Source organism: Schistocerca americana, chromosome 2 (genome assembly GCF_021461395.2).
Source record: "Schistocerca americana isolate TAMUIC-IGC-003095 chromosome 2, iqSchAmer2.1, whole genome shotgun sequence".
In the NCBI taxonomy this organism is placed as follows: domain Eukaryota; kingdom Metazoa; phylum Arthropoda; class Insecta; order Orthoptera; family Acrididae; genus Schistocerca; species Schistocerca americana.
This window is the reverse complement of record NC_060120.1, coordinates 72,859,263-72,931,351: the sequence shown is the minus strand read 5'-3', so window position 1 is coordinate 72,931,351 and position 72,089 is coordinate 72,859,263. Positions and strand designations below refer to the sequence as shown.

At 42.6% G+C, this 72,089-nt stretch overlaps 1 protein-coding gene across 1 annotated transcript; it reads right to left on the bottom strand.

The window, feature by feature from the left end:
- Positions 1 to 24,404: 24,404 nt before the first annotated feature.
- LOC124594776 (serpin B6-like) lies at positions 24,405 to 68,298 on the bottom strand. The gene is made up of 7 exons (XM_047133180.1): positions 68,209 to 68,298; positions 56,869 to 57,048; positions 53,606 to 53,813; positions 35,669 to 35,883; positions 34,990 to 35,175; positions 33,517 to 33,655; positions 24,405 to 24,792 (listed from the first exon to the last, which is right to left on the bottom strand). Exons 1-7 carry the CDS (start codon positions 68,284 to 68,286, stop codon positions 24,647 to 24,649), a joined length of 1,152 nt encoding a protein of 383 aa, XP_046989136.1. The 5' UTR covers positions 68,287 to 68,298; the 3' UTR covers positions 24,405 to 24,646.
- Between the last annotated feature and the right edge of the window lie 3,791 nt (positions 68,299 to 72,089).

Sequence of the window (72,089 nt, the reverse complement as noted above, 5' to 3'; positions counted from 1 at the left end):
TCAAACTAGAAAAAGAATGATAGGAAGAAATAATGAGAGAAATTGAAACAGTTGATACGATGATTAATATGACGTTACAAAAGAGTAGAGACAAAAAAATACATTTAAAGCAAGTAATTGAATAAAAATAATGATCAAAATCATTCGATAATAATATAAAAATAAATAATTTTGTAAGTACCTGATTAGATTCCAATTAACAACCTTTCGCATTTGAAGATTATACTTTAAACGTTACTATGTAAGTAGGCTGTTTAGTTTTTTATGTTGGTAACGCCACATAGCGCTCTGTATGAAAATCACTGACACCGCTGTGTGCAGTCTGTGGCTGGTTGGACTCATTGTTGGAACGTCCGCTTGTGTAGTGTTGGGCAGTTGTCTGTTAACAGCGCGTAGCGTTGGGCAGTTGGAGGTGAGCCGCCAGAAGTGGTGAATGTGGGAAGAGAGATGCCAGAGTTTTGAGAGGTTACTATAAGCAGACGATATGGACGTGTGTCCGCCAGAAAAACGAAATTTGTACAGATGGTTGTCATGAATTGATAGATATAAATAATGACTTTTAAACATTATTAAGGTAAATACATTGTTCTCCATCAAAATCTTTCATTTGCTGTCTATGCCTATCAGTAGTAAGTGCCTTCAGTAGTTAGAATATTTTATTTTTCTGGCAGTATTGGCGCTCGCTGTATTGCAGTAGTTCGAGTAAAGAATTATTTTGAAATACGATATGAACAAAAAAAGTTGTGTTTAGGGACAACAGGTTTAGGTAGGATTTTCTTGGAAACAAATGATGAACTAAGGGAGATCTCCGGGAAGTAAAGAAAATTTTGTTTGCAAATCAAATACTATAAATACTGCAATACCAAATATTATACTGAAAACAAACCCTGTTCTTTCTTTTTGTGTTATTCCGCTGTGTGTTTGTGTACCCTTGTGTATTTTTGTTCTTACTGTATTTCTGTGTTTACTGATAAGAGTTATGTTGTAGAATATTTCTAATACTAAGCTACATTTATTATTATGAGGAATACTGTTATCCTCAAATATAATTTGCATTAATAATATGTTACTTTGTAAAGATGTTTGGACATTATTTACTCTGTTCTGTTTTAATGTTCATGTGTGAAGTTAATGTTTCAAAAACTATTCTCATTTTATTTATTTACTTATCTCATAATTACTGTAACAATGATGTATATGTTTATTTCCGTTCTTTTGTAAAGCCTGTATTACTACAAATGTTATCTCTATTATTATGTTCTTTAATGATGTTTTCCGTACCTTTGTAACTGTATTCTCATGTCATACAATTGTGTAGACACCAGTTCTTCGATTTAAGTTTCATTTCACTGCACACGTTCCTGTTGGTCATAGTATATGCACAATATGTGAGAAGTTGGGACTGTTAGTGCTCGAACGTGTGTTGATAATTCAGCAAGGGACTGGTTAATACCACTGCTGGTTTCAACGACATTTCAAGTTTTTTTTTTTGTGATTGCACAAGTGGTGGTTCATAGACTTGCTATATTGTCTGCAAGACTCTTCAATGGTGACTGTACGCCCGCACAGTCGCAACAGATGGCTGCTGGCCGTCTCTACCAGGACTACAGTGGGTCTGCTCTGTGATGACCTACCTACCTATATTCTTCAAAACTTCGACTGACTCTGCTGTGTGTTTGCTCTGTTGTGGCCCATTACCTGTCTGCATGTCAAGAGTCAGCACTGTCTTTCCGGTGGAAGGACAACACTACTTCTTCAAAACTGTATGGAAATTCTATTTCCGTGTGCATTTTCTTTTACTGCTCAGACTTTGAAAAAAAAACTGCGATTACTACTGTGATGAATGATGAGGACACTTTTTGCTTTTGATCAATAGTGTATCAATACGTGTGTGCATTTGATATAGTTATTAGCGTTAATATAAAGAAAAATAGCAAATTTGTCTTGGCCACTGCCCAAAACAATTTGTAAATTATTTTGTAGTGAGCATTGGGGCTATGTAAGTAGGCTGTTTAGGTTTTTATGTTGGTAACGCGCTCTGTATGAAAATCACTGACTGTGCTGTGTGCAGTCTGTGGCTGGTTGGACTCATTGTTGGAACATTCGCTAGTGTAGTGTTGGGCAGTTGGAGGTGAGCCGCCAGCAATGGTGCATATGGGGAGGGAGAGAAAAAGAGAGAGAGAGAGAGAGAGAGAGAGAGAGAGAGAGAGAGAGAGAGAGAGATGCCAGAGTTTTGAGGGGTTGCTATAAGCGGACTATCTGGACATGTGTCCGCCAGAAAAAGGAAATTTGTAAAGATGGTTGTCATGTATTGATATATATGATGACTTTTGAACATTATTAAGGTAAATACATTGTTTGTTCTCTATCAAAATCTTTCATTTGCTAACTATGCCTGTCAGTAGTTAGTGCCTTCAGTAGTTAGAATATTTTTTTTAGCTGGCAGTATTGGCGCTCACTGTATTGCAATAGATCGAGTAACGAAGACTTTTGTGAGGTAAGTGATTCATGAAAGGTATAGGTTATTGTTAGTCAGGGCCATTGTTTTCTAGGGATAATTGAAAGTCAGACTGCGTTGCGCTAAAAATATTGTGTGTCACTTTAATGATGACCAGAATAAGTAAAGAGAGAAATGTCTGAGTACGTTCAGTTTTGCTCAGCTGTTTGAAAATCAAATAACGTAAGAGGTTTACCAGCACAGTCAATCATAATTTTTCTAAGGGACGTTTCACACTACGCAACCTCTCTGTATAGCGTTTCCATATTTACAGCTATAGAGCATCAGGCAGTTAGTGATACCTTACATCAGTGTATAGATGGTTCCAAAAACTCGATCCAACCTCTGAGAATCTCTCTTTGTTAGAATAAACGTGTCATTTCTCTTCGTCTCATTGCACGTTTCTCTCAGCTGCCTCCTTCACCATATGATAGCTGTTCTTTCTACATACGGTCCAAGTTTCATCAAACTGTTACGGGCGAGTGACACACGATGGGAAAGTTACTTTCATGCTTACGTTTTGCACACCAGTGTAATAGCGTCCTTAATGTCGAGTCATAGGTGCGCGGTTTCGTTGTATCAGTATAAAGTACTTTATTACTGGTCAGAAGCGCATCGATCAGAAAGTCAGTCGCTCCTGGAGTTATCAAGCGAATATTGTGTAAATCCGCCTCTAGCCTTGAAAAGATTCTCCATGTGTACCAAATACACCAGAAGCCACTCATTGCTAATAAGATCCCTTAGAGCTAATAAACTGACGGGATGTTCATTGCGGCGTTTTACCAACTGTTCCAAACAATCGCAGACATTTTTGATGAGAATAAGATCTAGGGACGCGGTAGGGTGCCCCAGTGTATGTAAAATCGTACCTGGAGCCCTCTAGAGAGGCAAATGCTTGGAAATATCGTTATTATACTCTGTGAAGATGTGGAAGAAAGGGCAACATTTGAACAAGGAGTGCATAGAAATAAATAACCTGTTTCACTTACGTGGCGAACTCGATGAGTGGGCTCAAGTCGTGGTACGAAAAACATCCCTGAAACATCAGTAAACTACCTCTAGCCTGGGCGACAACCCCAGAATCTGGGCTGAGGCGTGAAAGGGGTTGGGGAGGCAGGCGTACTAGAGCAGCCAGTGTAGTTATGCAGAGTCACCGAGCCCAGATGGCGTAGTGCTTTGAGCGTCTGCGCGTTGAGCAGGAGACACAGGCTCGAATCTCAGCCTTCGTACAAATTTTCATTCGTCGCTTTAGTCTGCACATGTAGATGGAAGGAAAAATTAACCAAAATTTTAGCAATACAGACGCTGCAAGCATCTTGACATAAATGGAGGCGGCTACAAATGACAGATGAACTGCATTACGTCGGCTGCGGCTTGAGTTGCACATTACTACCATCCGTTCTATTTAGTGTGCATGACTGCACAAGTTCGGTAGTGAACAGCTGTAGCATTGTTAGTTAAGGCCGGCTGCTATGGCCGAGCGATTCTAGGCGCTTCAGTCTGGAACAGAGCGACTGCTACGGTAGCAGGTTTGAATCCTGCCTCGGGCATTGATGTGTGTGATGTTCTTAGGTTAGTTAGGTTTAAGTATCTCTAAGTTCCAGGGGACTGATGACCTCAGCAGTTAAGTCCCATAGTGCTCAGAGCCATTTGAACCATTTTTGGAGTGTCCGAAACTTCTGCAGGGCTTCTGACGTACAGTCACTGTTCTTGTAAAAGAGCTTTATCAGCAGAAGTGCGATTCTTCACGGAGATAGTCATGGTGGTTGTCTTGGACACAAACTGAGGAAGAGCCGCGTGCCAGGCGTGTAGAGGTGTGCATGTTCTGGTGCTTACAGCGTCATCTATGGTCAAATTTTCGTTAATTTGTTTCCTGGACGTTTCCCATCGTGTCAATAATTTCCTGCTCAAATTTGACCTAATTCTGACCAAGAGTTCTCTTTGAAACTGGAACTTTAACTATGGAAACCCTCTATACGAGGATGTGCACATAAATGCTTACACCTCGATTATGTTCCTTTTTGTTGCGTCCACTGTACTGCAATATTTTGGAAATGATACAACTTCGTATTACATAAAAGATAAATTCGCAAATTAGAAGGTGTGTTACCTGTGACGAAGGCTGGCAATAAGGTGTCGATTCTGACGAAGTCTTTTGCATGGCTTCCTCTTTGGCAGCGCAGATGCGATTGTGCTGAATGACTGGAGTCGTTTCCTGTCACAGCTTATCAGTGACGCTGTTATCCTTATCTGCTTCATTATCTCTAGGTACGTCGGAAATACTGATGTTTCGTAATCTGAGGGTTATCAATTCATATGAAGAGTCAGACTACATTCATACTCACACGTGGGTAATTATGATACTTCATTCATAATTTGAAACAATGACTTACGGTCATCCAAATTAAAGCTTTTAATGATTTTCCTAAGTTACTTCACACACAGTTCCGACGTTTCAAAGGTTCCCTCAAGAAGGTCACGGTCTTTCGTCAACCCTATCCTTCCGAATGTTGCACCAGCCATACGTTGACAGTTGTAATGCGGGCTGAATGGATAGTGTGGACACTGCCTAGGTACTGCATTATCTGGTGGTGTGCATGTGACGACAACGTAAATTTTGTGAGAACTTGGACGTGTTACTCTCGTAATCGGTACAATCGCGTACATTCTAGTATATTTGGTTTTACATATAATGTAATAGCAACGTTGTATGGTGTAGATTATTTATTGGTCACTTTTTTTACTATTACCTACAGATCTGAAGATGCTTCACGTGCAACCGTAACTGATCATTTTAAAAAAATGATAGGAATCTCAACGGACAATGAAATATTTCGTACAAGTGGCTCCGAATATTCGCAGAAGACACTATGTCAGCCTTTGCAGGTTCGGTGTAGTGAGAACGCAAAGACTTTGAAACCGCGAAACAGTCGAGTTGGTGCATCGTTAAATATTGACTGTTTTAAGATGCTGGGAGCTTGCTGGCTGAAGCAAGGTTTCCAACAGTAAGAAGGAAAGGCCATTCACGATTTCCTTTAGTTTTGTAAAGGGAGATGAGTTTTCTTTCTGTTTGATTCTCATTTGTGAAAACTGCAAGACGAGTGCTTGTTGCTAAATTGAAAGGGCCTTTTTTGTCTTTTTTTACAATCTTATTGACCAACTAGGATCACGTTAACAATTTCTGCTCCTCTTCTTCCTTTGTTGTTGTTTCCTATTTTCCCAGTATTCCCTCATTTTCTCCCCATGAAGTCTCTTCATGTCTTCTGTCCTTGTTGTTCCCGATTTTTTATTTCTTCTGCTTTGAAAGCCTTTCAGATTTAGTATTTTATTTTTAAAATGGTTTCTTCCTGCTATTTCTGATTCCTTGATGTTGTTCCTTTCTACACCTTTCCTTCCTTCTGTAATCCGTGCTATTTGTCGATTTCTTCTTCCGGAAACATAGGAATATTTGTTTTGTTAGTCTATTTCTATCCATTCGGTAGAGGTTTCCGAAAAAGGTTAATCGTCGTTGGGCCATTACTTCAGACATTTTCTCTATATTTTTGTAGATCTCATTACTTCTCATTTTCCAACCATCTGCAGTTCTAATTGCACCCATTATTTTTCTAATAATCCTTCATTCCAGTACCTCTACTCTGTCCATCTTATAGTTCATCGTTAGACATTCCGATCCATGTAAATAAATATATAATATAATATAAACTAATCCATAAAAATAAATGTTGGAACACGTGAGCCAATGCTGACCCTACGACTTATCTTAGAAGCTAGATTAAGGAAAGGCGAACCTACATTTCTGGCATTTGTAGACTTAGAGAAAGCTTTCGACAATGTTGACTGGAATACTCTCTTTCAAATTCTAAATGTGGCAGGGGTAAAATACAGGGAGCGAAAGGCTATTTACAATTTGTACAGAAACCAGATTGCAGTTATAAGAGTCGAGGGACATGAAAGGGAAGCAGCGGTTGGGAAGGGAGTGAGACAGGGTTGTAGCCTGTCCCCAATGTTATTCAATCTGTATATTGAGCAAGCAGTAAAGGAAACAAAAGAAAAATTCGGAGTAGGTATTAAAGTCCATGGAGAAGAAATAAAAACGTTGAGGTTCGGCGATGACATTGTAATTCTGTCAGAGACAGCAAAGGACTTGGAAGAGCTGTTGAACGGAATGGACAGTGTCTTGAAAGGAGGGTGTAAGATGAACATCAACAAAAGCAAAACAAGGATAATGGAATGTAGTCGAATTAAGTCGGGTGATGCTGAGGGAATTAGTTTAGGAAATGAGACACTTGAAGTAGTAAAGCAGTTTTGCTATTTGGGGAGCAAAATAACTGATGATGGTCAAAGTAGAGAGGATATAGAATGTAGACTGGCAATGGCAAGGAAAGCGTTTCTGAATAAGGGAAATTTGTTAACATTGAGTATAGATTTAAGTGTCAGGAAGTCGTTTCTGAAAGTATGTAGCCAAGTATGGAATTGAAACATGCACGATAAATAGTTTGGACAAGAAGAGAATAGAAGCTTTCGAAATGTGGCGCTACAGAAAAATGCCGAAAATTAGTTGGGTAGATCACATAACTAATGAGAAGGTATTGAATAGAACTGGGGAGAAGAGGAGTCTGTGGCACTACTTGACAAGAAGAAAGGACCGGTTGGTAGGACATGTTCTGAGGCACCAAGGGATCACAAATTTAGCATTGGAGGGCAGCGTGGAGCGTAAAAATCGTAGAGGGAGACCAAGAGATGAATACACTAAGCTGATTCAGAAGGACGTAGGTTGCAGTAAGTACTGGGAGATGAAGAAGCTTGCACAGGATAGAGTAGCATGGAGAGCTGCATCAAACCAGTCTTAGGACTGAAGACAACAACAACAACAACATAAATATTCTTGTCGTACCAATGTGGTGTAGTGTTTTAGTTTAGTTTTTCTACATATACGTTTCTTGTTGTAAATATTTTTGATCAAACCATATGCTCTTTCAATTTTGTTAATTCGTGCATCTATTGCAGATTTTTGTAGTCTATTCTGTTGTGTAGTCTATCCAAGATACGTAAATTTATTTACTCGCTCTATTTTACTTATTTAACTTTACTTAAAACACTAGTGATAAATTTTCAAAGATTCGCCAAGTCCATAGTTTGAAGAAGTGCCAGAAAGGAGTCGAGCTCGCAATAATAAGCGGGTGATAAACGAAACTGACAACAATGGTATTTTTCAGGCGAGATTCACAGTAAAGGACGTGAACAAACTTGCACTCGGGGCCTTCTGTAATCATCAGACCCATCCCCAGGTGTTACTGACAACTTAAAACCTTAGTTCGCTGGTACAAACGTTCCAGAGACCTACCGTCGTCATTGGACTTTAATCATCTAACAATCACTCGGGATAGTTGCAATTATGTAAGTGATGGACAATTAGTGTCTTGCTGTTGGCTCATCGAACCATCTTCAAGCTATACTGAAGAGCCAAAGACACTGGTACGCCTGCAAATATCGTGTAGGACCCCCGCGAGCACGCACAAGTGCCGCAAAACGACGTGGCATGGAGTCGACTTATGTCTGAAGTACTGCTGGAGGTAAATGGCACCATGAATCCTGCAGGCCTGGCCATTAATCCGCAAGAGTACGAGGGGGTGGAGACCTCTTCTGAACAACACGTTGCAAGGCAACCCAGATATGCTCAATAATGCACATGTCTGGGGACTTTGGTGGCCAGGCAGAAGAGTGTACCTGGAGCCACTCTGTAGCAATTCTGACGTGTGGGGTGTCGCATTGTCCTGCTGGAATTGCCCAAGTCGGAATGCACAATGGACATGAACGGATGCAGGTGATCAGACAGGATGCTTACGTACGCGTGACCTCACAGTCGTATCTAGACGTATCAGGAGTCCTATATCACTCCAACTGCACACGCCCCACACCATTATAGAGCCTCCACCAGTTTGAACAGTCCCCTGCTGACATCCACGGTCTATGACTCCATGAGTTCGTCTCCATACCCGTACACGTCCATCCGCTCCATACAATCTGAAACGAGACTCGTCCGAACAGGCACATGTTTTCAGTCAACAACAGTCAAATGTCGGTGTTGACGGGCCCAGGCGAAGCGTAAAGCTTTGTCTCGTGCAGTCATTATGGGTACACGATTGGGCCTTCGGCTCCGAAAGCCCTTACTGGCTAAGTTTCGTTGAATGGTACGAACGCTGACACTTGTTGATCGCCCAGTACTGAAATCTGCAGCAATTTGCGGAAGGGATGCACTTCTGTCACGTTGAACGATTCTCTTCATTCGTCGTTGGTCCCGTTCTTGCAAGATCTCTTTCCGCCACAGCGATATCGGAGATTTGATGTTTTACCGGATTCCTGATATTCACGGGACACTCGTGAAATGGTCGTACGGGAAAATCCCCTCCTCGTCGCTACTTCCGAGATGCTGTGCCCCACCGCTCGTGCTCCGACTATAACACCACGTTCAAACTCACTCATCTTGATAACCTGCCGCAGTAGCAGCAGTAACCGATCTAACAACTGCGCCAGACACTTGTTGTCTTATATAGGCGTAGCCGATAGCAGCTCCGTGTAGTGGTTAATAAAAAAGAAAACGAGAAGAAAAGAAAAGGTTGAAAATGTGGGAAGAAATGGTGAATAAAAAGTGGGTTTTGAAATCGTTAATGACCGTGAAAAATGGAAAGAATGAAAGGCAAATCGGTGTTCGTATTACAGAAAAGTTATCTTGGTGATTCAGAAAAGCTATTGTTGGGGTGGTCCTTGTGGCGTTTCTGAGCAAAAGTGAAACCAATTTCCACTACGAAAATTATTTGAAAAGAACAGAGAATAACAAAATGTGATTAACAGGGGGAAATGGCGTAGATAAGAGTTCATCCTTTACCATGTTAACATGTCTTCTTTCGTGCGGCGTCCAGGTCTTCAAAAATCTCCTACTTCCTTTCTGCATGAAAAGTAGTAGCTGCTCCGAAATCTTGCAATCGTCCAGGAATCACTAATTTATACAAATCAAAATCATCTTGACACTGAATGCAATTTATTTTACGTTGCTACTTCCATCATCCGAATTTCATAACAACTTTCACAATATGTCTACGCATTAATAAGTTTTTCGTCTTAATCAGACCAAGACTAGCTAATAAGTTTTTTACGCCTGAATTAAGCTTCCGCTCTCAAGAGAGACAAAAGACGGATAGAAAACAAAAAGAAGTTACAATTTTAATGTTTTCTCTGCCGTCGAGCGCTTATACCGCTGCGACGGTATAATTTATATCTGAGGGAACGAGTCTAGCGCGGCGAAATTCAAAGTCCCGCTACAGCCGTAATCTGCCTGTTTACATATCTCTGTATTTGAATACGCATGCCTATACCAGTTTCTTTGGCGCTACAGTGTATTTCTCTAGCGCTCCACCGTCGAACAGCGCTCGGGAAAAACGAACACACATATCTTACTGTGCCAGCTCTGATTTCTCTTATTTTATTGAGATGATCCATTCTCCATATGTGGTTGGAGGCCAACAAAATCTTTCCGCATTCGGAGGAGAAAGTTGGCGATGAAAATTTAGGGAAAAGATCTCGCTGCAGTGAAAAACACTTGTTTTAACGAGTGCCATCCCAACTCGTATATCATACGCGTGACACTCTCTGCCCTATTTGGAGATGAAAGAAACGAGCTGCCCTTCTTTAAACTGTTTAATTGTCCTCCGGCAGTTTAATCTGACGTATCATATACCGCTAACCAATGCTCTATACGAGGACGGGCAAGTGTAGTTACACCTGTTGCATGCTCTAATTCAGGGTCGTCCAAACTGTGCCCCTGGGGCGCTAGCGCCCGCGATCGTCCGAGGCCAGCGCCCCGGGCGAATTCGTATGTTGTCGCAGTGGCCGTGTCTCTTAGCTGACCGTACGCTCTTGCACGCAGCGCCTCGTCATACCGCTGTACAGAAGACAGACCACCGTGCCAGCAGCGGTCTAAAGCATTGATACCACACAAAACCTTTACTCAACAGACTAAGGCTACAGTGGATCCAGATGGATGGTCAACAGCAGCAGAAAAAAAAGGGGAGGCACTATTTTCACTGTTTAAACCCGAATGGGAAATTAATTTCTTTTGTACTGCTGTCGAAAATCATGCCAAATGTTTAGTATGTCATCGGAACCTCATGTTTTTAAGAAAAGCACTCGACTGAACGGCAATTTAATACCTGTCACAAAGATCACTTCGAAAATTTGTCGCAAGAGGAACGCCAGTCAAAGCTTGAAGAACCTAAAAAAAAAAAAAAAATTTCAATCAGCATTACAGTGAAGTAAGTGTTTCCTATTACTGTATATGACTCTCTATAATTTTTAAAGATGATAAATATAACTATATTTTATATTCTGATATGTCATTTAGCAATGTGCTAGTTATTGAATTTCAGACTGTCAGCAACAAGGAATATTCCTTTTCGGTTAATTTATATATTTGAGGTGCATTAAATCGCGTCGCCCAGACGTAAGGAAAAGTTTCAGGTGCGTTAGTTTTTGACACATTTTGAAAAACCGTCACAAATTCTCTCTCGGACGGCAAAGTGTCATTACGTGTCATTCTTTGTTTTTGTGTAATTGTGTTTTGATGGATGGGAAAACGTATGTTGTAGTTTGATCTATGTTAAAAAAAAAGTTCAAATGTGTTGGTCATCTTATGGGATTTAACTGCTAAGGCCATCAGTCCCTAAGCTTACACACTACTTAACCTAAATTATCCTATGGTCAAACACACGCACACGCACACACGCGCGCGCGCTCCCGAGGGAGGACTCTAACCTCCGCCAGGACCAGCCGGATCCTTATTTTCCATTAATTAAAACGCAGACATTCCAATAGATAAAAATTTATTTTGCGACCACATTTCGCTGTCCTTGCTTGCGTCTATGACCGCTTTTCGGAGGAACTGGGGAATACGCACCTAAAACCAATCATTTTTTGTTACTTTTTTGTTTGGATTTCAATGAATGAAACAATTAATTGTCAAAATGCTAAAATTGTTTAAAAACGGATTGCACAAAATTACAATTAATTTTTCTCTCATTGCCGGCCGCTGTGGCCGAGCGGTTGTAGGTGTTTCAGTCCGGAACCGCGCTGCTGCTACGGTCGCAGGTTCGAATCCTCCCTCTCGTGTGGACGTGTGTGATGTCCTTAGGTTAGTTAGGTTTACGTAGTTCTAAGTCTAGGGGACTGAAGACCTCAGATGTTAAGATCCGTAGTGCTCAGAGCCAGTTGAACATTTTTTTTATCTCGTCGCCGTGTCAGGAGCAGGAAACAGGTGGGCAAAGTTTGCGTGCAAGTTACAAATACTCGCTGAGAATTGCGAAAGCAGGGAAACCCTTTGTTGCTGAGAATCTGGTCGACTCGGTGGCTTTTATTTGTCCAGCGGACCTTACGGAAAATTTTGAAAAATTGGCTCTTTCGCCTCAAACTGTTGCTCGCCGACTCGAAGATATGGCGTCAGACATGAGGCAGCAATCAATGGATAGAGCGGAACCTCCATTTTCTATCGCTCTTGACGAGTCCTCGGATTTTGCGGACATACCTCAGCTCGTCATGTTCATTCGCGGTGTCGACGACAATCTGCGTGTCACCGAAGAATTTCTCGACCTTATACTATTAAGAGACACACCCATGGTTTTTTTTTTTTCTAGCCGTGGAAGATGAGTTCGAGTCGGGGGATTTAAAGTGGGTACGTCTGACCAGTGCAATAACGGATGGAGCCACCGCGCTACGAGGGACACACACTGGTTTCTGGATTACGTCAGGTCAAAAATGGCTGAAATCGGATGTTCCTTATTCGCGGCAGTCCATTGTCTGATACGCAGGAAGCACTTCGTGCAAAGATTGTCAACATAAAAAATGTTATGAAGACAGTTGTTGGAACGGTTAATTATCTTCGCTCGCATGGATTCACACACCGCCAACTTAAATAATTTCTGGCTGATATCGAAGCGGAATACCCGGATATCCCCTACCACGCCGAAGTACGGTGGCTGAGCAAAGGGAAGGCGCTTCATCGGTTTTTCTTCTTGAGGAACGAAATCAATACCTTTTTTGGAAATGAAAGGACGTCCAGTACTTCGTGATCCTAAGTGGGTGGCGAATTTGGGATTTTTGAGCAACCTAACTTGTCCGATAAATACTTTGAGAATTTCGCTCCAACGCGTTGTTGATTTATTGCAGACGTTTAAGCACTAAAAACAAACTTATTTTGTGGGAAAAACGAGTGCGAGAGGAGGATCGTGGACACTTCCCTGCATTAGACAGCGTTAAAGAAGATGCAGATTCTTCAGATTATGTTCAAATCATTTGCGAATTCAGAGAAGAGTTTGAAATACAGATTTTTCGAGATAAGTGAGCTTCATCCGGCCTTAGATGTATCTGTTCGCCCGTTTTCCCTTCGAGCAGAGGACGTCTCGTAAGTGTTTCAGCTAGAGCTGATTGACCTGCAATATCCGCCTGAAGGACCGCTTTGTTATGTATACAACCATGGATGACTTTTACAGCGGTTTTCCACGAGGGAGGTATCCTCTTTTGCACAAGAACGCGGTCAAGGTTCTCTCAATCTTTGGTTCCAAGTATATTTGTGAGCGCTTTTTCTCCCTTCCCTTTTAAAGCTCGCTAAAACTAAGAACCGCTTACTGCTTAGCGATAGAAAGATGACTAAATCTTTGAGGTTAGCTGTCTCATGGAATATTGTACCAAACCTAGACAAAATTTTTTTTTCCTCGAAAAAGATAAACGTGTAAAATGTTAATTGTCTTCATTAACAATGTTGACTGTAAGGATTAAAGATCTTAATAACCTTAATTCTATTTTTTAGGATGTTTCCAAACTTTACCAATTAAAATTATTGCGTACAAAACAGCAAACTAAGTATCCAATGTCTAAACTCTGAAAATGGATACAAGAAGCTGCAGCACTGAGCACAACAAAAATATTTACTAACAGTGAGAGTAAGACTATGTATCCCTTACGTAAAATTATTTCTAAAATAGAATATTTATGACACTAGTTCATTTAAGAAATTGATATATCTTTCAGCAGACTCCTACTGTACATATGACGAGCGTGCATGGGCAGTGGGCCTACTAATAGAATCAATCTGTGGCTCAGAAAACTACTAACTTGTCTTTCGATTCTTGTGTTGGATATTGTTTTCTAAAGCTCTGTGTGGTAATTCTGCCCCACGTAGACTAATTGTAACCTTTACTTGTTTTAGCGCTCGTCGACCACTTTTACACAGCTGCGCTACCTATGTTAGTTTATTTACGTTGCACCTTACTGCCCCTCATGAACCATGTACCTTGCCGTTGGTGGTGAGGCTCGCGTGCCTTAGAGATACAGATAACCGTACTGTAGGAGCAACCGCAACGGAGGGGTATCTGTTGAGAGGCCAGACAAACGTGTGGTTCCTGAAGAGGGGCAGCAGCCTTTTCAGTAGTTGCAGGGGCAACAGTCTGGATGATCGACTGATATGGCCTTGTAACATTACCAAAACGACCTTGCTGTGATGGTACTGCGAACGGCTGAAAGCAAGGGGAAACTACAGCCGTAATTTTTCTGAAGGGCATGCAGATTTACTGTATGGTTAAATGATGATGGCGTCCTCTTGGGTAAAATATTCCGGAGGTAAAATAGTCCGCCATTCGGGTCTCCGGGTCGGAACTATTGAGGATGACGTTGTTATCAAGAGAAACAAAACTGGCGTTCTACGGATCGGAGCGTGGAATGTCATCCCTTAATCGGGCAGATAGGTTAGAAAATTTAAAAAGGAAAATGAATAGGTTAAACTTAGATATAGTGGGAATTAGTGAAGTTCGATGGCAGGAGGAACAAGACTTTTGGTCAGGTGAATACAGGGTTATAAATACAAAATCAAATATGGGCAATGCAAGAGTAGATTCTGTAAAGAATAAAAGGTAGGAGCGCGGGCACGCTACTATGAACAGCATAGTGAACGCATTATTGTGGCCAAGATAGACACGAAGCCCACGCCTACCACAGTGGTACAAGTTTGTCTGCCAACTAGCTCCGCAGATGACGAAGAGATTGGACAAATGTATGGTGAGAAAAAAGAACTTATTCACACAGTGAAGCGAGACGAAAATTTAATAGTCATCGAGGACTGGAATTCAATAGTAGGAAAAGGAAAATAAGGAGTAAGGAATGAAAGAGGAAGCTGCCTGGTAGAATTTTGCACAGAGCATAAAGTAATCATAACTAATACTTGGTTTAAGAATCACGAAATCAGGTTGTATACGTGGAAGAGACTTAGAGACAATGGAAGGTTTTAGACAGATTATATAAAGGCAACACAGAAATTTAGGAACCAGGTTTTAAATTGTAAGGCATTTCCAGGGGCATATGTGGACCCTGACCACAACGTATTGGCTATGAACTGTAGACTAAAACTTAAGAAACTGCAAAAAGATAGGAATTTAAGGAGATAGGACCTGGATAACCTGAAAGAAACAGAGGTTATAGAGAGTTTCAGAGAGAGCACTAGGGAACGATTGAGAAGAACAGGGGAAAGAAATACAGTAGAAGAAGAATGGGGAGCTTGGAGACATAAAATAATGAAGGCAGCAGAGGATAAAGCAGGTAAAAGGAAGAGAGCTAGTAGAAAAAAATTGGAAATTTGTGGTAAGGTCTTATGGGACCAAACTAATTAGGTCATCGGTCCCGAAGCCTACACATTACTTGATCTAACTTAAACCATCTTACGCTGCGGTCAACGCACATACCTATGCCCGAGGGAGGACTCGAATCTCCGAAGGAGGGGGGAGGGGGGGGGGCAGCCCCACGGATCGTGTGACAAGGCGCCTGACAACATCCTTGGGTAACAGAAGAAATATTGAATTTAATTGATGAAAGGAGAAAATATAAAAATGCAGTAAATGAAGCAGGCAAAAAGGACTAGAAAGTCTCAAAAATGAGATCGACAGGAAGTGCAAAATGGCTACGCAGGGTCGGCTAGAGGACAAATGTTGGGATGTAGAGACATATATCAGTAGGTGTAAGATAGATTATGCCTACAGGAAAATTAGTGACCTTTGGAGAAGAGAGAACCAGTTGTATGAATATCAAGAGCTCAGATGGAAAAGCAGTTCTAAGCAAAGAAGGGAAAGCAGAAAGTTGGAAGGAGTAAACAGAGGGTCTATACAAGGGCGATGTACTTGAAAGCAATAATATGGAAATGGCAGAGGATGTAGATGAAGATGAAATGGGAGATGTGATACTACGTGACGAGTTTGACAGAGGACTGAAAGACCTGAGTCGAAACAAGGCCCCGGGAGTAGACAACATTCCATTAGAACTACTGATGGCCTTGGGAGAGCCAGTCATGACAAAACTCTACCATCTGGTGAGGAAGATGTATGAGACAGGCAAAATACCCTCAAACTTCAAGAAGAATCACAAAGAGGAGGAGGTACACTTGGAAAGGGCGAGAGATACGAAAAGATTTCAGTTAGATTACGTCGTTATTAGACAGCGATTTCGAAATCAGATACTGGATTGTAAGGCGTACCCAGGAATAGGTACAGACTCAGATCACGATGTAGTATTGATGAAGAGAAGGCTGACGTTTAAGAGATTAATCAGGAAGATTAATTACACAAAGAAGTGGGATAGAGGAGGTACTACAGAAGGGAGAGAGACGTTTGAATTTCTCTAATGCGATAGATACTGCAATGAGGAATAGGTCAGTAGGAAGTACAGTTCTTCAACTGTCACAGATACAAAGAAGGTAACCGTGAAGAAACCATGTATAACAAAAGAAATACTTTAGTTGATCGATGAAAGAAGGAAGTACAGAAATGTTCGGGGAAATTCAGGAATACCGAAATATAAATCAATGGGGATGTAATAAATAAGGCGAAACGGCTGCATAAAAATCTGAAGAAATCGAAAAAGAAATGATTGTCAGAAGGAATGACTCAGCACATAGAAAAGTCAGAACAACCCTCGGCGAAATTAAAAGCAAGGTTGGTAACATTAAGAGTGCATTGGGAATACCACTGTTAAATGCAGAGGAGAGGTCGGATGTGTGGAAAGAGTACATTGAAGGCCTCTATGAGGGGGAAGACTTGCCTGATATGATAGAAAAAGAAGCAGGAGCCGACAAAGAAGACATAAGGGATCCAGTATTTGAATCAGAATTTGAAAGGGGTTTGGAAGTTTTAAGATCAAATAAGGCAGAAGGGATGGATAATATTCCATCAAAATTTCGAAAACCATTGGGGAAGTGGCAACAAAATGGCTATTCACGTTGGTGTGCGGTATATATGAGTCCGGCGATACACCATCTGACTTTCACAAAAATAACATCCACGCAATTTAGAGAAGTACAAGAGCTGACAAGTGCGAGAGTTATCGCACAATCAGCTTAACAGCTCATGCATCCAAGTTCCTGACAAAAATAATATACGAGAGAATCGAAAAGAAAATTAAAGGTGTGTTAGATGACGATCATTTGGACGCATAAGGTACCAGGGAGGCAATTCTGATGTTGCAGTTGATAATGGAAGCAAGACTAAAGAACAGTCAAGAGATGTTCATAGGATTTGTCGGCCGAGAAAAAGCGTTCCACAATGTCAAATGGTACAATACAAAATTTGTAAGGCCCAAGAGGGAATTACAAACATGAAAAACCAATATCGAAGTGCTCGGATTGAAAGGGGTGTAAGGCAAGAATACCAATAATACGATTCGCTAGTGACATTGGTATGTCCAGTGAAAGTGAAGAAGAAATGAAATAGCTCTTGAATGGAATGAACAGTCTGAGGAGTACAGAACTTGGATCGAGAGTAAATCGAAAAAAGATGAAGCAATGACAAGTAGCATAAATGAGAACAGCGAGAAACTTAACACCAGGATTGATGGTCGCGAAGTACATGAAGCTAAGGAATTCAAGTACCTAGGCAACGAAGTAACCAATGATAGAGAAAGGAGGACATCAAAAGCAGAGTAGCACTGGCATTCCTGGCCAAGAGAAGTATACTGATATGAAACATAGGCCTGGAGTAGTGAAACGTAGGCTCTGGGAAAACCAGAACATAAGAGAATCGAAGCATTTAGATGCAGAGCTACAATGGAAGGGACAAGATGGTAGGACATCTGATAAGACACTGTGGAATAACTACCAAGGTACTAGAGGCAGCTGTAGAGAGTAAAAACTGTAGAGAAAGACAGAGATTGCAAAAACCCCGCAAATAATTGAGGGCATAGATTGCAAGTTCTAGTGTGAAGATCTAAGAATACAAGATTCTTGAGTGACTCCTGCATCAAGATTCGAAGATGAAATATCATCTGCGTCCTGTACGTGTGGTGATATTTTCTATCATTACAATGACATTGTCCTCTCTAGTGACTGTATCCCTACTTTTCATTGTTCTATCTCAATTCTCAGAGACACTTGGCTGTACCCACTTCCCTGGTTGTGGGGTCCTCCTCCTACTGTTTCCCCATGATCACCTTGCGGACGCCAACTCCCAATGCGGATGTTCATTAACTCCCAGCTTGAGAAGCAACACCTTTGTCCTGCATGTTTCACCAAGAAGAGGTCAGTCACGATTCTCCTCTAGTTGGGCTGGGTTGTTTGGGGAAGTGACCAGATAGCGAGGTCATCGGTCTCATCGGATTAGGGAAGGACGGGGAAGGAAGTCGGCCATGCCCTTTCAAAGGAACCAACCTGGCATTTGCCTGGAGCGATTTAGGGAAATCACGGAAATCCTAAATCAGGATGGCCGGATGTGGAACTGAACCGTCGTCCTCCCAAATGAGAGTCCAGTGGGCTAGCCACTGCGCCACCTCTCTCTGCGATGATTCTCTCTCAGGGTTCTGCTAATCAGCAGCTGGATACCAGACAGCGACTGAAGGAGCGACAGGTTATTGGTTGTAAAGCGATACATTCCACCTCCATCCACGAAACTAGGGGACATAAATCCTTGCAGACATCGAAATCATGCAAGGAAAAGAGTGACTAAAAGATACCCTCCAAGATTGAGGGTCTGGTGCTCCCCATGTCACTGGACTCCACATGTTCCACCTAATTAACCGAATGGGAGTTTCCAGTGGCCACTGTGGCACCAGATCCCCATTCGTGCCCCCTCCATCACCCCACAGGAATTGATGATGTAATCGGCACCCTTTGGCAGTAGGTGACCCTAGAGTATGACTTGTCTTCATTGCCCATTTCACATTCCCCACAGGATACCGGTAGTGTGACCCTCCAGTGGAAATGGAGCGGTTTTCTCTGCCATCTGACTGAGCTATTCTGTCCTTTGTACATTTCCCCTGCTTTCTGCATTGACCTCCCAGTACCCTTTGCAGCTATCAGGTTTACTTTCAGAACAGAGAAGACTATGACAAAGTGTCGGGTGAATTTTGCATGTTCGTTCGGGACTCTCTATAGAAAGTACCTGCAGTTGGTACGACTTTGGAGGCTGTTGCTGTTCATGTGAGGATGTCGCCAGATTTTGACGTCTGTAATTTCTGTCTCGCACCTGATAGTGAAGTGTCCCAGATGCTGTTGTCTGCGCTTATTTCTGTGCTGCCTGCTTTCTTCCTAATTTTGGATGACTAATACTCTCAACCTTTTGTGGGGTGGAACTTCGACCGCTGGCTATGATATAGTTATGCAAACATTGCTCCCAGAGCTTGATCTTTCTCTCTTGAATATTGGTGCTCGACACACTTCCGTGTTACGTAAGCATCTTAGTCGGCCACTGACTTTTCTGGGGTGCCACGTCAGGGATTGCGAAGCCCCTCCCGCCAGAGGTTCGAGTCCTCTATCGGACATGGGTGTGTGTGTGTGTGTGTGTGTTGTTCTTCGCATAAGTTAGTTTAAATAGCGTGTAAGTGTAGGGACCGATGACTTCAGCAGTTTGTTGCCTTAGGAATTCACACACGTTTGAACATTTTCTTTTTTAATTATTTCAATTTAGCCAATCATGGATTGGAAAGAGCATTGACAGTGGATACCCATACCAATGCCAGGTCTCAATCTCTAATTAATTTCTCCTCCAGGGAAAGACAGTTTTTTTATTAGACATAACATGTATAAATGTGTAACTTACTTAGAGGATCAAAATGATAGACGACACAGACGTTTTGAGGAGGACAAAAATATTTTATCCACACTAACACTAAATCCCACTGAAGCGTAAATACATACAGTGACTTTACCATGACAAACACTAGTAATTTGCAGTGCATGAAGTCATTAATGACAACATAATGCGCTATTTAAAAATGACGAATAAAATTATAAATTCGCTTACATGAGGGTAACCTCACAGTGTGACTAACAAAACGCTACACTGGGAAATACTTTTCCTCGCAAACAAGAGTTTTTCAAATTATGACTATATATATAAAATTTGTGATATTCAAACAAATATTATTTCAAATTCAGAATGTAGTTACTTAGGCTATTATGAATGCACTTTTATTTCTCTACATTTTATTCAACACAGTATGTGTATGTCTGAATTTATTGCAAGAACAAAACAATGAAACATGGGACATGCATAACATTACAAGATAGTATTTCAGGTACGTTTTGTTCCATAGCTTATATAGTAATTTCAGATTATCGTAATTTTTTTGTCAACACTACTTTTTGAAGTATTATAAGACTAACTTGTTACAAATAATTTTAAGACAATATTGTAAAAATGCAGTAGATGTGGTGCCACAGTTAGGAATTTTGCTATGTATAATAATCTATAATCAACGATAATATCAGTATGGCACTAACATCACTGGTACACAAGAGCATGGAGACATTTTTAGGAGATGACAGTAAGTGAAGTAGGATGTAAGTAACTGCAAAAAGTGCACATGAAACAGTTTGTCAACTTCATTGTGATAAATAGTTGGGCCACAGTAGACTAATTATTTGGGAAGAATTTCAAGTGCACTGATGGAAGAATACTGTATGACCAAATGTATTTAATGCTGTTCATAAGGGGAAGAGCCTTTTGCCTAAATCGTCATCGTCGTCAAATCATTACATTGAAGTGGAGCTGCTGTAGGCACAAAGTAAGACTGTACCATTTCACAAGTTTAGCAATTAAGGTCTGCTGTGTCGCTGATTCATTTTACTGAATGAAATAATTTCTGGTTGGTTGGTTTAAATTCTGAGCCAGTTTTAAATAATAACCGAGTGTCACATTAGTGAGAGAGACTTGCATACTAAATTCGTGAAAGAGCTCGAAAATTAATCTGAAAATTTTGCTGTTCCATTGGAAACAAACTTCGAAACTTAATTGCAACTATTTTTTAAAAAATCTTTTTGCATTTCACTGTATTCATTACTTCTGTGAGAAAGCACTAATCAATACTGCTATTATTTATTCTGGGAAAAGTAAAATTCAAACCTCTAATTAACATTGCTTTTTAATTTTATCTCTGTATTTGTGTCGTTAGCACGTTCGATGTCATAGTAAATGACAATTTATTAGGCGTGTTCAGTCGCATGTTAATGAACTTTCAAACATCTTATAACATCTTTCATTTTAACTGCCTACATAATTTTAATTAATTGTTACGAAAATTCATATTTTCACTAAAGATAGCAACTTTCGTATCTATCGTTTGTAAGTGGACGGGCGACCATGGTATTTCATTAAACTAAAATATTCCCAAATTTCAGGTTCATAAACACTGAGTTATCCAGTCACGATTCAGCCTTTATTGCGAGACTGGCACTCCTAGTAGAAAGTGCTACAGCAGATACATGACTTAACCAGAACCTAATGGGATTATTTCGAGAAATCGCGGGGTATGTAAGAGAACTTTTGTGATGGCAGTAGGAGAGAGGTACTGTGAGAAGTAACTCTAAGCCGTGTCTGGGTAGCTCAGCGTGTTAAAACACTGCGTCATAAAAGCAAGGCTCCACGTTCGATTCCGAGACCGGCATACAGTTTTAATCTGCCACGACGTTTCAAAACAAAGCTCACTCCGCTGCTGAGTGCAAAAATGATGGTCCACACTAAATTGTGCAGCTGAGGAGAAATGGACATCGCTTTGAAGAGGAGTCACAGATTTTGGACCGACAAATACCAGGGGAGTCTGAAGGAAAGGTACAAACTTTGTGATTTTGAACAAAAAGACTTCATATCGAGATACGCCCCCTTCAAATGGTTTCGTAGGCAGAACATATAATGCAAGAATTATTCGAAGATCGTCATTGTTTAGAAAGTACGGCAGTGTTGCAGAAGAAACAGAGACGAATACTTGTTTATCAAATCTGGAAATTACCTCAAACTGGCGATAAAGCTAGAGCTCCTGTACGTCGTTTAAGATTTTCAGTACTTTCGAGCTCTCTTTGTACGAACTATTAGTCTTAGAGAAAAATAAATTGGACCTCTTTTGTAGGACGTTTAACGTAGAGTAATTCTATAATGCGACACGATATCACTGGACGGTGCGATATTAGAGTTATTCAATAAAACATACAATTGTGTTCTATCTAGGAAATGATTCTGACTAAGTCTTACGTCCATATGCAGTTTCTTTGTGCGGAATCACTAATACTACCACCCATCGAAGCTTCTACCTTTCTCCTTACTCACCATGTACAACGAAGATAGCTGCGGCCAACCCATAGGTGTTAGAAAAATACTTGACGTGACGGACGAAAGAAGAACAAAAAAATTTTAGGAAAATAAAATTCAGCAATTTAGTCATTTGGAAATGGAATGAAGTGGTACAAGGAAGAAATGGCAGCGGGAAAACAAGTCAAGAAACGGTAAAAGAAATAGTTGGCAGAGGAACAGATTCAGCATACAGAAATATGAAATAACTGTCTGACAATTTAAAAGCAAAGGCAATAACGCTAAGAGTAAAAAATGTTTCACTGTTCAACTGAGAGGAGGGAGCTGGTAAGCAGAAATACTGCACTGAAGGCTGTACGGAAGTGATACAGTAATCCATGACTATTAATGTTTATTTGTATCATACATGGTATCCAGTATTCGAGATCATTCCATCTGAGCACTTATTATGTTTTTATGGTTCTCTCTTGGTTCTAATACACATCTTATGTTCTAGTCTTTGGTTAGAGCTTATGCCTGTCTTTTGAGGCTCTGCATCATCTTACGTCACGTTACATCGTCAAACACTTTCTTCTGTCCCGACAAATCATAATACATTATCTTGATTTTTTTAGTAATTCTGTCTCTCATTATCGAGAGAAACGTCGAAACTGCATGTCTGGTGCCCTAACCTCTCAAAACTCTTCTTTACACTATGCTTCACAGCTTCAGTATATTGTGTTGCAGGGATTTTTCAGAAACCAAGAACTGCTATTAATTGATACCTTGTAGTACTAATACTGGTTTCCACTAACGTCGTTATCTTGCAGACTTTCTAAATAAAATGGGATTTAGTCACAGTAGCAAATGTACGGTTCAATTGTGATATTCTTAGAATGAATATGTTGGTTGTAGTAAAGTGACATTGTTCATAAACGCAATGTTTTTGTCTTCCTTTCCTTTTTATCCAGCATCAGGTCGGTTTGGGACATTTATGGTACTTTCCCCATAAATGTCAACCCGGCCTGATGCTGGATAAAGGGGAAAGAAGACATATTGATCTTTAACAATACCACTGAAGTTGTGAAGTCTAATAGGTAATGGCGTTATATGGAAACCAGTATTATGTATGATGTATTATTTAATAGCAAATTTTGGCCGTATAAAAATGTCTTCAACACAATATACCTAAGCTCTGGAGCTCACTGTAAAGGACGTTTCAGAAATAAGAGCACCAGAGAGGCTATACTGATGTCTCCCTCGGTAATGAAAGCAAGACTTGATAAACATCAAGGGGGGGTTTTCATAAGATTTGTCCACATAGAAACGGTGTTTGTCAATGTAATGTGACCCAAGGTGGTTTAAGTTATTAAAGGCTAGATGTAAGCTACAGCAATAGATGGGAAAATACACTATGCAAAAGAACCAAGCGGCAGCAATAAGAATGTAACACCAAGAGAGAAGAATTAAGATTGAAAAGGCTGTCTGATATGAGTACAGTCGTTTGTCCACAATTGAAACTGTAGATGAAAGCAATTTAGCGCCAATAAAACAAAGATTCTGAAGTGTCATTAAAACTGACGGCGAAAGGACATCAGCGACAATAATCAGTGATTATTCAGCTATTTTCTTTGAAGATAAGGAACAATGCAATGAAGTCGGATGAACGGAAAACTTAGATTGCTATTAAACGTAAGTAAGAAGAAAGTGAGTAGGAGAAAAAAAAAAAAAAAAGGTTAGGGAAAATCCAAATTCAAAAGGAAGACAGTGTAGTACATCAAGGAATTCCACTACCAAGAAAGGAGAATAATATTTGGCGAGCGGAGAGGCCATAAAAAGCACGCTTTCACAAGCGAAAAACCAGCATTCCTAGCCTAAAGAAAACTGGGAGATAACACAACCAAAGAGTCTGAGATGCGGCGTTACAGAAGGGTGCTGAAAATCAAGTCGCCATATAGGATAAGAAATGAGGTTCTCCACAGGATCTGCGATCAAAGGAATGTAGGGATAACACAAATCAAAAGAAGAAATACGATGTTGGGATAGCACATCAGGAAAGGAAAGAAGGAAAGAAGGAAAGAAGGAAAGAAGGAAAGAAGGAAAGAAGGAAAGAAGGAAAGAAGGAAAGAAGGAAAGAAGGAAAGAAGGAAAGAAGGAAAGAAGGAAAGAAGGAAAGAAGGAAAGAAGGAAATCTGAATACATCCAGTTCATAATTAACGACCTGGGCTGTAAGTGGTACTCTGACATGAAGTTTATGCAGGAGAGGAAATCATGGTGGAGGCATCTAACTTGTCAGGAGGGGAAAAATGAACACAAAATAGCCTGTGAACTTTAAAATCCAGATTTCATTTTAATAGTTCCTCAAATACTATTGTGACAGACATTTTACAGTGTGATTATTCAACGATATATATAATACATTATTCGCCTATTTCAGACCATATTTACTGCGTTCTGCATACCATTTCCTGTTTAGGAATAATTACAAGTCATGGAAATACACACGTTTTTAACACAATAAGTATTTCTCAAAAGTAAAATAACTTTCATGGAAGTCTTCGTCCATCAGAATTTATGAAGGAGGAGTTGAGTAGCGACCTGCAAACAGAACCGTGTGTGTCTGCTGGTCCAGTATCAGGAACACGAACGGATGGTCTGCCTTGAAGATGACGGGTGGGTCAGGTAAAGGAAGGGTCAGAGAGAGGCCGATAAGAACAGCTGAAAATAAGAGAGACATGAGAATATAATAGAAAGTACTATTTTATGTTTCAAGCTGTATTGTACAGTTATAAGAAACATTAAGTAACAATACGAAGAAAATTCATTTTGAAATACGTTCTAATAATATAGCAGCGGCTGGAAACCACTGGGAACAATGTCAAGACAAAGTAAATCAAATGATTTTACTGCAAGTTCATAACCACCAGTTCCGCAAGGTTTGGCAGTACAAAACAAAAACAACAACATACAAGGGTTTTTCACAAAAATACTATTGTTTCCAGTCATTCACCAAATGTGCTAGATACTTAACCCAGTGCAGACAGGAGAAAAATCTATAATCTACGTCTTACTTTATAGTGAAGGCTCACAAAGTTCATTTGCAGTTAAAGAAACCCAAGTCTGGGTACGTGATTCGACTCTTCTAGTTAACTGCCCGAGAAACCTTAAAGGGACGATGCACATGGTCAGTCGCATCTCGTTTCTAAAATCAAACTATCAGTCACAGCTCGCTGAAAACTGACAGCTCAGTAATCCGTTCAACTACCACATTTTATTGGTATGTTATTGATGAAGTGTTTTTTCTCATATGGAAAGAATACGCTGATGTGAAATGGAGGTGGTGAATCAGTCACAATCAACGGCCATGTGGAGGCAGATACATCAGGTCACGTCAGATCACCGAACTCGTGCTCAATCGGACGTGGTCAGTATTTGGAAGGGTGACCTTCCGGGCACGCCGCAAGCTTTTGCCAATTTTCTCCTTTGCCTTTACGGCAATGGAGACAGGAAGACTGGTGGCGTAAACTTCGTGATCACAAGTCTTTGCACCAATACCCAGGATTAAATTGCAACCTCTTCGAACTGTCTCATGACGTGAGGGTATGCCACACTGTTGACGGCGATCCGCCCGTTACAGACAATTCTGTCCCATCGACCACCTGACCTACATCCCGCAAATAACCATAACCTTCGTAAAAGCTGAGTTCATAGCACAGATGCTGCCCAATCACACTGTCGTCACTTGTGTAGACACCAATTATCCAGTATCAATTGCAATACAGTGTGATTGAAAAAGAATACCACAACTTTAGGAATTTAAAACTCTGCAACGACAAAAGGCAGAGCGAAGCACTATCTGTCGCCGAATTAAGGGAGCTATAAAGTTTCATTTAGTTGTACATTTGTTCGCTTGAGGCGCTGTTGACTAGGCGTCAGCGTCAGTTGATGCTAAGATGGCGACCGCTCAACAGAAAGCTTTTTGTGTTATTGAGTACGGCAGAATTGAATCGACGACAGTTGTTCAGCGTGCATTTCGAACGAAGTATGGTGTTAAAGCTCCTGATAGGTGGTGTATTAAACGTTGGTATAAACAGTTTACAGAGAATGGGTGTTTGTGCAAAGGGAAAAGTTCTGGACGGCCGAGAACGAGTGATGAAAATGTAGCACGCATCCAGCAAGCATTTGTTCGCAGCCCAGGAAAATCGACTCGCAGAGCTAGCAGAGAGCTGCAAATTCCACAATCAACTGTATGGAGAGTCCTACGAAAAAGGTTAGTTATGAAACCTTATCGTCTGAAATTGGTTCAAGCACTGTCTGCAGCTGATAAGATTAAAAGAATCGATTTCTGTGAGTTTATCCTTGCTCAAATGGAAACAGATGAATCTTTCGTTTCAAAGATTGTGTTTAGTGATGAAGCAACTTTCCACACTAACGGGAAAGTCAACCGTCACAATATCTGTATATGGGGCACTGAGAATCCGCGGGAAACAACTCAGTATGAACGTGACTCGCCTAAAGTGAACGTTTTCTGTGCCATTTCAGCCAATAAAGTTTTTGGTCCCTTTTTCTTCGAAGGTGCTACTGTAACTGGACTACAGTATCTGGAGATGTTAGAGAACTGGCTGTTCCCTCAGCTCGAACAAGAAGCACAACAATTCATATTTCATCAGGATGGAGCGCCACCACATTGGCACTTATCTGTCCGTAACTGCCTGAACGTCAACTACCCGAGGCGACGGATCGGCCGCCAGGCAGCCCGTGACAGAGCACTTCATCACTGGCCTCCAAGAAGCCCTGATCTTACCCCCTGCGATTTTTTCTTATGGGGGTATGTTAAGGATATGGTGTTTCGGCCACCTCTCCCAGCCACCATTGATGATTTGAAACGAGAAATAACAGCAGCTATCCAAACTGTTACGCCTGATATGCTACAGAGAGTGTGGAACGAGTTGGAGTATCGGGTTGATATTGCTCGAGTGTCTGGAGGGGGCCATATTGAACATCTCTGAACTTGTTTTTGAGTGAAAAAAAAAACCTTTTTAAATACTCTTTGTAATGATTTATAACAGAAGGTTATATTATGTTGCTTTCATTAAATACACATTTTTAAAGTTGTGGTATTCTTTTTGAATCACCCTGTATTTACGGTTTCGGAAGTGGCGAGTGAAACATGGCATTGCTCGAAATAATACTGGAACGTCTTGTCTGGAAACTGTTCCAACTCGTTCGGAAGCTCATACATGCTAAAAATATATCTAATCGGAACATGTAAACTGACCTTCGCGGCTGTCCATTTTGAAATTGACAACTCTAATAATGAAAAGCTGTACTAGCGTTGATCACTGAAGTACAAAGTGCAAGTAGAACACTTAGAAATACTTTTATGTCCTGTAAGCTAAATAAACAGCAGTGTCATATCTCAATGAGGAAGGTGAAATATTAAAAAACGAACAATCAACAGCAGTATAAGGGAATGACGATAACTAGATTTTGTGCCGGAGCGGGGCTCTAAACCGGATTTCCCACCATATGCGAGCAGTCAGCCAGACCCCAACATCCATGTGTTCTCGTTCCTGCGTCACAACCCATTCTCTCACACACATTATTTAATTCCCGTAGAGTGAGAACATTTTAAGTGAAAGTCGCTGCCTGGCGTCGGCAGATAAACACACAATTGCAGTGCCTGTGTTATTGCATGTTCCATGCTCGAATGTTTACCCCAGGGCAAGTGCATGTAGTAGTACTGTGATTAGAAGAATAGTTGGTCAACCATTGTACACATGTGGGACTAGTAGGAGTGTTGGAGAATGAAAGGTTCCTACATGGCAAACAGTATTTGTAAAGCAACTGATACAGAATACGTGTAAAAGCGCAGGATTGTACACTGAGTGAAGCTTAATTAAACTAGTTTGTAGCGAAAACGCAATGCGTAAGTCGTAGTGGACTGTGTTGCAAAACATGTTGCTTATTATCTGAGCTGAAACGTTATTAACTATCTGAAATAAAATTACAAGGGTGAGTAAAAGAAACCCTTAAATATTTTTAAAATATTATTTATTGTGCAGAAGTAGTACAAAGCTGTATCACTTTCCAACATAATCTCCCCCACGCTCAATGCAAGTCCTCTGGCGCTTACAAAGTGCATTAATTCCTTTAGAAAAAATTTCTTTTGGTAGTCTGCGCAACCACTCAAGCACCGCGTGGCGTACCTCTTCATCAGAACGGTACTTCTTTAATCCCATTGCGTCTTTGAGTGGTCCACACATATGGAAATCACTTGCGGCAAGTTCTGGTGAGTGCGGTGGATTAGGAAGACACTCCAAATGCAGGCCTGTGATTGTTGCAGCTGTTGTACGGGCAGTGTGGGGCCTTGCATTGTCATGCTGCAAAAGGACACCTGCTGACAGCAATCCACGTCACTTTGATTTGACTGCAGGCCGCAGATGATTTTTTTTTAGGAGATCTGTGTATGATGCACTGGTGACAGTGGTTCCTCTAGGCATGTAATGCTCCAGAATAACGCCTTTTTCGTCCCAAAAGTGAGTCACCATAACCTTCCCTGCTGATGGTTCTGTTCGAGGGTTCTTTGGTTTTGGTGATGAGGAATGGCGCCATTCCTTGCTCGCTCTCTTCGTTTCCGGTTGGTGGAAGTGAGCCCAGGTTTCGTCCCCAGTAACGATTCTTGCAAGGAAGCCATCACCTTCTCGTTCAAAGCGCCGAAGTAGTTTTTCGCAAGCATCAACACGTCGTTCTCTCATTTCAGGAGTCAGCTGCCGTGGCACCCATCTTGCAGACACTTTATCAAACTGGGGCACATCATGCACAATGTGGTGTGCTGACCCGTGACTGATCTGCAAACATGCTGCAATGTCATTCAGTGTCACTCGGCAGTTTTCCTTCACTACGGCTTCAACTGTTGCAATGTTCTGTGGAGTCACAACTCGTAGTGCCTGACCTGGACGAGGAGCATCTTCCACTGAAGTCACACCATTTGCAAACTTCCTACTCCATTGGTAGACTTGCTGTTGTGACAAACATGCATCACCGTACTGAACCTTCATTCGTCGATGAATTTCAATAGATTTCACATCTTCACTGCGCAAACACCTAACAACAAAACGCTGTCCTGCCCTGATGCAAGTCGCAAGTGGGGCGGCCATCTTTATACTGATACTGCGACGGTATGTGTGCATCTGCACTATGCTGCCTCTGCACTATGCTGCCACCTACAGGCCATTCTGCACGCTGACGCACGCTTACCAACATACAGGGTAACGGTGCGAAATTTCGATTTGTTATTACAAATTTAAGGTTTTCATTTGACTCACTCTCGTACTTACTCCGTGCCGACCCCGAACACCAGTCGTGTTGAACCCAATTCTCTCCTTTCTCACTTGACATTCCGCGTGTCATGTATAAGGCATTCAGGTGGATGCACTCTTCTTGGCAGGGCCGACGAACCATGTTAACTTGGATGCATAGTCATCGATATACGTAGAAATTGCTTTAGGGTTGTTCGAGGGAAATGTATCGGTATGTCTATCGCTCATTTCGTTAATCAAAGATGCGGCACACAACAATAATTACCTCAGACTTTTAGAAAGAAACTTTACTATCTAGACAAACTTGCTCAAATAGCCAATCAGATCTTTCCAAGATTTTAGTGTGGTGCAAAGTTTGGAACCTTAGCATCTAATTTAGAGAAATATAAAATTGTGCACTTCAACAAAGTGGGGTCCGTTCTTTCATGGGGTGCTGGACAACTGGAATCAGTTTACAAAGGAGATTGCTCACAATAATTGTGCGACCCATCCTACAATGTTGATATAGTGTATGTGACCCATTCCAAACAGGACAGGGAACACTGAACTTAACCAAAGAGGGGAAAGCACGAATTGTCACAGTTGTGCTATGAATCACGTATGAGCGTCACGGAAATGCAGAAAAAGATGAATTGGCAGACACCTTCAGACATACGCCAATTAACTCGTGAAAGCCTACTTACGAAGTTCTACGAACCAGCACTAAGTTAACAATCCAGAAATGCACTTCAGTCTTTTAAATATGGGCTCTCGTGTAGATCACGATAACAAACAGTAATTACTGCGAGCACAGATCTGTATAAGCAGTCATTCTTCCCGTGCTCCATACACGACTGGAACTGGATAAAACACTAAATCGAGATACAACGCCAAGTACCATCTATAATGAACTTCACAGTAGTCTGCAGAGTATGTCTGTGATATACATGCAACACAAACCTCAGCTAAGTGTCCTCGACACACACAAATGAAAATGCCCTACTTACTGCTTCCGTGAAATGAAGCAGTTGAAGATCGAATCACACTGTATTCCACACTGTAGGACACCACCTCTCTCCTGCTCAGTAGGCTTTAAACAATACATTGTTGCAGCGTGTGACTACCAATTTTTATTTTGGGCTAATGCTCGGACCTTCATATTGATGCGTCTAGTCAGCACCTCACTGTGCAAACGGAGGTGAATCTGTGTGTGTCACTGACTGTAAAACACCGACCTTGTGCTTCTGTACGTCAAGGGATTGTCAGAAAGTCAAAAATTATAATTATTTAGGGTAAAATAAACGAATCACTTTAAGCTAAAAACTGATGAACTTAAGTGAGTGCAAATTCGCCTGTCAGTTTTCTAGCGTGACAAGGACGACCGAGCTATGCTGAAAAGGTAACACGATACGCAGATATATTGCCACTTTTCACAATTTTTGAGAGTCAGTACCTAGTTCCACTAAAACGTTCCTAATTATCGTAACATATTGGTTTCTGTCTACTCGTGTTTTAAGTATGAACTCGCTGCCCACTGTTGTTTGAAGTTCTGACGTTCGAGGCAAACACAATGCGCAAGACGTTTTCTTGCGACTTGAACATTCTCGTAGTGAGTAGTCAGTTGACGCAGTCGCCGTATAGGCACATATGTTTGCAGCTTTTATAATTCTCCGTATAAAACGCGTTAATCACAGAACGAAATCTCCACGTACGGAAATAAATTTGTAGCTTAACATAGCGCTCATAATTAGTCATTGGTAAGAAAGTGTAAGCAATAAAGGTCTTAGAATATGACGATACTGCCGTGCCTGTGAGATTCCAAATTACGATACAAAGTTCCCTTGGACGTGCACATGTCCAAAGGAACTCTGCATCGTAATCAGGAATCACAGAGGCACTTCAATATCGTATTAATCCGTAGGCGTCGAGGAAGCAACTGTCAAGTAAAATGTCTCACTATACAGGAATATACAGGGTGATTCAAGAAGAATACCACAACTTTAGGAATTTAAAACTCTGCAACGACAAAAGGCAGAGCTAAGCACTATCTGTCGGCGAATTATTGGAGCTATAAAGTTTCATTTAGTTGTACATTTGTTCGCTTGAGGCGCTGTTGACTAGGCGTCAGCGTCAGTTGATGCTAAGATGGCGACCGCTCAACAGAAAGGTTTTTGTGTTATTGAGTATGGCAGAAGTGAATCGACGACAGTTGTTCAGCGTGCATTTCGAGCGAAATATAGTGTTAAACCTCCTGACAGGTGGTGTATTAAACGTTGGTATAAACAGTTTACAGAGAATGGGTGTTTGTGCAAAGGGAAAAGTTCTGGACGGCCGAGAACGAGTGATGAAAATGTAGCACGCATCCAGCAAGCATTTGTTCGCAGCCCAGGAAAATCGACTCGCAGAGCTAGCAGAGAGCTGCAAATTCCACAATCAACTGTATGGAGAGTCCTACGAAAAAGGTTAGTTATGAAACCTTATCGTCTGAAATTGGTTCAAGCACTGTCTGCAGCTGATAAGATTAAAAGAATCGATTTCTGTGAGTTTATCCTTGCTCAAATGGAAACAGATGAATCTTTCGTTTCGAAGATTGTGTTTAGTGTTGAAGCAACTTTCCACACTAACGGGAAAGTCAATCGTCAGAATGTGTGTATATGGGGCACTGAGAATCTGCGGGAAACAACTCAGTATGAACGTGACTCGCCTAAGGTGAACGTTTTCTGTGCCATTTCAGCCAATAAAGTTTTTGGTCCCTTTTTCTTCGAAGGTGCTACTGTAACTGGACTACAGTATCTGGAGATGTTAGAGAATTGGCTGTTCCCTCAGCTCGAACAAGAAGCACAACAATTCATATTTCAGCAGGATGGAGCGCCACCACATTGGCACTTATCTGTCCATAACTACCTGAACGTCAACTACCCGAGGCGATGGATCGGCCGCCAGGCAGCCCGTGACAGAGCACTTCATCACTGGCCTCCAAGAAGCCCTGATCTTACCCCCTGCGATTTTTTCTTATGGGGGTATGTTAAGGATATGGTGTTTTGGCCACCTCTCCCAGCCACCATTGATGATTTGAAACGAGAAATAACAGCAGCTATTCAAACTGTTACGCCTGATATGCTACAGAGAGTGTGGAACGAGTTGGAGTATCGGGTTGATATTGCTCGTGTGTCTGGAGGGGTCCATATTGAACATCTCTGAACTTGTTTTTGAGTGAAAAAAAAACCTTCTTAAATACTCTTTGTAATGATGTATAACAGAAGGTTATATTATGTTTCTTTCATTAAATACACATTTTTAAAGTTGTGGTATTCTTTTTGAATCACCCTGTACACAATAGCTGTGGGAGTACACGTTGTAGATGTATGGTTGACGACATGTGGAAGCTGAGGTGTGGCCTTGAGTCGTGCACGGACAGCCGAACCATAAGGCAGCTGCTGCTCGCGATTATCGGAAAATCCGGGTTCGAATACCGGTCCGGCACAGATTTTCACCGTCGTCATTCCATTCTACAGATCATGGTTGTCCATATTCGTAATTGCGAATTCATTTGTGTCTCTCCGAATACTAACCAAGTGTGGTGTGTTCGAGTCGTCTTATCAGCAGTGATATGAAGTCTGACAACGAGGAAATTATCATTCTATCTCGTCAGGATTATACCATTGATACCATCACCGAAGATATCGATGTTGTGGAGTCAAAGATGTTTCGGGGACCGGCAACTTCGAATCGATGGCGTTCCGAGTGTATCACCTGATCCCATCGGCTGGAGCCAAACTGCCTCTGTAAGCACTGGTCGGGAGCTCAACTGTGTCATATCGTTTTCAGTCATATCCTCTTGTTACGTTATTTAACTCTACTTTCTGCTTCTCGATTCAAGCGAGAGTTGCTACACGAATTATTTGATGCTGTGTTGAGAACGACTTTCCAGGGACTTCTTTCTGGCATTACACTTCCACAATCAAATTTGCTATCTCACACCGACCCATCTCGCTCGGGTTTTTCAGAGCTGCAACTTGTTCCGTAGTTGTTTATTTGTTATTAGGCCGTGTAATGTGGTACAGAGGAACCACCCGTGTGTGTATAAAAGTAACACTCCCCGTGAGATTGCGTCGTTGGAGTTAATTCCCAAATTACTTACCAGTAGCTGCTGCTGCTTCTGTGCCTTCTTCATTGACTTCTATGAAAGCCTTGTGCAGAACTTTGGAAATTGCTAGTGGCTCATCACTAATACCAGTCAAATTTGCCCTACTGGCATCGAACACGTCTGTAATACCAAGCTGAAAATTAAATTAGGCAGACGTTAGTAGCGAATTCTGAATCGAGTGTAACAGTTCTAAAATACTACACGTCTTGTGTAATAGCGAGTAAATAAAGAAGCACTGAATCGGTTAGGCGTTATTCTATCTCTAATGCTGCATGCCAGTCAGCACCAATATAAATAGACAACTATAAATCTCAATTATTTTGTAAAATGGCTCTCCAAAGCAATCAAGTTCTCACACAATCATCATTTAACTATACCCCATATTCTTATTGACGTACTTCTCACAGCCACACAAAATATTGCTCGCATTAGTAAGATGACCAGGATCACAGAGTATTAGGACAGGATCGTTCTCTGACCTTGAAACATTGCACGTTCCGTCAGAATCTATCAGGTTAGTGTCCGTGGACTAGCACCTAACAGTATGTGTATCCTTGCACTCTTCTGGAAACTAAATAGTGCCGTGCCATTTTTTTAGCAGTGAATAAGTGGATTACTGAATTCTAAATGATCCGCGTTAAATCCGTTCAAATCTGCCTTCACAGACGAAGAGATCGACGAAGTTCATAATTCAGTGTTGGACATCGCAGGTTATAGGCCCATCAGATAGTTGACTCTATTCATTACATCAATTATGGTCTATGATCTAATGAGTGCGATTTAATTAAAATGAGAAAAATGTGTTCTGCGTGTATCACAGTTTTTTCATTCAACCTCTCCGACTTTCGTTATATGATATGTGCAAAGAATTTTTTTACATAGCTGTTTTTTGTGTGAAGTATCTGCTACATCTTGCGTTAGTATGTGAGGCGACTGAGAGGTTGGATTACAACTGACGCTATTAATAATGAAACTAATTAGGCACACATTTCATGAATGTAAAGTAATAAGTTATGTAAAAAATATAAAAAGGTCGGTAAAGTGCATGTGTTTCGTTCTGACACTGAATATCACATGTGATCCTCAAAGTACGTCGTTTTGATTATATGACAAGGATGTTCTCCATCTCTCACCAAAGAATTTGAAGAGAAGAGGGAGCGACTTAATAGGGAAGTTACATTTCAGATACATCTGAACAAGCTGGTAGCTAGTAACTACACATTCGTAATTATCTGACGACCGTTTGTTTGCGGACCCACAATTACTCGAAAGTTTTCGTTTTCATTCTGGTATATTTTCACCTGTGTCAGTATTTGTTATTAATTACGGTACGTCATGCATGTGAGACAATACTCTCTTGGCAAGTTACAGGCGACTAGCGGGATAATTCTGAACATTTGCTTCATTACATTACGTACCTGATGTGAAATACTGTTACTACATTAAATTAGTGTTATTTTCACTTACTGTTTGTAACGTCGTTGTAAGCTCCTTTTCGTATTCCAGTTTGAATTTTGGTAAAAACACGCGCACTTCTCGTTTGCTTGTTCTGGCTAAAATGTCTTGAAGAGTTATGTTGGTAAGTTTCTTCTCAAGGTTCGGAAGGTCGTTCTGCTCTTTGGGCAGTATTATCAACATACTGACCCTCTCCCCCTGTTGCGTGAAAAAGAAAATCAGTGAATGCGTTTTTTGCTTTGGTCAAAATTGCTCTATATTGTATAAAGCTCACAATTGCTCACAATTTCGCACAGGTCACAGAGACAGTTTCACATTTCAGGTAACACATTCAATCAACAAAATGAGACCGTTAAGTCAAAAACATTAAGTAGACGAGAAGTCTTTATGATATCAAAAAAGGTAAATTTTCCACATCTGTAGTCTGAGTTCTTCTGCATCTTCATCAATAACGCGGCACTGAAAGTACATTTAGTTCTCAAACAACGATTTTGTCATGCGTTTCTCACACGTGAAATGATAATAATCACTGATAGAATCACGCAGAACATTTGTTGCTTTGTTTTAGAGTTCGGAAGCTTGATTTTTTAAAGATATTTCTTGTGTGAAAATCTCACTGCTTTATAAAGTTACTTCTTCTGTCAAATTTACTTACTGTGGAATTACTGCAGATTCACGATTAATACGGTACCTTGTATGGGAGAAGCAGCACCTGGGATTCCAGTTCAGGTACCTCAGAGTACTTGAAATTTTCTTTAATGTACATCATGTTCACACTTTGTGTTGATCCTGGGGCTACATGAAATGGTGTTGGTGATGTATGAGCTTTATTAAACGTCTTTTGCCACTCGCCCTTGAAGTAAATGGCATTCACCAGTACCATCCTGGTTAAGTCATTCAGAACACCTGAAACAAAATTCGGCTTTCATCTTCACCAAGATTACCATACAATACAATATATCGTTTCATAACGCAGCAGAACGCCAGTACTCGACGGAGTACCGTTTTAAACATGCAATTGTTTTGTTTTGTTTTGTTTTGTGGCACAAAAAACACTCATACGTTCCCATGTCAAAACCGTAGAATATGAAGACGAAAAAGTAGTTAAAAGCGACTTCACGATAAGCCCAATCGGCGAACGGAAAGACAGCAAAAAACAGGGACTTTCTCTTGGAGAAAGGGCCATAAAATACGCCATCGAGACAACTAAGGGCCTGAACTTAAATGTCCTTCGCCACGTTGCTACGAAGGATAAATAGTAAAGCACAGTCGACACCCCGCGTGTCGTTAGCTGAAACGACCTATAGCTCAGACGCCAAACAGCAATTACAATGGTTGAGGACAACGAGCTCGAAGTGTTGGGGGGGATCACAATGGTAATAGCCAAAAAGACAGTGCCAAATATGCAACAGAGCTAAAATTATCTCCTCGTGGCGAAATGGCTGAGAGGAGGTAGGCCAAGCCGCTGGGAGTAGTTTAATTCCCGTGAGTTTGCTCCCTTGAAGGGAAGACCAGCGGTGATGCCAAACTGACACCATCAGCTGATAGACGGCAACACAGATGTCATCGGAGGGAATTTAAGAACTAGTGGGCTGAGGTACGAGGACTGCAGCCTTGGTAGCAGCGTCAGCGGCATCGTTTCCTGTCGGACCGACGTGACCAGAAACCCACATAAACATCACAGTGGCTCCATAAACAGTGACAGTTTCCCTCGACCCGTTGCACTAAGGGATAGATTGACTGCACATAGAGGCTTTGAAGGGCACTAAGAGAGTCTGAGCAGACAACGCAATTTAAAAGCCTGTGTCCCTCGGTCAGTCTGCGGAGCCCAGGACAGAAAAATGGTTGGCGCTGAGACATCGTTGAAGAGGATCTCCTAGTCGGCGAAGGATAACAATTCAGACGGTTGTTGGTTGGGGGGTCTTAAGAAGTCTTTACCGGAGTATTCGTTCTGTCCTTTCCAGATTGCTGTCTGTGTAGCAGGTGGTTTTGCTGTGTGAGGCAAAAATTTAGTGGCTTGTTGTACAGTTGGAGGAGAAGGAGGCGGGGATGCTTCCGTGACACTGGGCGATTTTCAACAGTGGTGTTTAATTTGGGGTCTCGTGTCTGCACTGACATGTACTTTGGGGACCAAGATGTAGCAAGAATGGTAATGTAAGTGCCAGATGGTAACGTAAACGCCAGATGGTAATACACATGGGTTCCAACTAGTCAGCAACTTTTAAGCCACAGGGAAAGACAGTTCTTCCTTCACCGTAATCTCTTGGATGGCCCGCTCATTGGGATACTCGACACAATCTTGGGAGGATGTTGATACAGCAGAAAGGAGTCGGACAATTGGCCTCAGTAGCATCCCTACAACAAGTTACACATCTGGTCAGGTGTCGACAGGACATTTGAGTGTGTTTGTAACGAAGACATTGGTAGCAGTGCATCGTGTTCAGAATGTATGGTCTAAGCGTAATAACTTCATAGCCTGCTTTGATCTTGGATGGAAGCACTGATCTGTCAAACGTGAGAGAAGGAGTGTGTGTGGGCACTATGGATGCATCTAGAGTTTCATCACCCGATGTACTGCAATGACACCCTGATCAGAGAGTTAAGTTTGGTTTCCTGGCTCTTTCAGACCATCTGTCAACCTAGTGTACATAACACCATGTGAAGAGTTCATTGTTAGATGGGCCTCGACATAAACGGGATATCCATGGATGAGCGATGATGCAGGCAGTTGGTTTGCTTGAGAATCTGAAATAGTCTCCAAAACCGAATTTCCATTGCGTTAACGATAACAGGAATTTACAGCGCCGGCAACTGCGTTAACACCTTTCTGTATAATAAATGGATTAACCAAGGTGCAGCTGAGAGGGTCATTGATTTGTTAGCCTCATTCTGTTTACGTTTGGCAGACATTCACTGTTAAGATGATGACTGGCTCATTGCAACAAGAAAATCCTCCATGATTGCCAGTGTCTCCAAAGGTGCGCTCCTTCCAACAGGGGATATCCGCCCCCCCCCCCCCCACCACAGAGGGGGCGCACCTACCATTGGTTCAGACCTCAGGCCACACCTCCGAAACACATGACAGAAGGAGAAGGACCATTTGGCAATTTGGTAAGGTTACAGCTCAGGCAATCCCCCTCCCTGGGCCTGGCCTGTACCTGGGGAGAGGGTGAGATTGGTATATGCGAAACCTACTTCTCAACCAGGGGCCGGAAATTACGTTTTACATGTGAGAATGTGGGCTGTACTTAGGGAAGGGGGGAACAGACAGAGGGAACAGACAGAGGGAACAGACAGAGGGAACAGACAGAGGGAACAGACAGAGGGAACAGACAGAGGGAACAGACAGAGGGAACAGACAGAGGGAACAGACAGAGGGAACAGACAGAGGGAACAGACAGAGGGAACAGACAGAGGGAACAGACAGAGGGAACAGACAGAGGGAACAGACAGAGGGAACAGACAGAGGGAACAGACAGAGGGAACAGACAGAGGGAACAGACAGAGGGAACAGACAGAGGGAACAGACAGAGGGAACAGACAGAGGGAACAGACAGAGGGAACAGACAGAGGGAACAGACAGAGGGAACAGACAGAGGGAACAGACAGAGGGAACAGACAGAGGGAACAGACAGAGGGAACAGACAGAGGGAACAGACAGAGGGAACAGACAGAGGGAACAGACAGAGGGAACAGACAGAGGGAACAGACAGAGGGAACAGACAGAGGGAACAGACAGAGGGAACAGACAGAGGGAACAGACAGAGGGAACAGACAGAGGGAACAGACAGAGGGAACAGACAGAGGGAACAGACAGAGGGAACAGACAGAGGGAACAGACAGAGGGAACAGACAGAGGGAACAGACAGAGGGAACAGACAGAGGGAACAGACAGAGGGAACAGACAGAGGGAACAGACAGAGGGAACAGACAGAGGGAACAGACAGAGGGAACAGACAGAGGGAACAGACAGAGGGAACAGACAGAGGGAACAGACAGAGGGAACAGACAGAGGGAACAGACAGAGGGAACAGACAGAGGGAACAGACAGAGGGAACAGACAGAGGGAACAGACAGAGGGAACAGACAGAGGGAACAGACAGAGGGAACAGACAGAGGGAACAGACAGAGGGAACAGACAGAGGGAACAGACAGAGGGAACAGACAGAGGGAACAGACAGAGGGAACAGACAGAGGGAACAGACAGAGGGAACAGACAGAGGGAACAGACAGAGGGAACAGACAGAGGGAACAGACAGAGGGAACAGACAGAGGGAACAGACAGAGGGAACAGACAGAGGGAACAGACAGAGGGAACAGACAGAGGGAACAGACAGAGGGAACAGACAGAGGGAACAGACAGAGGGAACAGACAGAGGGAACAGACAGAGGGAACAGACAGAGGGAACAGACAGAGGGAACAGACAGAGGGAACAGACAGAGGGAACAGACAGAGGGAACAGACAGAGGGAACAGACAGAGGGAACAGACAGAGGGAACAGACAGAGGGAACAGACAGAGGGAACAGACAGAGGGAACAGACAGAGGGAACAGACAGAGGGAACAGACAGAGGGAACAGACAGAGGGAACAGACAGAGGGAACAGACAGAGGGAACAGACAGAGGGAACAGACAGAGGGAACAGACAGAGGGAACAGACAGAGGGAACAGACAGAGGGAACAGACAGAGGGAACAGACAGAGGGAACAGACAGAGGGAACAGACAGAGGGAACAGACAGAGGGAACAGACAGAGGGAACAGACAGAGGGAACAGACAGAGGGAACAGACAGAGGGAACAGACAGAGGGAACAGACAGAGGGAACAGACAGAGGGAACAGACAGAGGGAACAGACAGAGGGAACAGACAGAGGGAACAGACAGAGGGAACAGACAGAGGGAACAGACAGAGGGAACAGACAGAGGGAACAGACAGAGGGAACAGACAGAGGGAACAGACAGAGGGAACAGACAGAGGGAACAGACAGAGGGAACAGACAGAGGGAACAGACAGAGGGAAGAGAGGGAAGGACTAAAAATTAGTGGAGGGACTGTTCTGACGTCAGGCTACTGAAAATTCAGGATAGATCCCCAAAAAGATACTAGACATGTACCCCAATGGAGGGAAAAATAACTTAACAGAAGGGTAGACATGCAACAAGGAAGGGTAAAGTTCTACTAATTCTGGGGCGCCATGGTAGCCAAGCACGGACTCACCAGTCAGTGGTGAGCCACCTGGGGGGGGGGGGGGGGCGGAGGAGGGGGGGGGGGGGCGACGAGGCAGAGGGGAGTCGTTAAACATGCAATGCTAAGATCCCTTCTAAAAGGCTCATAAGGACCGGGAAGGTGATTTGCTCCATAATTTACTGCAATGACAATGGTAATTTAAGTGATATGGTTATGGTCTATACATTTCATTCTTCAGTTTCTTTCTCGCACTCGACTACGATGCAAGAATGTTTCGACTCCGAAAGCATGATAGGAGCCAAAAAGTTTGTGGGACAAAAAGTTGCATGGGATAATAGGGGCCATAACCAAACGTCGATTTTTTGTTGCTAGAAGGTGTCGCTTCAGAGATATTAAGGTCAGCTTTGTTTGTTTTGAATGGGATGCTATAGTTTGGTACTTATTTTCTGATAGCGTCTATCAGGACGAATGCAATCATATGTAACAGTAAGTCAACTATATGTAAGTCAACTAAGGAAAAAAAGGCGGCATGAACGTCCACTTACACAAGATGTTCGAAGCGATAACCATTGGTATCAATGCAGTGCTGCAATATTGTTATCATGGACTGAGTGGTATTCCTTATCACCTTGCCACTGATCGAAGCACATGTTCTGTCAATTCTCTCTCACATATCTTCAGGTGTAGTTAGAACGTCTTTATAAACAATGTCTTTCACGAATCCCCACAAGAAAAAATCCAGAGGCGTCAAGTCTGGCGAACGAGCCGGCCACGACATTTCCTCCGCGTCCAATCCAACAATTTGGCAATTGTGTCTGCAACTCATTACTAGCTATCAGCTAAAAGTGTGCCAGACACCCATGGCGTTGATACCACCTTCTGTCCCTTGTTCCTGGGAGTATTACTACCAATAACGACCCAATTTTTTTCTGGCGGGAATGTGGTGCACTTCCTACCATTAAGATTTCCTTCGTTGAAATTGGGGTCTGTAATTCTGTCCTCCAAAATCCCACACCATACAGTCACCGACCACAGTCTTTTTTGGTGTGCAACTTGCCGCAGCCAACATGGATTTTCAGTTGCCCAATAATGCATGTTATGCAAATTAACTTTTCCATAGTTTGTGAGTGTAGCCTGGTCAGTAAATAAAATCAAATTAATATATGTTTCATCTCTCTGAATCTGAAGTTGAGCCCATCGGCAGAATTCAATGCAACGCCTAAAATCGGTAGCAGTTAATTCTTGGTGGAGACTGATATGGTATGGATGATATTTATGGCGATGCTGAACACGAACAACGCTACTTTGCATCATGCCAGATTCCCTTGAGATTTGACGCGAACTATCACACGGTTCTCGAACCACAGTGGCAAGAGAACTAATTTATGTTTCCTCGTTAATAACTTTCCTTTGCCAGTTACGTTTCCGATGCGTTAAAGATCCAGTTGTTCTCAATTTCTCATACACATATTTAAATGTGCGACATGTAGGGTGAGTACGTTGAGGATACCTTTCAGCGTGAGAGTCTGTAGCTCTAACTGAATTTTGCTGGCATTCTCCTTAAATGATAATGTATCTCGACTTGTTCTTCGAAGGAGTACATCATTCACAATCGTTTGATTCGACGATACTAGTCTTACAGCTCCTATTAGTGTTGTACTGTGAAGCCTTATAAAGGTGTTTACACTTCAATGGCACGTTAGATGGATACGCCGTATTCGGCGAATATTTACTATTTGCACGACATGCAAGGGCCCGCCGAAGTGGCCGTGCGGTTAAAGGCGCTGCAGTCTGGAACCGCAAGACCGCTACGGTCGCAGGTTCGAATCCTGCCTCGGGCATGGATGTGTGTGATGTCCTTAGGTTAGTTAGGTTTAAGTAGTTCTAAGTTCTAGGGGACTGATGCCCTCAGATGTTTAAGTCCCATAGTGCTCAGAGCCATTTGAACCATTTTTTGGACTGTTTTATTTATTTATTTATTGTTCCATGGGACCAAATTAAGGGGAAGTCTCCATGGTCATGGAACGAGTCAATACATGAAATTATAACACGATATTAGAAACAGATAAAATGAAATATAAAAAAAACATTCAGGTGACAAGTCGTAAGTTTAAATGAAGAAAATCAACAATGTAACACTGGAATTTGCTTAATTTTTTAGCTCTTCCAGGAGCTCCTCGACAGAATAGGAGTGAGCCATGAGGAAACTTCAGTTTAGACTTAAAAAGAGTTTGGGCTACTGCTAAGATTTTTGAGTTCTTGTGGTAGCTTATTGAAAATGGATGCAGCAGAATACTGCACTCCTTTCTGCACAAGAGTCAAGGAAGTGCATTCCACATGCAGATTTGATTTCTGCCTAGTATTAACTGAGTGAAAGCTGCTAACTCTTGGGAATAAGCTAATATTGCTAACAACAAACGACATTAAAGAAAATATATACTGTGAGGGCAATGTCAGAATTCCCAGATTTTTGAATAGGGGTCGACAAGACGTTCTCGAACTTACACCACATATAGCTCGAACAGCCCGTTTTGAATCAGAAGAATTACCCCAAAAAATAATACCATACGACATAAACGTATGAAAATATGCGAAGTAGACTACTTTTCGTGTTTTAGTGTCACTTATTTCAGATACTGTTCTAATGGTAAATAAAGCAGCATTTAGCTTCTGAACAAGATCCTGGACATGGGCTTTCCACAACAGCTTACTATCTATCCGAACGCCTAGGAACTTGAACTGTTCCGTCTCGCTTATAATATGCCTATTCTGTCTGATCAAAATATCGGTTCTTGTTGAATTGTGAGTTAGAAACTGTAAAAACTGAGTCTTACTGTGATTTAGCATCAAATTATTTTCCACAAGCCACGAACTTATTTCATGAACTACATTATTTGTTACTGTTTCAATATTACACACAAGATCCTTCACTATCAAGCTGGTGTCATCAGCAACAGAAATATTTTTGAATCACCTGTAATTCTAGAAGGCGTATCATTTATGTAAATAAGAAACAGCAGTGGCCCCAGCACCGACCCTTGGGGAACGCCCCACTTAACAGTGCCCCATTGGGACTGAACATAACTACCTCTCTCAATATTGCGGAAAATTACCCTCTGCTTTCTGTTCTTAAAGTAAGAGGCGAACCAATTGTAAGCTACTCCCCTTACTCCATAATGGTCCAACTTCTGCAGTAATATTTTGTGGTCAACACAGTCAAAAGCTTTTTTTAAATCAAAGGAAACACCTAGCGTTCGCAACCTTTTATTTAATCCGTCCTAAACCTCACAGAGAAAAGAGAATATAGCATTTACAGTTGTTAAGCCATTTCTAAAACCAAACTGAACATTTGACAGCAAATTATGTGAATTTAAATGCTCCAGTAACCTTGTATATACAACCTTCTCGATAACTTTAGCAAACACCGATGGCATAGAAATAGGTCTAAAATTGTCAACATTATCCCTGTCTCCCTTTTTATAAAGTGGCTTCACTACCGAGTACTTTAATCGGTCAGGAAACCGACCACTCCTAAAGGAAAAGTTACAGATATGGCCGAGAACTGGGCTAACATACATAGAACAATATTTCAGTATTCTGCTAGATACCCCGTCATATCCATGAGAGTTCTTGGTCTTTAGTGATTTAATTATTAACTCAATCTCCCTCTTGTCAGCATCATGGAGGAGCATTTCAGGTAACAGTCTCTGAACACTTTTTTCTAAGAGCGCTATATGATTCCCTGTTGGGACTAGGTTTCTATTTAGTTCACCTGCTATATTCAGAAAGTGATTATTAAATACTGTACATATATGCGACTTATCAGTAACACGGACATTCCCACTACGCACTGATTCTATATCCTCGACCTGTCTCTGCAGACCAGCAACTTCCTTTACGACTGACCATATGGTTTCAATTTTATCCTGAGACTTAGCTATTCTATCTGCGTACCACATACTTTTTCCCTTCCTAATAACATTTTTAAGCACCTTACAATACTGTTTGTAATGGGCTGCTGCATTTAGATTTTGACTGTTTCTAACGTTTTGATATAATTGCCACTTTGTTCTACAAGATATTCTTATCCCTCTAGTCAGCCACCCAGGCTGCCTGTTTGTGCTAGTACCCTGTTTTAAACGTTCTAACGGAAAGCAACTGTCAAAGAGTATGAGAAAAGCATTATATTTATCGTCTACTGTATCAGCGCTATAAACATCTTGCCACTCTTGTTCCTTTATAAGGTTTACAAAGGTCTCTACAGCAACTGGATCAGCTTTCCTGAACAGCTGATGACTATATTTAACACGTGTTGCAGCACAAAAATCTTTTAAAGTTAAAATTTGTGAATCATGATCTGAAAGGCCATTCACCTTTTTGCTAACAGAATGCCCTTCTAGTAATGAGGAATGAACAAAAATGTTGTCTATGGTTCTACTGTTCCCTTGCACTCTCGTTGGAAAGAATACGGTTTGCATAAGATTATATGAATTAAAGAGGTCTACCAGCATCCTCTTCCTTGCACAATCACTTATACAATTAATATTGAAGTCACCACATATAACTAACTTTTTATATTACCTATAAAGTGAACCAAGAACCTCCTCTAGCTTTAACAAAAATGTTGTGAAATTGGAGTCTGGGGATCTATAAATAACAACAGTTAGAAGTTTAGCTCCGTTAAATTTAACCACACCTGCACAACATTCAAACACCTTTTCAGTGCAGTACTTTGAAACATCAATTGACTCAAATGGGATGCCGTTTTTCACATACATGGCTACTCCACCACACCGCAAAGAGCTCCTCGAAAAGCTGCCAGCCAACCTGTATCCTGGTAAACATCTATAAGCAGTTCACTATCTCTAATACCTTGTATATTTTGACGAAATATACTAATTCCTTCATTACTCGGATACCTAAGCTTTGTCAAAAGTGATTCCCTTGTTAGAGAGACTTCCCTTAAGCAGGAATACCTATCAGCTGACTTCAATCTAAAAAAGGTGCAGCTCTAACACCCACTACTGCGGGAATTTTCCCATGAGTGATCCCACCAACCCCACCTATGCTGTCACCTATAAGCTTTGCCAACCTACCCTTCCCATACCTGTTGAGGTGCAGGCCATGTCTAGTGAAACCCGTCCTGCTGATAGACTCCACCGACACCACTGAAATGTGACCCATGCTTTCGGTCATCAGCGCACCCTTAAGTCTCACGTTATTACGCCTGACGGCTGTATTAAAATGAGGCAGATCGTGACGCTGAAACAGTTCCACGAAATGCACATTCGTGTTGCCAGTCTGAGTGGGTATCTTTTCCAGGTCACCATCTATGTTATACTCCCCATCCCTACCAATACTATTACCAGCACCACCCACAATCACTACCTGATCCTCTTTAGTAAAATCCCTACATAACCCCTCTATGTTAACAGTCACCTGAGCCAACCCTGCATTAGGCTTCACAATGCTGGTGACCTGGTACTCACTCCCCAGCACATCCTGCAACTGCTGGCCTACACCTCTGCCATGAGAACTACCTAACAGCAGAATCTTCTTCTTCCTCTTCGACTTTGCAACTGTTCTAGGCACAGTAACTACTGAGGTCTGCTGCATACTTCCTACATCTACAGCTACTAGAGATTCCTCTCCACTAGACTAACAGTTGGTCATATCTATTGTAAACACCAATAGTGAAACTATCTGAAAATCTTCTTCTCCTAGCAGATCTCTTGCAAACAGCCAGCTCCCATTCCTCAACCCCCTTCTCCCTCCTCATCCTACCTAGCTCCTCCTGTGCGTTTTTCAACTGCACCTGAAGGGCACAGATCTTACGCTCCTGCTCCTCTATCAACTTACTCTTGCTACATAACCTGCAGTTCCAGGAGAGGATCTCACCAGAATGCCCACTGGCTTCCCCACTGCATTCCCCCCAGTGAAAATACTTCGAACAAGTCTCACACCGCAATCCACTACTCACGAACCTACGGCAAAGCCCACACTTCTCACTCATGGTAAAATTTTACTCTTTCTAAGTTCCGCTACTACAATAAGATGATGGTAAAAATCTGACTACAACAATCAGAAACTTACTCTACAAGGGAAGTAACGACTATTATTAACAGTATTAATAAACAACAAATGTGAATATAACAAAAGACTAATACAGAAAGAGAATCAAACGTCTAATGACACAGTAACGAAGCTGAAAACAGTTCCCAAAAGGTTCTTCTGAAATTATTTCACCAGAAAACACCAAGAACACCGGTTGAAGACTACTAAAGTTCCTAAATAAACCACTATACACAAACAATTAATTAGTACTTAGATTTCGATGCGCCGCTACAGCTGCAACTGGTCAGCGCGGAATGTAAACACAGGCAAGAGGTTAAGTTGCTCGATACGAAACACTCACAAATATCAGGTCACAACACAAGAAAGGCAGAGGTGAATGAAGAAACCACTAATACGTCACTTATATAGTAAATATTATCACAAAAACCGTTAAAATATGTATCTGAAACTAAAAATATATGAAAACTTAGAGAGCGATCTCACACGCATTCACTCGCTTATGACGTCACACCAAAGATCAAACTGGACTGACTGGAAACATGTTTGTTCGGACGAGTCTCGCATCCATCATGTCCATTGTGCATATAAATGACTTAGTAGATAGTGTCGGAAGTTCCATGCGGATGATGCTGTAGTATACAGAGAAGTTGCAGCATTAGAAAATTGTAGCGAAATGCAGGAAGATCTGCAGCGGATAGGCACTTGGTGCAGGGAGTGGCAACTGACCCTTAACATAGACAAATGTAATGTATTGCGAATACATAGAAAGAAGGATCCTTTATTGTATGATTATATGATAGCGGAACAAACACTGGTAGCAGTTACTTCTGTAAAATATCTGGGAGTATGCGTGCGGAACGATTTGAAGTGGAATGATCATATAAAATTAATTGTTGGTAAGGCGGGTACCAGGTTGAGATTCATTGGGAGAGTGCTTAGAAAATGTAGTCCATCAACAAAGGAGGTGGCTTACAAAACACTCGTTCGACCTATACTTGAGTATCGCTCATCAGTGTGGGATCTGTACCAGATCGGTCTGACGGAGGAGATAGAGAAGATCCAAAGAAGAGCGGCGCGTTTCGTCACAGGGTTATTTGGTAACCGTGATAGCGTTACGGAGATGTTTAATAAACTCAAGTGGCAGACTCTGCAAGAGAGGCGCTCTGCATCGCGGTGTAGCTTGCTCGCCAGGTTTCGAGAGGGTGCGTTTCTGGATGAGGTATCGAATATATTGCTTCCCCCTACTTATACCTCCCGAGGAGATCACGAATGTAAAATTAGAGAGATTAGAGCGCGCACGGAGGCTTTCAGACAGTCGTTCTTCCCGCGAACCAGCCGCGACTGGAACAGGAAAGGGAGGTAATGACAGTGGCACGTAAAGTGCCCTCCGCCACACACCGTTGGGTGGCTTGCGGAGTATCAATGTAGATGTAGATGTAGAAATTGTATCGAGGGGATGGAGTGTACGGGTATGGAGACAACCTCATGAAGCCATGGACGCTGCATGTCAGCGGGGGACTGTTCAAGCTGGTGGGGCTCTGTAATGGTGTGGGGCGTGTGCAGCTGGAGTGATATGAAACCCCTGATACGGCTAGATGCGAGTCTGACAGGTGACAAGTCCTGAAGCATCCTGTCTGATCACCTGCATCCATCATGTCCAGTGTGCATTCCGACGGACTTGGGCAATTCCACTAGGACAATGCGACACCCCATACGTACAGAACTGCTACAGGGAGGCTCCATGAACACTCTTTTGAGTTAAAACATTTCCGCTGGCCACCAAACCCCCCACCCCCCCCCCCACCCCCCAGACATTAACATTTTTGAGCATATCTGGGATGGCTTGCAACGTGCTGTTCAGGAGAGATCTCCACCCCCTCGTACTCTTCCGTGTTTATGGACAGCCCTGAAGGATTCAAGGTGTCAGTTCCCTCCAGCGCTACTTCCGACTAGTCGAGTCCATCCATGCACGTGGTGTTGCGGCGCTCCTGCTTGCTCGCTGGGGCCCCAGTCGATGTTAGGCAAGTGTACCCCTTTCTTTGGCTCTTCAGTGTATCTACATTGGTGACACGCTAGTTGCCGAAGTCGTGCCAAATTTGAAGACTTGCACCTGGCCATTTATTGTTATTAGTCGACGGCTGTACGTTTCTTCCATTTCGTACTTATTCTATCCAAATACGTGCTACATTGCGAAGCTTTGAGGTCCGAATATCAGTGAAACCCCGAACTTGGCAGCCTGTGGTTCTACATCTACATGATTACTCTGCAATTCACATTTAAGTGCTTGGCACAGGGTTCGTGGAACCACAATCATACTATCTCTCTACCATTCCACTCCCGAACAGCGCGCGGGAAAAACGGAAATTTCGTAAATAGATCTCGCCACGACGAAAAACTTATTTGCTTTAATTAATTCCATCCCAACTCGCGTATCATATCTGCCACACTCTCTCCCCTATTACGTGATAATACAAAACGAGGTGCCCTTTTTTGCACCCTTTCGATGTCCTCTGTCAATCCCACCTGGTAAGGATCCCACACCGCGCAGCAATATTCTAACAGAGGACGAACGAGTGTAGTGTAAGCTGTCTCTTTAGTGGACTTGTTGCATCTTCTAAGTGTCATGCCAATGAAACGCAACCTTTGGCTCGCCTTCCGCACAATATTATCTATGTGGTATTTCCAACTGAAGTTGTTCGTGATTTTAACACCCACGTACTTAGTTGAATTGACGGCCTTGAGAATTATACTATTTATCAAGTAATCGAATTCCAACGGATTTCTTTTGGAACTCATGTGAATCACCTCACTTTTGGTTATTTGGCGTCAACTGCCACCTGCCACACCATACGGCAATCTTTTCTAAATCGCTTTGCTATTGATACTGGTCTTCGGATGACCTTACTAGACGGTAAATTACAGCATCATTACAACCTAAGAGAACTGCTCAGATTGTCACCCAGGTCATTTATATAGATCAGGAACAGCAGAGGTCCCAGGACGCTTCCCTTGGGGAACACCTGATATCACTTCAGTTTTACTCGATGATTTGCCGTCTATTACTACGACAGGAAACTAATCTTGCAGCTGAAGGAAGGAAGGAAGGAAGGAAGGAAATCACGAATCCAGTCGCACAACTGAGACGATACCCCATAGGCCCGCAGCTTTATTAGAAGTCGCTTGTGAGGAACGGTGTCAAAAGCTGTCCGGCAATCTAGAAATACGGAATCAACTTGAGATCCCCTGTCGATAGCGGCTATTACTTCTAAGTCGGGATAGGGTGCGGAATCTCATCTCCAAAACTTGCTCTTTCGTCGTTTAACAACTACTCTATGTTTATAGACCCCGGGATTTCTTAGTTTATTGGACGTATTTGAGTTTCCTGCCCATAATTTCGTGCTATTAATGGGTGGATTAACAGCTTCTTGACGAATCTTTTCCTTCCTTCCTTCCTTCCTACCTTCCTTCCTTCAGCTGCAAGATTAGTTATTTCACCGCTCAAACAGTATATGGAACATATCACAGGACCGCTACCACAATATGTATCAGTGGAAATAATATTTCGTCCTTCGCCGAACGGCCCGCTGTCCGTGGTGGTGTTGCAGCTTATGAAGGCGGAACAAATACGAGTGTTGTGACTACGGTTGGTTCTCGTGGATCTTTACGTTCTGATTCAACAACATACGCTGATTGAAATCACTCCGTAACTACCGCAGTCGCTATCCGGTTGTTTTCCCCCAGTTCTTTGGGACTTTTGATCTCGTTTGATGAAGAGTTTTATCAGATGTGTAATGAAGCATCGACTGTGTCTATCTGGCGGTTGTCTCCCTATTATATGGGACTTTTAATTACGTTTGAAGCCCCTGCCTTGATTGGCAATGTTTTTTATTGGGTAAGCTCAGTCGTGGTGCAATATTTTATATATAATTAATACCACCCCCCCCCCCCCCCCCCCACCAACCCCTGAAACATACTTGTGTCCTGTGCTCCATAGTCCAATCGATTTTTGACTTCCTTCTGTGATTTTCAATTTATTCGTTTATTATTGTCGTGAACAGCAATTTATACTTTTATGAGTTTGTAATTTCCCTTGATTGTGTGATTATATCTAGAACAGGCGAAACGCGTCACATGTGTAGATTAAATAAACCTGTCTTGTCCAACCAAGACTGTTCTTACTGTATCTAAACTGATTGAAGTGTTTTCCTAGTAATCACGCTTATGTGAGTTACGGACAATTATTTCACGAGAATCGGTTCGGAGTTAACGCACGGCCACACACACACACACACACACACACACACACACACACACACACACACACTTCTATAGCAACTAAAGACCATAATAGTTTAACACGTTTCATGGGGATCGATATCATTTGACTAATTCCAAAATTATATCTCAAGCTAACGAAAGAATCAGTTGTGCAATATTCAAATTTAACTGAAAGACCGTTTTCGAAGGTAACATTTATACAGCAGTTGAAAGAAGATAGAACCTCATGTTCAATTTTTGTTAACATTTTCGGAGAACGGTTATCTTTTAAGTTATATAAAATTGCTAAAAATTAGTCTAGATCGCCTTGGCTATTTTATTTAAAATGACATGTTTCCGCTTAGTCTCAGGCAATCCTCAGAATAGCACTGTAATGGCCTCTGCATTAGACTTTCTGTCACGTTATGAGGACGAAGGAGAACCATTGTTAAACAGAATCGTGACCGGTGACGAAACCTGGATTAAGTACGTGAACCCTGAGACAAAAGAACAATAAAAGATGTGGGCACATTCAAATTCGCCTACCAAACCAAGAAAAGCCTCGCAAGATTTTTCTGCCAGAAAACTGATGGCAACGGTGTTTTGGGATGCCAAAGGGGTGTTGTTGGTTGAATTCATGGAACGTGGTACGACCATTGATCAAGACGTGTACTGTGAAACAATAAAAAAGTTACGACGGGCTATACAGAACAAACGCCGTGGTATGCTGACTTCCGGTATCGTTTTTTTGCACGATAACGCCCGTCCTCACTCTGCTCGCAGAACAACGGCACTTCTTGAGTCCTTCAAGTGGGACGTTATCAACCATCCACCTTACAGCCCAGACCTGGCGCCAAGAGATTATCACCTCTTCATGCATTTGAAGAAATGGCTCGGGTCACAGCGGTTTGATGACGACGAAGAGCTCAAAGATGCGGTCACAGGCTGGCTCCAGGCACAAGTGGGTGATTTTTATGCAGAAGGAATTTCAAAGCTTGTGAAGAGATACGATAAGTGCTTCAATCGCTATGGAGACTATGTTGAAAAATAGTGCAAAGATGTAGTTGTAAGATGTATATATTAAAATATTTTTATTTAACTTGGTGTATTTTCTTAAATCAACCGGAGGTTACTTTCTGAACGGCCCTCGTAGTTACTGTAGAACTATTTAAAAATCATTTCTCTTGTTTCTTCTAGTACCAACTGGCGGAAGTAACTGATTTAACCAGTGCAATATATCCATGACATCGGCTATTTGATAAAGAGAATGTGTGTAAAATAAACACATGGATTTATGTGAATTATCATTTATGATATTTATACAGCAGTTGCACCGTATTCCGAATAATACGAAATTTGGTAGAACGTTGGCGCACTCTTCTGGCCTGTACTTGCTACATACGGACGCCGTTCCCATGGAGACATCGTAGTAAGATGGCCAGCAAGTATCAGATGTTCGTCATGGACGCCATGTGTTGTCATAACGACCGAGGTCGATTGCGGTTGTCAAAGATAATCACGATATTTTTTTTTTTTTTTTTTTTTTTTTTTTTTTTTTTTAGAAACTTCACGTTTTACATACACTAATTTAACTCAAACGCATCAGCTGAATTAAATTCACACACACACACACACACACATATATATATATATATATATATATATATATATATATATATATATATATATATATATATATATATTCTCAGTCGTTCAGAATTTAGTAAAATTTTTCTATGTCAGACAGATATACGCAAAGAATAGTGGGCACAACTGTGATTGTTACCCCATTAACATACATTCAAAAAACATGCAACGGAGAAACTTTCTGCCAACGTAAATTAAAATAGCGGTAGCCGTCAAGTACCCTAGTTGGATTATTAAGTTGATGTGATATCACATCGTTTGAACTGGTGGGGGGCGAGGGATACCTTTAAACCGAGTCTACAGAGATGCCAGGCGTCTCGTGAGAGGGAGCTATTGTTGTGGTAGATCACTTAGACCAGAAATTCCTTTAATTTTTCTGAGTTCCAACAAAATGTAGGTTGGCAATTGTGCATAAGCACGTCGGGTATCAGTCGTCAGCGTCTTTCTTGAGTCGTTTGAAGAATAAATACTGAGATACGAAGACCTATTTTGATTTATCAATATTTACATTGCTCACAGCCCAAGTGAACCTGAAATCGACGGCGACCATAAAGTGAAAGACATTACACCGGTTAAACCCAGAAGTTTGATTCGCAGCTCGCTACGTTGAATGAGGAATCTTATTTTATCGACTCCGAGCATAGAAAATGCCACACATTGCAATACTTTCAATACTTTTTAACAGTTTAGGACCTAAATAGAGTATCTGGAAACTTAATATGATGTATGAAACGAATTTCCAACATATCTGGATGGATGACAATCACCGAATGCCTATCACATAAATGCAATGATGTTTGAAATGTATCGGAATCCGAGTATATTGTCATTGGTAGACATCTTCAGAGTAAATTTGGCAATTAGTTGAAGTTTCATCCTAAAGAAATATAAATATTTTTCTATGGAGGCAGCTTTAGTAACTCTCGATAACAATCACTTGGGTGTTACATTATTTCTGGTGTGTTAAGAAATAATAAGCGATTGAATTAGGACAAGCGATAGAGAAGATCCATCGAAAACTATCATCTTTAGAAACGAATTCACTTCTACTGCCCGATTGCGCCACGCCACTCAAGGAGCACACGCCGAAATAGTGGGAAGTGTCACGAATACGTTTACTTGCAAAACTTCTTAGTGTCAAGCAACACACTTATTTCTACATACATATCGTGAAATGATCATGACGGGAAAGAAAGTTTAACGTACATAACTGCTTACTGGTGTATGTTGTCGCGCATCATTCGCAAACGCAACGTCAAGTGATAAATAATAGTAGTAAAAAAACTACTACTATCTGCCACGGATTTAGTGCCTCATGTGGGTTAAAACAATTCAACTGGGGACCATACTAAAGTAGTTATGGTGTTAAGATGAAAGTATCCATCAATACAGTAAAATAAAACTGAAAATCATTCAGCGTCATGCTTAGTGCGAATAGTAACTGGACAAGAAAAAATGCTTACCTGGAGGGATTATACTTTTTATCTTCTGGTTCGTCTTATTTTCTACCCAGTCATTTATTATTTTCCGTGCTGCTTCCTCTTGTGAAAAATCCACTACTTCTGCTCCAGCCTTGAAGCTAATAGCGGAATTGTTGAATTCTTCCTTAATGTTGAAACCATTCTTAATAAATATCCTGTTAGCTACGTTAAGCAGCACGTCGTTACTTTCCTGAAATATTAAAACACACAAAACTTAAGTATTAAAATGTGTTTCGTACTCAATTCTCAGAACACTTTTGACTTGTCAGTGATAATGAAATTTGGCTAACGAAAATTCAAATGTTTATTTTCGCTTAATCAGGACGAAGCGCGTCAGAGGACGAAGCGCCTCATCTTTCCACGTGTACACTGCCGACAAAAGAAAAAGAGAGAAAAAAAACTCAAGAGCGAGATCATGTTATTGACAAGCGTTGTGACAGGCAGGTTATCATTGTAGGCGTATGTGATAATTGCGGATGAAATTAACCACACGTCACAGTAAAAGGTGCCCCAGCAGTGGCATCATCACACAGTCTCCCCTCTGGCGGCAATGCAGGCGTGTACTGTCAAAGGCTAATGATCGTGAAGGTACTCGGTACAGAACGGCATCCCGCGATAGACTGCCCCAGCCACCTTGAAAGTTGTGTTGAGATTCAGCAATTTTTCTTGCAGGCTCTGGAGAAAGAGAAATTTCCCTGTATACAATGTCCCATGCGCGTTCAACTGGTTAGAGAGCTGGTGATCTTTTTGGACAGGGCCGTTGCTTTAGACCATGAAAGCACGTTGCGCCGCTGGCAGCCGTATGTGGACGTGCACTGTCCTGATGAGACAGCACATTACCTTCTGGTCGAAGAGGTGAGCAGTACTGGAATAACAACCTGTGCATTGCAGCAGTCATTGATTACTTCATTATTTCACCAAGCAGGAACATCATGTTGTGAGATACCAGTTACAATACGCGATCACATTTGAAGTCTAGGCAAGTCGCTCACGGTGTATGCCATACACAAGTACACCCATCATTAGTGCTCAACCAGTCGACCCTTCCGCTATACCAGGGTAGCCGTGCTTGGCGGTGTCGTGGTGTCGGTGATAGCCTGGACAAAGGTAGAGGTCATCTTAGTAGTTCAGCGAGTGGACTGTTCTCAATGGTCGTTGCTGCCACATCACGTGTGAAGTGTGCCCAGATTTCTTCTGTGGATGACGTTCGGTTGGCCACCGCTCAAAATGCGTCAATGTGTATATGCGTTTGTACTACGCCAGACCCCTTTTCTTGGTGTCAGTGTTCCACAGACCACAGTTGAAAACATCGACACTCCAGTCCATTGTGCCCAACATCAACACATCGATACAGCCGTCCAGCTTCCCGCAGGTCCATAATGCGACCGTGTTCAAATGGCTGAAGTAGTTCTGCAGAAATACTTACCTGCGACGGGTAATGTTTGTACCCTAGAATTAATTTTATACATACTGTTCACCTTTTTATTCAGCGCTGTTACTGCCTGTAGAGCCAGAGGGCGCAAAGACGTCCTGAGCGTCATATGACCGCCGATGAATGTGACTAACATCTCCACCACGAAGTACGCACATATAATTCCCTGGTGCCACTGAACAAAGTCCTGGAGGCGGCTGCAATATTTTTTTTCCGACTGTGTAGTATTAAAGTGTTTTCGTCGCCCAGATCCTGGTATAAACGAAATAGGCCTAACTGAAACGTAATAGGTGTTAGGAGTCTCTTCTACGTGTGTGAATTATGCTGCTCTAATACATGAAATATAACCAACCATCAGCTGTATAACGGATTGAACATAATGAAAATCTGCGCGAGACCGGTACTCTTAACTCCGATTTCCAGCTTTACGCGAATGGTCGCCTAAATCACTTTGGCTATCTGTGTACTATCCAGGCCAGACCCGACCTTCCAAACGTCTTTGTTCCTGCGTACTAACCTGTACTCTTACACGCGTTATGTAATTCCTGTGTAAGTGTGACTTGTGGAAGTTTGGGTCTTCCAGCAGGTCGTGCTCGGATAGCCAAATGGTAAGGCCACCGCTCGGGATAACCAGATAGTCCGGGTTCATGTCCCGGTCTTTCACAAATTTTCATTGTTATTCCCTTGTACAACCGATAGTTGCTCGTCTTCGCAATTGCGAGTACATTTCATGTTAACTGCTGTAGTCGCCGTAGTGCCCATTATTTCGGCTTTAAACCCACTGAAATAAATGTATTGAGCATAGAAAAACAGAAGCAGAATGGTTCTGGGCACAAGAGGATTTTCGTGCATTACGTGATGAACACCTTGAAAAATTATGACTACCAGAGTCTTCAATGTGTTCCACAGAACCGTATTAAATAGCGCCTTATAAACGGTCAAACGTTATTTGGGTTGTACGGGATGGTCAGAAAGCGTCCGACTATCTAGTAAGTAGCGCCAAGAAACAAGCGCATACTTCGCGCTGTTTCCGAGTTATTTAGCACTGAAGTTAGCCAATCAGGTAGCTGTGCGTTCGAATCAAGCAACCTGACGGATACAATTAGTGCCAGTTCTCTCAGCGTGTAGACTGCTCAGCCTTTGGCCCGGGTTCGATCATTACTACGGTCCTACGTCCAATTTTTCTGTCCCTCTTGGTCTGCTGTAGGAAACAAGACGAAGAACACGTTTTAAGACACCATCTCTGGCTGGCCGCTTGCATTTCCGCACACAACGGCCTGATTGGCTGATTTCTGTAATAAATAACTTGGAAACGGAGCAACAAATTGTTTTCTTAACAATTCCTTCTGAGCACAACCTACCCCGCAATACCCTCACAAGCTTTTCAGACTGTTTCTGACCACCCTGTGTATCACCATGTCCAATTCTCACCATCGTCACAAACTACCACCTGATTGAGATAGAACTTGCACCCCACCATTATGATGGAGTAACCTACACTAAATGGTAAATATTACAACCAACTTATTTATGCGGACGTTGACGTGGTTTATAACCAACCAACCAACCACCTTGGAATGTGACAGCGTACGTATCAAGCCACGACGAAACTAATAGATCTTGTATCCCACTGAAGGTAATTAATTTCGCCGAGCGTTTTCTTTGAACTAGTCCTTGTACGGACCAAATATGTTGGATGCCTGTGTTCTGACCCTTGAAATCGAGATGATGAGTCTGCAGTGAAATAACTTTTTACAGAATATTACACTGTTGAAAGACATAAAATTTTAGAAATTCTGATAGCGATTTGTACCTGTAGCCGACTCGTTAAAGCACTGAATCCATCCTCTGTCACATTTCTGTCTTCAGGTAGACGCAGACCTCTCGCTAACTGCTTGGCTGTATCTCCACGAGCACCCAGAAAGACAAGTGCTAGGATCACTTGTATACTGATAGGCGAGAAGAATACATTATCTGTTCCGTTTGCCAAATCCTGAAATGGAATGTGAAGGTCACTTAATCATTTAACTGGACATTCTGAAATGTTCTTGAAACACGGCCGAAGAAGTAAATCCGTGTAGTCCTTAAGCTTGCTACATTAAGCCTTACTAGAAGACAGTAACTTGGACCTAGAAGAAATCCACTTGCTTACCGTTATTTATTCAGGAAGCAAGAATGTCAGACACCTGGAGCCTGAAAAAAAGGCGTATTTGGAAAGCAATGAAATAAAATAAAACGAGACACCATCTTATAAAAAGTAGAACGAAAAATCGAACAGTAAGTAGAAACCAAGCCACTGAGGAATAGAAAAGGGAGGATTTTTATGTATATATTCTACAGAAAATGGTTCAAATGGCGCTGAGCACTATGCGACTTAACTTCTGGGGTCATCAGTCGCCTAGAACTTAGAACTAATTAAACCTAATTAACCTAAGGACATCACACACATCCATGCCCGAGGCAGGATTCGAACCTGCGACCGTAGCAGTCGCGCGGTGCCGGACTGAAGCGCCTAGAACCGCTTGGCCACCGCGACCGTCTTATATTCTACAGAAATAAGAAAATTACGAACAATATGGATGGTAGTGAAGTAATTTCAGAATAGTAACACTTTAAAAATTAAACTTTTTCCATCGAAATCACTGAAGTCAATGTCGACATGGTGTTTATATAGGAACGAAACCTCCACGAGAAACAATAGAACCTCATACTTGAGAGCTAATGTTGCTACAGAACCGTAATAGGAGGACTTTAATGACAAATTGGGGCGTAAACTGAAGGACTGTTCCCCAATGGATAAATTTTTAATGTGGTGGTAGATATTAAGAGGTGCTGATTAACACCTTCCTCCAGAGTAAAACAAATACGGAATAAACAATATGAAAAAAATTAAACTAAAAATGAAATTAAGCATATTGTATCTAAGAGTAAGGAAATTATACAAGATTTAAATTTAAACATTTCAAACGGGCTGGTAAAATGAAGTTGAAAGAGTGGGGTGGCCACGGGAAATACTATATTTTCATCTGGCTGCCCAGGTAAGATGCAGAAGTGGGTGCGCCTTCTGCCGCACGTTGTGTGTCACGTAGTTTGCCTATCAGTTCAGTACAGTATGTGAAGTTCGCCAGTGCGGGGGCGTACTGAGACATAGGAGCACCTTTGTGGTGTATAGAACATCGCGGCTGTCCAACTCACAAAGCGTCGTGCGAAAGGCTATTTGCTTGTTCCAGACGGAAGGACAGTGTCCATGTGGATCAAATAATGGCTCAAGGCACAATGTCAAGCGCAAGCGGACTGAAATGACAGCTCGAACGCCGGTAAATATTCAACGGCTTTGAGCAGCGCAGCAACGTAAGCACAAAAATCTGACGTTCGCCCAATTCCGAAACATTATAAATCCATTGTGTGCCTTTGTGAGGACTGTGGAAGAAGGTCTGAAGTTTCATCTTTATAAACTGCAAGTAGCTCAACATTTACTTCCAGGAGATACCTGTGAGTAAGCGACATTTCCGTGTAACATTACTGTTTAGAACTGACCAGGATGGCGCATTTCGGACAAATATAGTGATATGTGATAACGGTAACTTTTATCTAAATGGCCTTTTCAATATAAAACTCAAAATATTACTCTGGCACAGATTCGCAGTTCTTTCACGAAAAGGCCTAGGGTTTTTCTGTGGTGTCATTAAAAAACAGCGTTGCTTCACGGCTACTCCACATTACTGTTGAGTTTACAGCGTCAATCTGGGAAGTCCTGGGACCATTCTTCTAGAAATGGTTGAAAGGTGATCTGGAGCTATTGCGTAGTTCTTCATCAAAGCATTGTCACTAATGAAACTCAACTAGGTGGAGCAGTGTTGGACTCGCATTCGGGAGGACGACGGTTCAAATCCTGGCCCGACCATCCTGATTTAGGTTTTCCGTGATTTCTCTAAATCGCTTCGGGCAAATGTCGGAATGGTTCCTTTGAAAGGGAACGGCCGGTTTCCTTCCACATCCTTCCCTAATCCGAGCTTTTGCTCAGTCTCTGATGATCTCGTTGTCGACGGGACATCAAACATTGATCTCCTCGTCCTTCCACAGAGGAAAGGCATTTGTGAGACGTAATTTTTGGGAAATAACCTTAGGTTAGGTTTTTCAGTAGCGACTATGTTATATGGTGTGAGTCAAATGATAATTTACTAATTCCCATGGGCTACAATGTAGATACAGGACTAGAAATGAAGATTAATCAGGCAGGAAAAGGTAAATGAAAATGGCAGTTTATTTGGCAACATGTAGCCATTCCCCAGCTGACTAAGTCAAGTAGCAAGTTAAACCATTTTGGAAAGTGTAAGAAACTAGTAAAATAAGGATCTCGTATGGAGCAAGGCAGTTATTAAGGAGAATATGGGAGCTTCAGGCCAATCTTAAGAAGGGAATGCTAGGATATGCTGAAAATATATTTCCTTAACTTATTAATATTCACAAAAATCATCACATACTGAATAAAAGAAGTAGATTTCAAACTAGTAAAAGAGAAAGGGTTTGTTTAATACCTAATAGAGGGAACTACTCGACTTTGAGACAGATTTCACATAATTTAAATATTCTTACAGGACTTGAGAAACGCATTGATTCAGCATATTTTAGTTTGATGATGAATTTATACATTAGTATTACAGCTTATTGCTAACTTCAATTTGAAACTCTCCTCGGATTCTGCTGCCCGATCCTGAAACCAACATGATTCAATATTTCGGCTACCGAACAGTCCGACATCTTCAGGAGAACACTGATACTCCTGATGAATCCCTCTAAAAACTGGTGCCACGGCTGCAAATGGTCGTCCTGCATAATCCTCCGTACCGTGCACGCTACATGTGCCGCCCATCACAGATGCTGACCTCCATGACTAGGTATGTGGCGCCGACCTTTGTAGAATGCCGGCGGCAACGATATATCGAACGCAAACACTGACTGCCCGCACCGAAGAACGTTCTGTTCTAATGCGGGATAGTGCTGGACTGCATGCCCTGCTAAGAGGAAAAGCATTGTCTCTATTACTCAAATTGTGTGCCAACCTAATTTCAATTGCGCCTTCATAAACAATGTTCCAAAAACCGGAAGCTTTGGCCGCTATCTCGTCAGATTTCGTCCTCTGTCCCTTGCTAAGGCAATGTTCTGCTACAGACTATTCGTCTGGCTGTTGTAGCCTCGTGTAGCGACAGTGATCCAAGCATCTGTCCTGAACCGAGACCTTCCCACACTGACATGGAATTTTGTATATGCCAGGCTTCCTAACCCCCGGGTCATCTTTCTGTGGTGCTCTAATCTTCAAAGGTGGGTGGAACACCGTCTTAATGTTAAAACAATTTAAAATGATTCCAGTCTTTTACCGATGTGCCCCCGGCGTAACTCAAAGGCCACGTATCTATATTCCTGTTTATGTTCCTCCTGGGATGGTCCGAACTCCATAGCGTGAGGAATCTGCTTCTCAGAGTATCCACTGAAAAACTTCCATCAAATGTGCAAGTTCTTGGGCTAAACTGACAGCGTCGGGAATGGTATGTGCTCTGCTAGAAGCACGTTTGCTGCAAAGCTGAAGTTCTCAGTGCCGTATCCTCTACGTCCTCCATAAACAAACTGCAGACTACGAGCGAGTGTTTGGTTTAAAGGGGGGAGAAGGGACCAAACTACGAGGTCATCGGCCCCTTGTTCCTCATGAAACAATGCCACAAGGGTGAGAATAAAACGGACGAAACACACAACACAAAACGGAAAGAAAGGAAAAGCCACAAGATCGAAGGGAAGGCAACGAACACTACAATGAACAAAAGAGGGCGAGGAAACAAAAGAGGGCGAGGAAACAAAAGAGGGCGAGGAAACAAAAGAGGGCGAGGAAACAAAAGAGGGCGAGGAAACAAAAGAGGGCGAGGAAACAAAAGAGGGCGAGGAAACAAAAGAGGGCGAGGAAACAACAGACGCTAGAAACAGAAGAGAGTAAAACATGAAAGCAGATTACAGTGGCTGGCTAACCACGAGAATAGAAAGGGAAAGCCAGCCAGTCTGCAACACATTAAAACCTACAACCTAAGAGCACTAGGGTGGTGGACACAGAGGGACAAGGACATGAGCTAAAACCTACATGGAAGTATAAAACCCACTCTCATGGATAAAATGTAAAACTAAAGTTGCCGTGGAAGCAACGTCGCTCAACACCGAAATCAGGGTGCTGGAAAAGTTAAAAGGCTGCCGCAGAGCAGCTAAAAGTGGACAGTCCAGCAAGACGTGGACGACTGTCATTTGGGGGCACAGCGACACTGCGGTGGGTCCTCGCGACGGATTATGTAACCATGCGTTAGCCACGTATGGCCAAAACGAAGCCGGCAGAGGACAACTGATTCCCTGCGAGAGGCCTGCATGGTAGACTTCCACACATTAATAGTCTCCTTAATGACATGCAGTTTGTTGTGTGTGCTGTTATGCCATTCCGTCTCCCAAAGCCGGAAAACCCTGCGGTGTAAGACAGAACGCAGGTCAGCTTCGGAGAGGCCTATCTCCAGAAGTCGTTTTCGCGTCGCCTGTTTGGTCAGCCTGTCGGCAAGTTCGTTGTCGGGGATTCCAACGTGGCCTGGGGTCCACACAAACACCGCGGAACGGCGGGACTGTTCCCGGGCATAGATGGACTCCTCGATGGACGCTGCTAGAGGGTGGTGAGGGTAGCACTGGTCGATAGCTTGTAGGCTGCTCAATGAGTCAGTACACAGGAGAAATGACTCGTCAGGGCATGAGCGGGTGTACTCGAGAGTACGAGATATGGCCGCCAGCTCCGTAAAGAAAACACTGCAACCAACTGGCAAGGAGTGTTGCTCAATATGTCCTCTATGAACATATGCGGAGCCTACGTGACCATCAGCCATTGGCCCGTAGATATAAACCACTTCGAGCACCAGAAAACGTCAAGAATCGAGCGGAAGGGACAGCGGAAAACAGAGGGGTTAACCGAGTCGTCGTCGTCGTCGTCGTTTTCAGTCCTGAGACTGGTTTGATGCAGCTCTCCATGCTACTCGATCCTGTGCAAGCTTCTTCATCTCCCAGTACTTGCTGCAACCTACATCCTTCTGAATCTGCTAAGTGAGGGTGGTCACCCTCTACGCTTTTTACCCTCCACGCTGCCCTCCAATGCTAGATTTGTGATCCCTTGATGCCTCAGAACATGTCCTACCAACCGGTCCTTTCCTCTTGTCAAGTTGGGCCACAAACTCCTCTTCTCCACAATTCTATTCAATACCTCCTCCTTATTTATCTGATCAACCCATCTAATCTTCAGCGCCCTTATGTAGCACCACATTTCGAAGGCTTCTATTCTTTTCTTGTTCAAACTATCTATCGTCCATGTTTCACTTCCATACATGGCTACACTCCATACAAATACTTTCAGAAACGAAATCCTGACACTTAAATCTATATTCGATGTTAACAAATTTCTCTTCTTCAGAAACTCTTTCCTTGCCATTGCCAGTCTGCATTTCATATCCTCCCTACTTCGACCATCATCAGTTATTTTGCTCCCCAAATAGCAAACTCCTTTACTACTTTGTGCCTCATTTCCTAATCTAATTCCCTCAGCATCACCCGATTTAATTCGACTACATTCCATTACCCTCGTTTTGCTTTTGTTGATGTTCATCTTATATCCTCCTTTCAAGACACTGTCCATTCCGTTCAACTGCTCTTCCAAGTCCTTTGCTGTCTCTGACAGAATTACAATGTCATCGGCGAACCTCAAAGTTTTATTTCTTCTCCAAGGATTTTAATACCTACTCCGAACTTTTCTTTTTTCCTTTACTGCCTGCTCAATATACAGATTGAACAACACCGGGGAGAGGCTACAACCCTGTCTCATTCCCTTCCCAACCACTGCTTCCCTTTCATGCCCCTCAACTCTTATAACTGCCATCTGGTTTCTGTACAAATTGTAAATAGCCTTTTGCTCTCTGTATTTTACCCTTGCCACCTTTAGAATTTGAAACAGTATTCCAGTCAACATTGTCAAAAGCTTTCTCTAAGTCTACAAAGGCTAGAAACGTAGGTTTGCTTTTCCTAAATCTTTCTTCTAGGGTAAGTCGTAGGGTCAATATTGCCTCACGTGTTCCAACATTTCTACGGAATCCAAACATCTTCCCCGACGTCGGCTTCTACCAGTTTTTCCATTCGTCTGTAAAGAATTCGCGTTAGTATTTTGCAGCTGTGACTTATTAAACTGATAGTTCAGTAATTTTCACATCTGTCAACACCTACTTTCTTTGGGACTGGAATTATTATATTCTTCTTGAAGTCTGAGGGTATTTCGCCTGTCTCGTACATCTTGCTCACCAGATGGTAGTGTTTTGTCAGGACTGACTCTCACAAGGCCGTCAGTAGTTCTAATAGTATGTTGTCTACTCCTGGGGCCTTGTTTCGACTTAGGTCTTTCAGTGCTCTGTCAAACTCTTCACTCAGTATCGTATCTCCCATTTCATCTTCATCTACATCCTCTTCCATTTCCATAATATTGTCCTCAAGTACATCGCCCTTGTATAGACCCTCTATATACTCCTTCCACCTTCCTGCTTTCCCTTCTTTGGTTAGAACTGGGTTTCCATCTGAGCTCTTGATATTCATACAAGAGGCTCTCTTTTCTCCAAAGGTCTCTTTAATTTTCCTGTAGGCAGTACCTATCCTACCTCTAGTGAGATAAGCCTCTACATCCTTACATTTGTCCTCCAGCCATTCCTGCTTAGCCATTTTGCTCTTCCTGTCGATCTCATTTTTGAGATGTCTGTTTCCTTTTTGTCTGCTTCATTTACTGATTTTTTTATATTTTCTCCTTTCATCAATTAAATTCAATATTTCTTCTTTTACCCAAGGATTTCTACCAGCCCTCGTCTTTCTACCTACTTGATCCTCTGCTGCATTCACTACTTCATCGTCAGAGCTACCCATTCTTCTTCTACTGTATTTCTTTCCCCCCATTCCTGTCAATTGTTCCCTTATGCTCTCCCTGAAACTCTGTGCATCCTCTGGTTCTTTAGGTTTATACAGGTCCAATCTCCTTAAATTCCCACCTTTTTGCAGTTTCCTCAGCTTTAATCTACAGTTCATAACCAATAGATTGTGGTCAGAGTACACATCTACCTCTGGAAATGAATTACAATTTAAAACCTGGTTCCTAAATCTCTGTCTCACCATTATATGATCCATCTGATACCTTCTAGTATCTCCAGGATTCTTCTATGTATACAATCTTCTTTTATAATTCATGAACCAAGTGTTAGCTATGATTAAGTTATGCTCTGTGCAAAATGCTACCAGACTGTTTCCTCTTTCATTTGTTACCCCCAATCCATATTCACCTACTATGTTTCCTTCTCTCCCTTTTCCTACTGTCGAATTGCAGTCACCCATGACTATTAAATTTTCGTCTCCCTTCACTACCTGAATAATTTCTTTTATCTCATCAGACATTTCATCAATTTCTTCATCTGCAGAGCTAGTTGGCATATGAACTTGTACTACTGTAGTAGGCGTGGGCTTCGTGTCTATCTCGGCCACAATAATGCGTTCACAATGCTGTTTGTCGTAGCTTACCCGCACTCCAATTTTTTTTATTCATTATTAAACCTACTCCTGCATTGCCCCTATTTGATTTTGTATTTGTAACTCTGTATTCACTTTGACCAAAAGTCTTGTTCCTCCTGCCACCGAACTTCACTAATTCCCACTATATCTAACTTTAACCTATCCATTTCCCTTCTTATATTTTCTAACCTACCTGCCCGATTAAGGGATCTGACATTCCACGCTCTGATCCATAGAACGCCAGTTTTCTTTCTCCTGATAACGACGTCCTCTTGAGTAGTCCCCGCCCGGAGATCCGAATGGGGGACTATTTTACCTCCGGAATATTTTACCCAAGAGGACGCCATCATCATTTGACCATACAGTGAAGATGCATGCCCTCGGGAAAAATCACGCCTGAAGTTTCCCCGTGCTTTCAGCCGTTCGCAGTACCAGCACAGCAAGGCCGTTTTGGTTAGTGTTACAGGGCCAGATCAGTCAATCAGCCAGACTGCTGCCCCTGCAACTACTGAAAAGGCTGCTGCCCCTCTTCAGGAACCACACGTTTGTCTGCCCTCTCAAAAGATACCCCTCCGTTGTGGTTGGACCTACGGAACGGCCATCTGTATCGCTCAGGCACGCAAGCCTCCCCACCAACCAAGTCCTTAGAGCCATGGAAAAGGTCCAGACGAAGCTGCGGCCGAGGCGTACACCATGGAGGCATATGTGACTGGACCGGAAGTAGAGGTGGTAAAGGGAAGGACTCCAATTCGGAGAGTAGGGATCGCACGCGAACCGCAATCGTTAGCCCCGATCAGTTCCGCCGATGCGTAGGTGGACTGTAGCGGGGGGAAAAGGAGATGGAAATTTGGATGCTCAGGGGAACTATGAATGTGTGCTGCGTAACTGGCGAGCAGTTGCGCACGTCTGATCTGCAGTGGAGGGACACCAGCCTCGACCAGTACGCTGGTCACCGGACTCGTCCTAAAAGCTCCTGTCGCTAATCGAACCAGACAGTAGGGCCCAGGATAAGTAAATGCAATGCTGAAGGCGCTGCCGAACCATACACCACACTCCCATAGTCAATTCGGAATTGGACAAGGGTTCCGTAGAGCTACAGCAGCGTACAGCGATCTGCACCCCAGTTGGTGTTGGTCAGGCAACGGAGGGCATTGAGGTGCTGCCAGCACTTCTGCTTAATCTGACAAAGATGAGGGAGCCAAGTCAATGAAGCGTCGAAAACCAGTCCTAGGAATTGGTATGTCTCCACTACAGTGAGTGGATCGTCATTAAGGTGAACTGCGGTTTCCGGATGAACGGTACGACGCTGACAGAAGTGCATGACACACGACTTTGCAGCTGAAAACTGGAGGGCCGTGGGCTAGAGCCCATGACTGCACCTTGTGGATGGTTCCCTGGAGGCGCAGCTCAGCAACAACAGTACTGGAGCAGCAGTACGAAATGTAGAAGTCGTCTGCATACAGAGAACCTGAAACGGAGGGCCCGACAGCTGCTGCTAGACCGTTAATGGCCACTAAAAATAGACACTCAATACAGAGGCCTGTGGGACTGTCTCTTGGATATGAATGTAACTATGGGAGTCACCAACTTGGACACGGAGAGTACAGAGCGACAGGAAGTTTTGGATAAAAATCGGGAGCGGTATCCGGAGACCACACTCATACAATGTGGCAAGGATATGATGCCGTCAAGTGTGTCGTATGCTTTATGTAAGCCAAAAAGGACGGCAATCAGGTGCTGCCGTCTAGAAAAGGCTGTTCAGATGGCAGACTCGATGGGCACAAGATTATCAGTGGTAGAGCGCCCCTGGCGGAAGCTGCCCTGACACCGAGCCATTAGGCCACGTGACTCCAGGACCCAACCTAACCGCCGACACACCATACATTCCAGCAGCTTACGAAGAACGATGGTGAGGCTGATGGGCCGATAGGTATCCACATCAAGCGGTTTTTTACCGGGTTTGAGCACCGGAATGATGGTGCTCTCCCGCCATTGCGATGGAAAGACGCCATCGCACCAGATATGGTTGAAGATGACGAGAAGATGTCGCTTGCAGTCAGATGAGAGATGTTTAATCGTCTGGCTGTGGATGCGATCAGGCCCAGGAGCTGTGTTGGGGCAATGTGCAAGGGCACTGAGCAGCTCCCACTCTGTAAATGGGGCGTTATAGGGTTCACTGTGGCGTGTAGCGGATGAGAGGACGTTCCCTTCCAGCCGCCGTTTGAGTAGTTAATAAACTGAAAATTTTACGAAATTACTTCTTTGCTTCTCCGGATGTTCTGGGAAACTACTGGAGATATACGTTTGGGATATGTTTTATTAGATTCACCGGATCAATAACAAAATAAATGGAAATCGTGCTTTATTTTAACCTCTTACAGTTTCGCGATGGCATCATATTAGTGAAGTTGCTAGTTTTCAGGCAAAATCTTTTATTGGCCCTAACTCCGTAACTGTACATTTGTGGACCTACGTTGATACGAACTTTTTTCTTTGATTTTACTTTTAGAACAACATATTAGCATATTTGCATATCTTCGTGAATCACACTGTATAGGATTACTATTTCCAGCCTCGGCATCAGTTTTTCAGGGGACGTAGCAACAAGAGCAGCATCAGCACCAGCAGCAGCAGCATTCTCCTGAAGGTGTGACAGTTTTATGGCAGAAATTTTGAATCACGTTGATTTTAGGATCCGACAGCAAACCCGAGGAGACAAGAGTTGTTATGCCGGAAACTCCAAGTCACAAACTTTATCCTATCAGTAAGATAGCTGGGGGGAATGGGGAACCCTGTAAGGAGACTGCAGATGACCAATATTATTCTCATCAAAGCTGACGGTAGTGTGTACGTGATTCTAAATGAATACGTGGTAAAAAAAGGCCCCAAAACTAGGTTCCTAACGGGTCTGAAACGAAAAGTTTGTCATAAGTTCATCTGTCGGTGTACAGATGTTGAGAAGGAAAGATAATTCAACCTGTAAAGAGCAAAGTCATTAAAGACGGATTCGTGAAGGATGCGATGGAAACTGGTCTTGCCCTTTCAGGTTAATCAACTTTGAACATTTCATGAAAATATCGGAAATCGGTGGTAGGATGGGGATTTGAACCGTCGCCCTCCTGAATGCAAGTCCAATGTGCTAATCGCTGTGCCCCCTCCCTCGCTGCTTGTTGAGAATCAGTACAGAAAATAAATGGATCTGGTTATACATGCCACCGGAAGACCTTTTACTACTGAAGAGTTAAATAATGGACAGGACATGCAACCAGATTAATGGATAGTGTACCTTTCCCGTATGTGCTTTTTTGAATTCGAAGAGATAAATGAGGAACCAGGGAACAGCGTAATGGAACGTCGGTAAATGGGATTGGGAAACATGCTGGAGCGAAATGAATGCATGCATGAAAAATTCTGGGAGACTTCCGATTAGAGGCGGCTTAGTTTAATTAGAAATAAAATACTGAGAATGTTGAGCAATTTATACTGTCAGGAATTACATGAAAAAAGTTTTAGATATCACAAAACACGTTTTACTGCCTCAAATGCTTACCTTGTAGATGTCGAATGTAAATAAAGAGTTTGCTTGAGATATCGTCTCCAGCGTTACGTTAGCTTCTCCAGCGACCATGTCGACGGTTATCTGCACAGAGAAAGATTATTAGAACAACTGAAATGTAATCGAACCCCCGTTTGATTTCAGCCGGGAAATGAGTTACATGTTTGCAGCATCATTGCCGCCTCCGCAGCCGCGGTCGCTAACGCACTCAAGTGTGGCGGCTCTCGTCACTGATGTAGCTGGCTGAAATCATGCTGGTAGAAGGAATTTCACCACCTGTATTTGGCCGGAAAGGAGAGATGAGGGCGTAAAATTCGTGATCATCAGACCTGCATTGAGTGTCTAAATTCTGCACAGTCTCTCGTTGAGTGAAGGTATTTATGCAACTGTCGGTCGGGCCCCAGTAGCTGAGTGGTCAGCGTGATAGACTGTCAAGCCTAAGGTCCCGGGTTCGATTCCCGGCTGGGTCGGAGATTTTCTCCGCTCAGGGACTGGGTGTTGTGTTGTCCTAATCATCATCATTTCATCCCCATCGACGCGCAGGTTGCCGAAGTGGCGTCAACTCGAAAGACTGCACCAGGAGAATGGTCTACCCGACGGGAGGCCTTAGCCACACGACATTTCATTTCATTTATGCAACTGTCGATGGTGACATGGCGCTGAGATTGCACCTTCTCTAATCACTGTACCATAGCAACATGACACGGCAATATACACATATCAATTACATACAGTCTCTTACACTTACCAGGTGCACGGAAGGCAATTCTCATACACCGCGAGGGAAGGGACCAGTGTGGGTGGAGGAAGAAAAGCCTTTCCGAACTGGCTGCTGAACAACCTCTCAGGGTCTGCCTGATGTTACGAGTGGCTAGCCCGCTAAGAATTGGCTGAATATTTGGTTGGGTGGTTCGTCGCCGTTCTGTGGCTGTGCTATATGAGGCCAGGCCTTTGTCACAGAGGGCGGCTGGTCATAGCAAGCGTTTGGCGCAGGGCAGGTGCTGGCCGGCTGGTCGTACCAGCAAGTCGGCATCAGAAAATCCATATGGCGCGGCAACTGAGTTGGCTTGCCCGCTGAGCTAGTTGGAATGGCCCAAGCGACTTATGATGATTGGTTTGAGGGGCGCTCAACTGCGCGGTTATCAGCGCCCGTACAAATTTCCAACCTTTGCTCAGTCCAGTCTCGCCACTTTCATGAATGATGATGAAATGATGAGGACAACACGAACACCCAGTCATCTCGAGGTAGGTGAAAATCCCTGACCCCGCCGGGAATAGAACCCGGGACCCCGTGCTCGGTAAGTGGTCCCAAGTGATTTAGAATACGGAGTGAAAAGTAATAAGTACTTCCAATGGCATGCCGGGATGGCCGAGCGCTTCTAGGCGCTACAGTCTGCAACCGCGCGACCGCAACGGTCGCAGGTTCGAATCCTGCCTCGGGCATGGATGTGTGTGATGTCCTTAGGTTAGTTAGGTTTAAGTAGTTCTAAGTTCTTGGGGACTGATGGCCTCAGTAGTTAAGTCCCATAGTGCTCAGAGCCATACTTCCAATGCCTTACACGCTTACTACGAGAAAACTAAAGACAGCGTAAGATTTGTGGCGGTGAGACGAGCTCATTGAAAATCAAACCGTGCTTGTAAACAATTGATGAAGTTATTAAAATGTGTAATAATTGCTGTTTGTAACATTAATAAAACCTGTAGCAAGCACACTAAGTAAGAATATGATACCTCATTTAGAAGCTCGTTCTACAAGGTACGAAAATGGCAAGTCACACTTGTTATTAAAGGAATCAGTAAACAGTTAAAAGCAATTTATTGAACAACTCTTCGTTAATACCAGCATGATAATTCTCGTCTGAACGCACCTACAATTTTGACGTTTTGATTAGTGTAAGGCTGCCACGCCGATGTGTTTGAAGATGTTTTTGACTACTTAAAGTGCAGTGTCTAATATGGTGAACAAATTCCAAGGCTTAGAGATGAATGTTTTTAACACTGGATAACAAATTGACCAATTTGTCGTTTTAGGACTGTACACTGATGTGACTGAAGTCATGGGACTACGACATTCACATATAAAGATAGTAGTAGAACCGCGTACACAAGTTATAAAAGCGCAGTGCATTAGCGGAGGTATCACTTTTACGCAGGTGATTCGTGCGACGTGATTATGGCCCCACAACACGCAATAGTAGATGGAGGCTAAAGGCATCGGACGTTCCATTTCTGAAGTCGTTAGTGAATTCAATATTGCGCCGGCCGTTGTGGCCGAGCGGTTCTAGGCGCTTCAGTCCGGAATTGCGCTGCTGCTACGGTCGCAGGTTCGAATCCTGCCTCGGAAATGCATGTGTGTCCTGTCCTTAGGTTAGTTAGATTTAAGTAGTTCGAAGTCTAGGGGACTGATGACCTCAGATGTCGCGTCCCATAGTGCTTAGAGCCATTTAAACAATTTTTGAATTCAATATGACAAGATCCACAGCGTCACGAATGTGCCGAGAATACCCCATTGCACGCATTATCTGTCACCACGGGCAACGCAGTGGTCGTCGGCCTTCACTTAACGACCGAGAGCATCGGCGTTTGCGTTGAGTTGCCAGTGCTAAATAGGCAAGTAATACTGCGGGAAATAAACGCAGAATTCTATGTGGGACGTATGACGAACGTATCCGTTAGATTGTTGCGCAAAATTAGGCGTTAATGGGCAATGGCAGCAAACGACTGATGTTAGTGCCTTCGCCAACAGCACTACATCGCCTGCTGCGCCTCTCCAGGGCTCGCGACCATGTTGGTCGGACCCTGGACGACTGGAAAATTGTGGCCTGGTCACGCCACGAAGCCATGAACCCAAGTTGTCCACTAGGCAACAGACTGTATACCAATTACGTTCCTTTCAGAGCATGCTGACGCATTAGCTCCATAATTAATCATACACAACCGTTCGCTCGACGAGAGATCCGTACCCAAAGACTGGAAAGTTGCACAGGTCGTACCAATATTCAAGAAAGGTAGTAGGATTAATCCACTAAATTACAGGCCCATATCTTTAACGTCGATATGCAGCAGGATTTTAGAACATATATTGTGTTCAAACATTATGAATTACCTCGAAGAAAACGGTCTACGACACACAGTCAACATCGGTTTAGAAAACGTCGTTCCTGTGAAACGCAACTTGCTCTTTATTCACATGAGGTGTTGAGTGCTATTGACAAGGGATTTCAGATCGATTCCGTATTTCTGGATTTCTCGAAGGCTTTTCACACTGGACCACATAAGCGGCTTGTAGTGAGATTGCGTGCTTATGGGATATCGTCTCATTTATGTGACTGGATTTGTGATTTCCTGTCAGAGGTTCGTAGTAATTGACGGAAAGTCATCGAGTAAAACAGAAGTGATTTCTGGCGTTCCCCAAGGTAGAGTTATAGGGTCTTTGCTGTTCCTTATCTAAATAAACGATTTGGGAGACAATCTGAGCAGCCGTTTTCGGTTGTTTAGAGATGACGCTGTGGTTTATCGACTAATAAAGTCATCAGAAGATCATAAACGGCGAAACGATTTAGAAAAAATATCTGAATGGTGCAAAAAGTGGCAGTTGACACTAAATAACGAAAAGTGTGAGGTCATCCACGTGAGTGCTAAAAGGAACTCAAACTTCGGTTACACGATAAATCAGTCTTATCTAAAAGCCGTAAATTCAACTGAACAGCTAGGTATTACAATTACGAACAACTTGAATTGGAAGGAACACACAGAAAATGTTGTGGGGAAGGGTTACCGACTGCGTTATTGGCAGGACACTTAGAAAATGTAACAGACCTACTAAGGAGACTGCCTACACTACGCTTGTCCGTCCTGTTTTAGAATACTGCTGC

Bases quoted from the DNA above. Each gene is read 5' to 3' on its own strand.
- LOC124594776 (XM_047133180.1), bottom strand. From the start codon at position 68,286: ATGGTCGCTGGAGAAGCTAACGTAACGCTGGAGACGATATCTCAAGCA. The intron at 57,049-68,208 runs GTAAGCATTTGA...ATTCCATTTCAG, and splicing joins TTACATTCGACATCTACAAG to GATTTGGCAAACGGAACAGA. The intron at 35,884-53,605 runs GTAAGCATTTTT...ATTTTGTTTCAG, and splicing joins AAAAAGTATAATCCCTCCAG to GTGTTCTGAATGACTTAACC.